The sequence below is a fragment of the Dromiciops gliroides genome, chromosome 3 (assembly GCF_019393635.1).
Source record: "Dromiciops gliroides isolate mDroGli1 chromosome 3, mDroGli1.pri, whole genome shotgun sequence".
In the NCBI taxonomy this organism is placed as follows: Eukaryota; Metazoa; Chordata; class Mammalia; order Microbiotheria; family Microbiotheriidae; genus Dromiciops; species Dromiciops gliroides.
In genome coordinates this window covers 19,164,932-19,228,268 of record NC_057863.1, presented here as the reverse complement: position 1 = coordinate 19,228,268, position 63,337 = coordinate 19,164,932, and the positions used below count along the sequence as shown (strand labels likewise).

Sequence of the window (63,337 nt, the reverse complement as noted above, 5' to 3'; positions counted from 1 at the left end):
TTCAGGATTTCTAATTTAGTATTTCATTGGGGATTTTTAATTTTTCTAGCTTTTTAAAATTGCATGCCCAATTTATTGATCTCTTCTTTCTCTTTTTTATTCATGTAAGCATTTAGAGATACAAAATTTCCACTAAGCACTGCTTTGGCTGCATCCCATAGGTTTTGGTATTTTGTCTCATTACTGTCATTCTCTTGGATCCGAGAAGGATGCAGTTACTATTTCTGCCTTTCTACATTTGACTATGATGTTTTTGTTCTCTAATACATGGTCAATTTTTGAGTATGTGCCATGTACTGCTGAGAAAAAGGTATATTCCTCTCTATCCCCATTCCATTTTCTCCAGACATCTATCATATCTAACTTTTCTAATATTTTATTCACCTCTTTAACTTATTTATGTTGTGGTTAGATTTATCTAATTCTGAGAGGGGAAAGTTCAGATCCCCCACTAGTATAGTTTTGCTGTCTATTTCTGATGTAGGAGGCAAAAAGGGGTTAATAGAAAAACCTAAGACCCAAGCTCTAATTCAGATATTAGCTCTAAAAGGGAGTCAGACCCCAGTTAATGGATAACTTACAAGTAGGATGCTGGGTTTTCATATCCACATAAATCAGTACCTATAACGGGAACAGAGGGACCTAGGCCAAGGAGACCTGACTACAATAAAGGAATTGACAACCTATTGAAATTCAGAACAGAAATAAAAGCAAAATGATTATGTTTTGAAACTAGTCATGGGAAACAGAGACATGCACAGAAAAGGCCAAATTTGTCCCCAGATTCACCTTATGATGTGTAAACCCCCAAAACACACCTCCACTGAAAAAGGTACCCACCTGAGGGGTTGGCTTAGGACCCCAGGAACTCCAAATTAGGACAGGCCCTCGCCTGTACCTCCCCAAGGTGGAGATTATAATGAGACTGATAATCAATTTATCCATACTATAAATATAACTGCTTTTTCCTTTCACTATTTGAGAGGGATACCTTTCCACTATTCTGATTCTCTCCCTGTGGTCACTCACAGTATTGTAATAAAACTTGGGAAACTGAGTCTCTGAGTCTTGTAATTCTTTTGGGACAATTTGACCCTAAATTCCAGTCCACATCATTTCCTCTACTTCTCCCCTAAGAATTTGGATGCTCTACCACTTGGTGCATACATGTTTAGTATTGATATTGCTTCATTATCTATCATACCTTTTAGCAAGATGTAGTTTCCTTCCTTATATCTTTTAATTAGATCTATTTTTGCTTTTGCTTTGTCTGAGATAAGAATTGCTACCCCTGCTTTTTTGACATCAGCTGAAGCATAATATATTCTGCTCCAACCTTTTGCCTTTAATGTGTCTCTCTCTGCTTCAAATGTGATTCTTGTAAACAACATAGGATTCTGATTTTTAATCCACTCTGCTATTCACTTCTGTTTTATGGGAGAGTTCATCCCATTCACATTCACAGTTAAGATTATTAACTGTTTATTTCCCTCCATCCTCTTTTCCCCTTTGTACTTATTTCTCTTCTTTCACCCTATTCCTCTTGCCCAGTGTTTTGCTTCTAATCACTGCCTCCCTCAATCTGCCCTCCCTTTTATCAGCTGCCCTTCCTTTTCTTGCCTCCTTACCCCCTTCTGCCCTCCCTTCTATCAATACCACCCCTTTCCCCTCCCCCTCGTTTCCTTAAAGAGTAAGCTAAGTTCTTTTATACAAATGGGAGTGTATTTTATTCCCTCCCTGAACCAAATCTGAGAGTAAGGTTGAAACAATGCTCACCCCTCCCTCCTTCCCCTCTGTTGTAATGGGTTCTTTTTGTGCATCTTCATATGATGTAATTAACCCCATTCCACCTCCCCCTTCCTCTCCTCCCCCTAGTTGTCTTCTTTTATTCTGCCCCTTAAGTTTCTTTATATCATCACATCAAAGAATTTAATAATAATACCTTAACAGAGATATAGTCCCAAGAGTTAAAAGTATTATCCTCCCTCATAGGGATGTAAGCAGTTTAACCTCATTGAACAACACCCCCCCCCCCATTTACCTCTTTATATTTCTCTCTTTTTTTTTTTTTTAGTGAGGCAATTGGGGTTAAGTGACTTGCCCAGGGTCACACAGCCAGCAAGTATCCAGTGTCTGAGGCCGGACCTGAACCCAGGCACTCCTGACTCCAGGGCCGGTGTTCCATCCACTGTGCCACCTAGCTGCCCCTATATTTCTCTTGACTCTTGTATTTAGAGATCAAATGTTCTGTTCCATTCTGGTCTTTTTCAAATAGGGGCCTTGCAAGCCCCCTATTTCATTGAGTGTTCATCTTTTCCCCTGAAAGGGAATGCTCAGTTTTGCTGGGTTGTGATCCAAGCTCCTTTGCCTTCCTGAATATCCTATTCCAAGCCCTGTGATCCTTTAATGTTGAAGCTTCCAGGTCCTGTGTAATCCTGACTGTGGCTCCATGATATTTAAATGGTTTCTTTCTGGCTGCTTGGAGTATTTCCTCCTGATAATTCTGGAATTTGGCTACAATATTCCTTGAAGTTTTCCTTTTGGGGGGTCTCTTTCAGGAGGTGAAACCATTCTTTTAATGATGATTTTATCCTCTGATTCTACAATTTCAGGGCAGTTCTCCTTGATAATTTCCTGAAATATGGTGTCTAGACTCTTTTCTTGATCGTGGCTTTCAGGTGGTCCAATAATTCTCAGATTCTCTCTCCTGGGTCTATTTTCCAGGTCAGTCATTTTTCCAATGAGGTATTTCACATTTTCTTCTATTTTTTCAGTCTTTTGAGTCTGCTTCACAGATTCTTGGTGTCTTGGAGTTATTAGCTTCCATTTGCCCAATTTTAATTTTTAAGGCATTATTTTACTCAGTAATTTTTTGTACCTCTTTTTCCATTTGGCCGATTTTTTTCTCCCATTTTTTCCTCTAATTTGGCCAATTGTATTTTTTAAGGAATTGTTTTCCTCAGTATATTTTTGTGCTTCTTTTTTCAGTGTAACTCTCATTTCTTTTTCCATTTTTTCTACTCTTTTCTCTTAATGATAATTTCATCCTTCCAAAGGGTGAACTAATAAGAGGACATTCTTTGCTGGGTCTGATTCTTACCAACAGAATGGAACTGATTGCTAGGGTAGCAGTGATGAGAAACTTGGGGAGAAAGCATCTTTCCCTCCTAGAGTTTGTGGTTTTAAAGAAAGGAAAACTGTCCAGAGTCTGACAACTATGGAGTTTATGTGAACAGATCTCAAAGGGCTCAGAGGAGGGATAGGTAGGAAGGAGCAGATGGACTTCAGTTCTACAGGGGAAGTCAACAGAAGAATGTGTCTGCTCTCAAGTTTGAAATTCTGAAGATGCAAAAAGAAACAATTCTAATGATTAGGAAGGAAAAACAGGAGTTAACTGAAGACTGGACACAGAGACACAACAGCATGATTCTTTTTTTCTTTTCTCCAATTATATGTAAAGAAAATTTTTAGCAGATTTTTTGGGGATGGGGTGGGGCAGGGTGGGGTAATGAGGGCCAAGTGACTTGCCCAGGGTCACACAGCTAGTAAGTATCAAGTGTCTGAGGCCAGATTTGAACTCAGGTCCTCCTGAATCCAGGGCCGGTGCTTTATCCACTGTGCCACGTAGCTTCCCCCTTAACATTCTTTTTTTTTTTAGTGAGGCAATTGGGGTTAAGTGACTTGCCCAGGGTCACACAGCTAGTAAGTGTTAAGTGTCTGAGGCCAGATTTGAACCCAGGTACTCCTGACTCCAGGGCCGGTGCTCTATCCACTGTGCCACCTAGCTGCCCCTTAACATTCATTTTTACAGAATTTTGAGTTCCAAATTTTTCTCCCTCCTTCCCTCCTCTCCCATCCCTTCTTCCTAAAATGGTAAGGAATTTGATGTAGGTTATATATGTGCGATCAGGCAAAACATATTTCCATATTAGTTATGTGAAAGAAGAAACAGACCAAAAGGGAAAAACATACACACAAAATAAAGTGAAAATAGTATGCTTCAATCTGCATTCCATTCTTTTTCTGGATGTGGAGAGCATTTTTTATTTTTGGGGGGTTTTGGGTTTTTTGTGAGGCAATTGGGGTTGTGACTTGCTCAGAGTCACAAAGCTAGTAAGTATCAAGAGTCTGAGGCCAGGGGCAGCTAGATGGCACAGTGGATATAGAGCACTGGCCCTGCATGGGGCAGCTAGATGGCACAGCGGATAGAGCACTGGCCCTGGATTCAGGAGGACCTGAGTTCAAATTTGGCCTCAGACACTTAACACTTACTAGCTGTGTGACCCTGGGCAAGTCACTTAACCCCAATTGTCTCACACACAAAAAAAGAAAAAGAAGTCTGAGGTCACATTTGAACTCAGGTCCTCTTGACTCCAGGGCCTGTTCTCTATCCACTGCACCACCTGGCTGCCCTGAGCATTTTCCATGCTGAGAAGAGCTAAATCATTCATAGCTGGTCACACAATGTTGCTGTTGCTGTGTGTCACGTCCTGGGCCTGCTCATTTCACTTTGCATCGGTTCATATATGTCTATCCAGGTTTTTCTGAAATCCACCCACTCATCATTTCTTACTGCACAAAGGCATTCCATCACACTCACAGGCCACAGCTGGTGCAGCGGACAGCATGATTCCTGGAGAAGGAAAGTGACGTAAGCCGACCTTTAGATTTCACGCCTTCGCTTTACGTCTGCTGCTGTGCTGCCTGGTTTCAATTCCATGGACCGATGCTGGTGTCCTGTAGCCCCCTCCAACTTTCCTGCCTCCTTTGATGTGTCTCCTCCCCTCAAACTACAAGCTCACTGAGCACAAGGACTATCCTTTTTATTCATTGCATCCCCATCGCTCAAGACTGCTTGGCACACCGCAGGTGTTTGACAAATGGTGACTGGAGTGGATTCAGAGGCCCCCTTTCCTCCTGGTTTTGGCCATCCCTGTCACCGTAATAGACTGTATCCTTAATGCCGCTCTTAGCAGATAGATGGCGGCTGGCACCAGCCTCCGCTGGCCAGCTGGGAGACTGCACAATAGCAGGTTCCTTTTTCATTGGAGCTTCTTGCCCTGGTTATTCTGCTGCAGACTTCTCGGAACTGGCTCTGAGAACCCGCCTCTGCTCTTGGGGTCAGAGCCAGAGAAAGTGCTTCCTCTTGCTCGGTACACAGCCTCAGCCCCACTCTGACCCCTCCTTGCCTTGACCAGTCACTGTTTGTCACAAAAAGGTGGGAAAGGAGGTCTGTCCAGTAAGAAGTGAACATGCTCCAGGGATGTAATTTGGAGAGGAAGACTCTGGCTGTGGGGCAACAGAACATACCAGCTTAAGGAGAATGAGAGAAAGATGTATAAGAAACAGTCCGTGACTGGGGGGTGAGGGAGAAGGAGGAGAATGGAATTGATACATAAACACATTAGATCATATAATATGACAGCCCATGACCATTCACAAGCCAAGATGTCCTTCTGAAAAGCCGACCACTTGACTATGACCGCAGTGAGACCAAGAGCAGTCGAGAGAGAGTGACCACAACGAAACTGGAGACTAGTCCTAAGGCCTGGAGCACGGCTAACTATGTTATACAACTGGCTTTATTAATACAACTCCGGCACTGTCAACCACTGAAGAAAAGATTTTATTTCACAAGATCTTATTTTCATATAAATTTTATTTGGAGACTATAAAACTAGACACATTAGCCAAACCTGCTTAAAAAGTGGCCGCAGGAAAGTCAGAAAAGCAAAACGATCATTTTAATATCTTTAAAGCTTTTAAAATGATGCATTCCTTTGTGCTAACAAAAGTGCTTCCACATTAATGATTTCCCTTAATTGCTGAGAGCCAGGCACTGATTCTTAGGCAGTCAAAATGGGGCAGGGGTAACAAAGCAAGGCCAATGAGGTTCTAAAGAAGAGTCAGAGTAAAGCAAGGCAAATCGTGACGAGGAACCAACACGGTCGCATACTCAACAGCACCATCCCCTTTGTTCAGTTACAACGAACAAATAAGAACTCAAGTCAAATGCACGGAAATTTATTTTTTGTTGGATTTGACAGATGATCCCTTTATATGGAGATTGTCTTCAAAAGCCCTGGGTCTTCTTGGGCTTTCGATGGCTGATCTTTGGCGAGGTCTCTCCCTGGGTAATACAGATATACAGAGAAACAGACATGTTAATAGATCCCTGACATGGTGCCGCACAGGGCAAATCAACAGAAGTAACACGAGGACGTCATGCTTTATCTTCTAACAGCCCTAATTTAGCTTCAAAAATTGTGACTGGAGTTTATTTCACTCCACATGAAATCAGAAGCAGCAGCTGCCGTTTTAAAAGAATACTCGGACACCCTGCCAGCCATACGATGCCCTCGGCACCTTTGGGTCCCTGCTCTCTGTCTTGGGAAGGGCCACTCTTAAGATTTCAGCTTTACACTTCATCCAAAGAGTCAGCGCCTTCTGCTGGTGTTCCAGACTCTCCCATGAAAAATCGACACTGCCAGTTCGCAGTCAATGAGATTTTCACAGCGGGCTGGAGGCACCCTTGTACTTAGCAATAGGGCCTATGGGTTGGTGTTTCCACTGAAAATGTCCCTGTTTTAAAATACTGGCAACTTCACTGGTGCGAAGCTTCCTCCACCAACCATCTCCACCCACCCCGACTTAGGAGACTCTTCTTGAATCTCTGTGGCCAAAAAATAAAAAATAAAAAATAAAAATAAAAATAAAAAAGGCCTCTCCAATCGTCCCCTGGGGGACGGCCTGCCCTGATTTCCTGGGAAGAAAACTAAGTCCTTAAGGAACTGTTTAAAGGTGCTAGTAAGGAGACGCTCGGCCAACCAAGGCTTCTCTTTACTTTGTAGCCTTCCGCTGGGTCCAACGATGGTTCTGGGAAGCCTTCCACCTTCTGCAGCAATTCTCCCAACGTCTACAGCCTAAAACAGATTTCTGTGTAAGGCCTTGTATGGCTCCCCGAGTCCGGAGCGTAACTCACAAGGACTAGGCATTCTCTTTCCTTTCTTTTTGTTTAAAAACTCGGTCAAAGTGCAAAGTCTCGTCCTTGGTAAAAATGTTAAAAAAAAAAAATACCCAAAATGTAGCATAAAATGGGCCACCACACCTATGTTTCCTTTTTCATCTTGTCCTCAATGTAATTCCTCCCCCCCAAAAAAATTTAGAGTCAAATACTTCAAACTCTCCCTCTTCCTTCTCCCCATCCCTTCTCCACATAGGACTTTTTTTCCCCTCCATCCTACACTGTGAGAGAAGAGCATGCGGATGCAAAGCCAAATATATTCCAGGAGTTCAGCAACGATGTGAATGCAGCATTTTTCATGATCCACTCTCTCATGTCTACATCCTGCAGCACAAAACAGCATCCATTCTTTAACTCAGTTAGGACATTCATTCATTCAGTCAGTCAATAAACATTCATTAAGTGCCTACTATGTGCCAGACACTTTACTAAGCACACTCCAAACTAATATTTTCTCATTCTAAGCCTCAAAGTGTTATTCAAAGCACATCTACACACATACAAGTGCACACACATACACGCACACATACATACACACACGCACACAACACATACATACACACGCACACAACACACATATACACATGCGCACACACGTACACAACACACATATACACATGCGCACACACGTACACAACACACACGCACACGCACACAACACACATATACACATGTGCACGCACAACACACATGCACATACATATACACATGTACACAGATTCAGGCAGAGTGTGGGCACACACAGCCTGTTACAACCACCTGATAACTGTGCATCCCTGTCACAATGTAAGCAGCTGAAATATTTTAAAGAGCCATTCACACAGTTCTGTGATGCTGGACACCCTTGGTTACCTTCTAGAAATATCTTCATAGTTCACTGAACTGTCAGAGTGACCATTTCTTAATCTTGAGCTTTCCAGGTTATTCCTTCCTGCTTGAATGAGTTTCAGAATCTGGTTTCTCCATTCGTCATTGAAGTCATGGGCATCAGCTTCATGAGAAACACAAAGGGACACCCCGTTAGGACGCCCCCACTCAGCGGCGGCTGGGTCTTGGGAGCCGCTTCTGACTCCTGGCCTGACCTGACTGTAGGCCACAGGCCACGGTGGCTCTGGCCTTGCTTGCTACTGGGGTGGACTGACTTTTCCCTCCCTGCTGCACTCCCCTGAGGCCTCAGCATCTACCAGGGCCCAGCCGGACAGTTAGAAGTTGTTCTTTCCATTGTGCCCTAGTTAAGATGTTAACCCCGCCCCCCCTCAAATGTCCCTTTTATGTCTTGTGTTGGGAAAATGTGACTGTTCGGCATCGCCTCAGGTGCTGAAAGGATGGGAGCAGTCATTCAGCTATTACAACCCTTACTCCTCCTCACCAGACATGTCGTTTTCTAGAATCCCAATATTTATCTCTTTACTCGGACCCAAAGTCCACATGGAGCACAGAGTACTGACTATCCTGGACCCAGACTGTTAATAATAAAGGGATATGACAAGTCTAGAAATGGAAAATGCCCGTTTTGCACAGTGTCCTGAAATGCCACCAAGTCAGCAGACTTGGGGCTCTCCACATCTCCTCCACAGGAAAGGATGGAACGTGACAAGTCAGGGTAAAGCAGCTGTCCTTAGACAACTTCAGAGGAGCCCAGGAAGGACCTGACCTCCACTCTGGAACCAGCAAACTAGCCCTGGGGGCAGCTGGCTTGGGAGGCAGCCTCAGCCTCAGGAACTTTCACCTCCAGGACAGATGGAGTAGGAGACTGAAGGACCTTCGACTGGAGAGGGACCCCAAGCGCAGCCATGCTGACCAGAGGCTATCCCAGGCTGCGGCTACAGGGGAGAAGGCCTGGTGAGTACGGTGGCAGAGGCTGAGGGCATCATGTGCAGGAAAGCAGTGTCCCTGGTTTTAGTTCCAGGGCACAAAGGACAGCTGAAGTTCACGGCCACCAGAGGGACCACAAGTAAAAGCCTTTGCCAGACAGCTTGGCTGGGGGCCCTGGCTCTGGCTTAGGGGTAGAGAAGAGTACCCAAAGTTGCCTCCCCTGCAACAAAAACAGAGCTCAGAAAATAACAGGAAGGAGGACCTGAGAGCTGGGGCATCATTCTCCAGACCTTGGGACTAGATTATAATAATAGCTGCTAAAAATAAAATTAAATTAAAATTAAAAATGAGTAAGCAAAGGAGGAAGAACCCAACCATAGATAGCTATTATAGGAATAGAGAAGACATGAATTAATATTCAGAAGAAGATAGTGGAGCTAAAAAAGCCACTCCTTTTTCAATGAAAAATGCCAAAAAGTCACAAGCCCAAAAAAGAGTTCTTGTAAGAACTTAAAAAGAACTTTAAAAATCAATTGAGAGAAATTGAGGGAAAACCAGGAAAAAATGAAGAGCAATCCAACAAAACCATGAAAAGTATGAAAAGAAAGTCAACTAACTGGAAAAAGAGAATCAAAACTTAAAAACAATTCCCTAAAAACTAGAACTAGGCAAGGGGATCAAAAGAATGAAAAAATAGAAGAGAATGTGAAGCCTCTCATCAGAAAAACAACTGATCTAAGGAACAGATGAAGAGACAATATAGCAGGACTACCAGAAAGTTATAATCAGAAAAAGAATCTTGATATAGTATTATAAGAAATGATTAAGGAAAATTGCCCTGAAGTTCTAGAATAAGAAGGTAAAGTAGAAATATAAAAAATTCACCCATCACCACCTGAAAGAGATAACGGGAGGAAAATTTCCTGGAACATTCATAACCAAGTCTCAATGCTTACAGGTTAAGGAAAAGTACTGCAAGCAACAAGAATTTTCTTTTTAATATCGAGGTGCTGCAATAAGGATTACAAAGACCCAGCAGCAATTGTATTGAAAAACCACAGGTCTTGGAAGACTGTATTTTGTAGAGCAAAAGAGCTGGCGTTATGAGCAAGGAAAACTTACCCAGCAAAGTTAAGTATAATTCTGGATGAAAAACAATAGACATTTAACCAAATGAAAGATTTCCAGGTATATGTGACAAAAGAGTAGAATGTAATGGGAAAATCTGACATTTGAGATCCAGGAGAAATATAAGGTAAACTTTAAAGACCAATGATAAGTAACTCAATTAGGTCAAACTGTTTACTTCTTATATGTGAAAATGTTATCATCAAATACTCTTTTGACTGTCATTATTTGCATAGTTTGAAAGGCAGGCTTGGGCTGAGCTATGTATGATGGGGTGATTCTAAAAAATAAAACTGTCGGGAGACATAAAAAGGAGTAATTATCTCATACAAATGAGGCATGAAGAGATTTGATACGGTAGCAGCAAGGTAGGGGAAGGGCTGGTAGGGCAGGAACCATATTCTCATCCAAGTGGGTTAAAGAGGGAACAACATATACATCTAGAAGGTTATAAAAGTCTTCTAAATTCAGAAACAAATAAGAGGATGAAGGGCTAGGATAAGGGAAGGACTTTTAGAAGGGTGTGTAGAGTAAGAATTAGGAGGGGAGGGGCAGCTAGGTGGCGCAATGGATAAATCACCGGCCCTGGATTCAGGAGGACCTGAGTTCAGATCTGGCCTCAGAGACTTAACACTTACTAGCTGTGTGACCCTGGGCAAGTCACTTAACCCCAATTGACTCACCAAAAAAAAAAAAAAAGAATTAGGAGGGGAGGAGATAGGAAAGACAGGTAGAGTGACATGGGGCTTGGGACATATGGAGGAATTAAGGGACTATTACAGTTTAAACTGGCCAACTAGCTATCAGGAAAGACATACCTAAGAAGTAAGGGGAGACTGAATTCTATAGCAAAAAGTCAGCTGGGCATGGCTACTCCCTGAGGTAGGGACTATCACTCCAAAAGAAAAATCCCCGACTCTCAGGAATCTTTCCTTACTCCACTCCCAAAAGGAACTTTCCACTGTCAGGTGGTCACCCTATATAGAAAGCTTGGGCCTCCTTCCATTGGGGAGGAGATTGTTTCCAAGCCATCTCCTTACCTTGAGGCAAAGGCTTTGACCTCCCTCTGGGTCACTTTCTCTAGCACCCCAATAAAAGACCATTTTATTCTAATTAGATTGTGTGCAAGATTTGTAATTTTTTAGAGGAATACCTGACGACTCCCCCCTCCCCCGCCCCACCTATTTCCCCATGACTTTGGGTAAGGTGGAGGGCAGCGGGGAGAGGATAAGGGAGGGACTCTTAGAGGAGAAAGTAGGTTGAGGAATAAGAGGGCAAGGTAGCAGGTAGAGGAGAGAGAGGGCAAGTAGGGCAAGAAAGATAGTGAGGAAAAATAGGAAGAAGGGAAATCTACAACAAGTAATGACAGCCTAGAATGGCAATGGGATGGATTTGCCCACAAAATGGAACTGGATAGCAGAATGGATTAAAAATCTGAATTCCCTTTCAAGAAACACAATAAAAATGAGAAATACACAAAGAGGTAAATAAAGGGCTGGAGTAGAATTATTACGTGAAAAAGCCCACATAGGGATCATGATCTCAAATTTAAAGCTAATTAAAAGAGAAAAATAGGGAAACTATGTGTCACCAATATTATTCAATATTATTTAGGTCTCCTTTCTCAAGTATATAAAGAACTTGGTCAAATTTATAAGAATATGAGTCATATCCCAATTGATAAATGGTCAAAGGATATAAACAGGCAGTTTTCTGATGAAGAAATCAAAGCTATATATAATCATATGAAAAATGCTCCAAATAATTATTAATTAGAGAAATGCAAATCAAAACAACGCTGCAGTATCATCTCGCACCTATGAGATTGGCTAAAATGATAACGGCCCTTTCACTTGGGGAATGGCTGAACAAACTGTGTGTATGATTGTGATGGAACACTACTGTGATACAAGAAATGATGAGTCGGTTGATTTTAAAAACCATGGAAAGATTTAGACCTGTGAAGGAAAATACTGTCTACCTCCAGAGAAAGAAATGACAAACAGAAACATGCAGCGTTGTATGGTATCGCATATGTGTGTGTGTGTATATATTTACATTTGATTGTAGCCTCGGGGGGGATGGGGATAAAGTAAAAGGTGCACAGCAAACAACAAAGGAAACCCCGGAAGGAAGAACAGAAAAGCTGCATGTCTTGAAAAGCTGTGTAACATTCATTATAGAGGTTTGGTGAGAAATAATGATTAATAACGGATATCCTGAGGGACCCAGTGATCTCCCTCCCTTCTTTCTCAAGCCCCTTCTTGTCCCCTCAAAGGCAAGGTCTCCTTGAGAGCATCTAGGTCAGACCCAACCCAAGCCCACAAAAGGAGCCTTGGATGGAGACAGAGCCTTTTGTCTAGATGAGCTGAAGGACTTTACTGATGAGATTTGGCCTACTAGAACCCAAGTTCTGGGTAGGAACCATTGTGTTGACATCAGCTTGGGTGGGGGTCTCTACATTTTTCCTTGATGTCATCTTTTTTTGTTTGTTGTTTGTTTTTTTTTTTTTTGGTGGGGCAGTGAGGGTTAAGTGACTTGCCCAGGGTCACACAGCTAGTAATGTGTCAAGTGACTGAGCTGGATTTGAACTCAGGTCCTCCTGACTCCAGGGCTGGTGTTCCATCTACTGCGCCACCTAGCTGCCCCTGTCTCATATTTTTAATTGTCAGTTTTACACTAAATCTTCTCTTGTTCTGCTGTGTACATGGAAAGTGGTTTTTTCCTTCATTGTTTTGCATTTAAGTTGAACAATAAAATCTTTAAAAACAAAACCTAATGATAATTTCCCCCCCCCCTCCCCACAGTGTGGTTGTATGGAAAAGTTTGCATATAATGGAAAGCATCATGTACATGTTCAATCCCTTACTGATGACATGAAGGATTCTATTTCCTGAGTGTAACAGAAGTCAGGCATGTTCAGATACACAGCACATATTCTGACAGACACAGTGTGTCTGGAACAAGCGGCCTATCTGGAAATGACTCCGAGTCACAAAAGAGGCATCAATAACATTTAGTTGTTTGGGTTTTTTTGTTGTTGTTGTTTTTTGGTGGGGCAATGGGGGTTAAGTGACTTGCCCAGGGTCACACAGCTAGTAAGTGTCTCAAGTGTCTGAGGCTGGATTTAAACTCAGGTACTCCTGAATCCAGGGCCAGTGCTCTATCCACTGTGCCACCTAACTGCCCATCAGTAACATTTAGAAACAATAACACGAAATGCAATCCTGGGCACCTGGGATACACATTATCCACAAGGAAACTAGGGCTCTCCTGTAGGGCACCTCCTGCTGGCCAGCCCTTGGCTTGGGTGAGGCCACCACTGGCAGGTCTGGGTCACTTACCTTCACGCATATTGATAAACTCTTGGTTCAATTCCTGGTCACCAGTTTTGTTGTTCTTCAGCCTTTTTACAACGTGAGCACGATCATAAATGTGATGACCCACAGCCATCTTCTCTATCCCACTGTCAGAATCTTTCAAGGATTTCCTGGTTTCCTTAATCTAAATAATTAGAGAAAACAACCAATCACATCCCAATTTATCGATGGCTGTGACTGGCCCAAGAGTTCACACAGGCCACAGGGGATCCTCAAGGCTATTTGATCAGGCTCCTTCATCTCGGCTGGGCAGGTAAGGAATTTGTCCCGTTACTCAGAAGTCACAGAGCCAGGATTGGAACCCTGGGCCTAAGACTACTTCTCCCATGGCCATGCCCCCTGATCCGAATCCACCCTCCTCAGGTCCTGAGCCTGAATCTGTTTAACCAGACAAATGGGGGGATAAGATCGTGTTAATGCTTTGTTTTTGTGGATTTTCCATTTTTATTTTTACTTTTGTTAGAAGAGCGAGCAAGGTGCTCACACAAGGTGCTCAAGTCAAGGTGGCACCACCCTGCAATTACACGGGGAGTGTCAAGGCCTGCCCCAAAGTACAGTCAGGAGGCCTTTCAGGGCTGAGGGGAGGGAAACAGCAGGTCTACCAACTACTTGTCAGTGATGCAGGAACAGAGGTGGCCGGAGCACCCAGGCTCGGGGGCACCCGGGCTCTAGTTCTGTGGGATTCTTTTCAGTTACTCTAATGATATGAAAAAATGCTCCATATCATTATTGACTAAAGAAACGACTTTAAGATATCAGATTGGCTTACGATGATAGAAGGGAAAAATGACAAATGGAGGGCATATGAAAAAACTGAGACACTAACACACTGTTGGTGAAACTGTGAACTGATCCAACCATTCCAGGGAGCAATCTGGAATTGTGCCCAAAGACTTATAAAGCTGAGTATACCACTACGAGATCTGTTTCCCTAGGTGATCAAGGAAAAAGGAAAAGAACCTGTAAGTTCTAAAATGTGTATAGCAGCTCTCTTTGCGGTGGCAAAGAATCAGAAATTGAGGGGATGCCCATCAACTGGAGAATGGCTAAACAAGTTGTGGTATATGATTGTGATGGAATATTATTGTGCTATATAAGAAATGATGAGCAGGATGCTTTCAGAAAATGCTGGGAAGACTTACATGAACTGATGCCAAGTAAAGTGAACAGAATCAGGAGAATGTTGTATACAGTAACAGCCATATTGTCCAAAGAATAATTATGAATAACCAAGTTATTCTGAGTACTATAAATACTCAAACCAACTATAAAGGGCTTATGAAGGAAGATGTGATCCACCTTTAGAAAAAAGAACTGGTATATAGAAGTATGCAATGTATGCATGCTTTTACACATATTTCTAAATCTTTGTCAAATGATGGCCTTCTCTAGTGCAGGGTGGGGAGGAAGGAACTTAAAATGTAAATTAAGAAGACAAGAAGGCCCTATGCAAAAACAGAGTGCTCTAGAAATGTCCACTACCAATAAAGATAGCAGGGAAAGGACAGAGAGACCACTTCTGCACCAGAGGCAGCCCACTTGAGGGAAAACTTAAGGACCATTTTCCTTCCCAATCAAAGCTTATTGATGAAGGAACAGGGAAGTCTCTCTTCCTAGATGAGGACAAAGAAGGGCTTCTTCCTTAACAGCATTTTCACCTGCAGCTGTGTTTAGGAATCAGAAATCTGTTTTGACTTGGTTTTCCATCTGCTAAATGAAGCCCATGCTCTGGTGTTAAGGAAAGAGAAGGGCTCTAGATAAATGTAAACAGAGGCAGAGCAGAGAGCCAGGAAAATGAAGTGAGAGGAGGGGAAATCCCAAGGGTCTTCTCTGCAGCTTTGGGCTCCTGTGGAGCAGAACATTCAGCACATCAAGGAGAGAATGGTTTGCTTTCCCAAGACATTTTGTCCCATGACAGCTGCCTGTTTGTCAGGTGAAAGGCCATGGGTAGAAAGGATTGGGGGGTATTGAGGCAAGGCAACTTTTTAGCCCTTTGTTTTTCTGAATCATGGCAGTAGATACAGGCTTGGTTAAAACAAACACACATTTTGGGATAGGGGACGGTTTTCTGAGAGGGGAACCCTGGTAGACAGAGTATTGGGGGAAATAATATTTATGAAAAAAAAGAAAGCATCACAAACGTATTTTAAAAAAGAAAACATTTTAAAATACGAAAATCTTTTCCAAAAGGCACCCAGAGCTGTAAGCTGTTCCTGCTTTGACCGCCTGTCCTAAAACACTCACCCCACCGGGAGCTCTTCGCGTCTGAGAGGAAGCTTGGAAAACCTTTGGAGGCTCATTGCCGACTTTGGAGTAGGTCATGATGGAAGAAGCACAGAAGGAGTGCCCTTCTGGGTCGACTGACATGTCGCTCTACAGAGAGAAGCACAAAGAACACAAGGCTCAGAAATAGGCCCTTCATGCTCCTGAATCGCTGTAACGTGAGAAAGAAGCCAATACATGGCAAGAAGGTGATAAGAAAATCTGGTAAGAACATCCTATGGTCCGTCTAACGAGGAGCACACACGCTCCTTTCCCACGCTCACCCTATTAGACAAAAATCAACAGAAACACCACCACACCAGACTAGCATGAATGCCAATTAGCAGGACCCAAGGACAGGAGCCTCCGAGCTGAGCCCCCCAGGTCCTCCCAATTTAAGGTAGGACCCAGCTGAGTCCCTCTAAAAGTTCTAAGCTATTCAGAAGTCTGGAGGGGTTTTGCTTTTGCCCAGGATGCCTGGGACCCTCTAGAACAGAAGAGAATCTCTATGAGGAACAGTGAAGAGGGACAGCCCACAGGTCCGCTAGCTCTTCAAAGACAGCCTGGAACATGATCACTAGGGCAGCAATGGGCCTATGTGGCCTCCTTCAGAATCTGAGTGAGGAATCGGGGTGCCCCAGGGCATGCTGCCATTGCTTAGTGCCGCCATCCTGGCCCCTGGACGCCTCTCCATCATGCAGGCTCCCCTCACCAGGAGTAAGTCAGACATATGGACACATCAAGATGTGTTCCCGTCGCCCCGAGGGTCCCACACTTGCTAATTTCACCCCATTGGCAGAAGCCACCGCATAGTATTTACTCTTATAAACTGACCTAATGGAACAAAATTTACCCAAGCTAAACAAACTGGACGACTATGAAATTCCCAAGGTGGGACCTTCTTTTAGGCCAAAAGAGATTTTTGTCTTTGGTTTTACCTCTGTGACTGTCCATAGCATTCCTGTTACATCTATTAAAGCCTCAGTTTTCTTTTTAAGTATAGTCACAATTTGGCATTAGAGTGAAACCTATGAAGATAGGAACCATTTGCTTTGTCGAGTGACTTAATTTTTACGTTGTACTTTACAGAGCGCTATAAAGTATTATTTGAAGACACTTAAAAACCTTTCTTATTAATATTGTTTCTACGCCTCCCTCCATTTCCAAATACACTCATTGCCCTCCCAGAAAGTCGTCCCTTATAGTATAGGAGAAAGAGCCACTGAACCAGTCTAACAATGGAGTCTGACAGTACACACCGTGTTCTGTACCCATGATTCCCACCACCACCTTGAGGATGTTACCATAAAGTATCAATTAATTTTTAATACTTACAAAACGTCTTTGTAAATCCTGCATATTGTGTCGCATATTTGACATCATTCTGTCCATTGCCTGAAAAGGGCTGACATCTGTGTTCTACAGGATATTAGGAAGTGAGTTATTAACTAGGAGAATAATACAGGAGAAACAAACCAACATTCCCCAAAACAGACTTCAAAGAAAATTCATGAGGTTTATGCAATCAAGTCACATGCACATGAGCCAAGCAGGCAAATTTGGAATTACTTGCACAATCAGAATAAAATGGTCTCCAAAAATAGGACAAATTCAATACCCAATGAGGGGAGAAGTCCAGAAGTAATTCTCAATCCACAGGTATTTTGGAAAGGAACATAACTCCTGGGTGCCTCTGTCTCCGCTCCTCAGTGTCTCACTAACAACCCTTCAGACTGATGAGAGACACCACTATGGCCAAGAGCACTGCTTACATCCCCTGTGTAACGGCCCTTCCTGATTCCCCACCATTACACAGGCTTGTCCTCCCTGCTTCCAGTCTGAGGCTGCATGGGGGCTGCGTAGGTACTGCAAGGCCTGAAATGCTCAATTGCTGCTCTCCGCTACGCCAGCTGCCTGCATGGCTAATTCCTGTCTTACAGCACCTGCCCCTGGCTCGGTCACAGTCTGTGACCGAGTCATTCACTCATGAACGCACCCCACATGTTCTCACAGAAACAACGGCCTTCTCTGGCCAGCTGGGCTCCCACCATGATTCAACATGGGGCACGGCTCCCATCACCACCAAGCTGTCCAGCGTTCCAGTGTGTCTATGGAAAGAGCTCTTTCCACTGCACCACCTAGAGGCTCCAACTCCCTCCTTTTACAAATGAGGAAACTGAGGCTCAGCAAAGTTCAATTAGGTACAAAGGTTAGAAACTGCAAGGAGGCATCTTAAGCTGGACATGAGGAAGAGACCTTCTCCTAATAAGCCATACGGAAGAAAGGCTGGATGACCCCTCCTCTCAGGTACACTGTGGATGGATGCAGCTTCATGCTGGCCTGGAGAGCCGGGGGGCCCCCTCCTCCACCCCGGTGATTACCTCCCCAAAGCTGGGGAAGGCACTGGTCTGAACCAGCTTTCCTATCCTGCCAGATTCTTCAAAGATCCACAAATTGTTATAGATTCTGAAATAGCCAGTGCTAACTTCACACTTCTGAGGTCTTTCCTGCCCTTAATGCCCCAACTACTTGCAGTATGGCAGCTCCTGTTCCCACCCCCCAGCACATCTCAAACTGCTCTCTTGAAGGCCATCAATGGTCTGATGAGCTGCCGCCTCATCATTTCCCACACTGAGCACTCCCAGTCTCCGACACCTTTGCTAGAGGGGTTTCCTCTGCGTCCTTTCTCTCCAACCCCAACCATCGTCAGTGTCTCCTCCTTATGAAGCACTGGTCGGGGCTCGCCCTCTTCTGAACTCCCGATCACTGCGGATCTTCCTCAGTCATTCCATCCCATGATATTGTGCTTTGTTGTGCAACTCATTTCCTCCTCGCAGACAGCTCTCTGAGGCTGTCTCTATGCCCCATGGTACCTGCCACAAAGCCTTGTGCAATATGTCAATAAATATTTGTTGAATTCAATCGAATATGACCTTGGATCTCAAACCTACAACAAATGTGAAATGCACTGAGCAAAGGCAGCTTGGTGGGGACAACAGGCAATTTAAGTGCCATCTTCCTGCCTTCTCAAACCACGCCTCAATTTAAACAAACATTATTCTTACTACTTAATTATCAGCTCCCCAAATGCCTCGCCACCCCAAGACAATTTTCCACCAGAGGCACTATTCCATAACCATGCCTTAAGCCAAATGAGAATATAATAGAAGGCACAAGACACCTTTTGGGGTTTTTTTGCAGGGCAATGGGGGTTGTGACTTGCCCAGGGTCACACAGCTACTAAGTGTCAAGTGTCTGAGGCCGGATTTGAACTCAGGTCCTCCTGAATCCAGGGCCAGTGCTTTATCCACTGTGCCACCTGGCTGCCCCACACAAGACTCCTTTTTAATTTGGACTCAGTAACAGATAATCATCATGGCCCAAAAAAATTACATGGAGAGAAATGAGAACTATACTTGATGCTGAATTATCCACACATATGCACATATACACAGATCTGCATACAGATACAGATCTTCTACAGAAAAGTAAAAACACTGGGTGAGCATTCGCTTTCTTCCTCCCCAAACCTTCTTTAGCCATATCCCTGAATTTTCTTAAGAAATTAAAATTAATTACAAAAAAAGAAATTCAAATTAATTTTAATATACCTACCCGATACGGACACCACACAAAGCTCAATCTGTCTAGAAATGTCCTATTCATGCTAAATATCTCATCTGGCTAAAACTTTAATATAAATTGAGATTAAATCAATGCAAAGATTTCAACAAGCAATTATGAGGTTAATGGAAAAGTATAAAAAAATCAGCCAGCTTTAATTAAAAGACAAAAATCAAAAACCAAACACCAGTCAAACAAAGCCTACTAGAAAGTGACATGTTTCATAATACAAACCATTGCACCCCAACTGCCAAAAGATCCAAAGGAAGAAGGGCCACCCCAACTGCCAAAGGGAACAAGGGCATGACTCCTGGCCTGGAAGAAAAATATCCTGTGACTCTTAACTGTAGCCTTTATTTTGTGACAAGGCCTCGAGAGAAGAATAGTGTGAGTACACTATCCTGAGGCCTGCAGCTAAAGAAATCATGTGGACTTCCAATTTTTAAAAACTGGGTGTTTCTTCATGTTTTGTTGTTTATTTATGGTCGCAGTGTGCCCAGTACTTAAAGAGCAAGGAAAAAATCTTCCAACAAACAGGAAGACCATTTACCACAGTGAGCGTGACTGAGCTAGCTGCCACTAAAGGCATAGGAACGGCTGGATCAAGAGGGAGATTTTAAAATGGAACTTCATATTTCATACCAAAGTTAATTAAAAACATACAGGGGACAATGATTAAAATAATGCGATCTTCTTTGCTTTCTATGAAGGAGACCAGTTAATCTAGTCTGCTACAAAAGTCATTTTTCTCAAGGTAGCTAAATCTCTTTCTTTCTTTTTTTTTGAGGTAGCTAAATTTCAAAAGGTTAGGGTTGTGCCTAATAGCTTCCTATGTACACATTTTATGTAAAATAAGAAATTAATGTAAACCAGCAATAAAATATATACTTGGTTTCTAAAATCTTTATAGGTCTTCTGGGAGAAGTGAAATCCATTCAGCCCTAGAAGTAGTTTCAAAGGTCACTGAAAGGAGATTCAAAGTAAGTCTTTAATTATATAGGGATAGGAGGTAGGCCTGTGATATTAATCATATAAAACACGCCTGGATGAAACAACTCCCTCCACCTGCAGAGGCTGGTACTGAAGCTTGGAGCCTTAGAAAGTGGCTGCAGCGCTGCCCAGAGAGGCCGGGGGCCCTGCAAGGGAGAGGCCACAGACCCAGGTCATGATGCCGCCTATCTCTTTCTCTCTCTCTCTCTCTCTCTCTCTCTCTCTCGTTATACTGAAGAATCTTTAAAAACACAAATGCTGGGGCAGCTAGATGGCGCAGTGGATAGAGCACCGGCCCTGGAGTCAGGAGTACCTGAGTTCAAATCCGACCTCAGACACTTAATACTTAACTAGCTGTGTGACCCTGGGCAAGTCACTTAACCCCCATTGCCTCACTAAAACAAACAAACGAAACCCACAAATGCTTTGGGTGTTTACAGTGTTCTAACTGCAGAGCTGCTCTTCGGGGGAGGGACTTGGCCAAGGTCACAAAAAGGAGAGAGGGCTGGCCTCCAACACTGTCTAAACAGATGCCTGTAGTAACATCAAAGTCACTTCCTACAAGTTCCAAATGCTGGAAGTATATTGGAATTTCTACAGAAACAGTATACGGCACATTGTCCCACCATTTGGTGAGAGAGAATGCTCCCCTGGTTGAGAAAGTGCAGAAATCCATATATAACCTATATTGGATTACTAGCTATGTTGGAGAGGGGGGAGAGAGGGGAGGGAGGGAGAAAAAATTGAAACTAGAAATCTTGTAGAAACAAATGTCACAAACTGTCTCTACATGTAACTGGAAAATAATAAAATACTTGTATGGAAAAAAAGTACAGAAATAATATATTTGCTATATTACGACAATAGCAACACAAAAATAAACAGAACTATATAGAATCAGAATATATTAATGGATAGAAGGAATTTTAAAAGCATAACAACTGCCAGGAAGAAATTATGTCATTATCTTTGTAGTGTATTATGATACTTTTTATAGGAGAACGATAAAAGTAATAACTGATATTTATATGATGCTTTATGGTTGACAAAGCACATATATACACCCCATGTAAATATATAAGATCACGTGATCCTTATAACAACTCCATGCTGTGGGAAATGCAGGTACGATCATTCCCATTTTGCAGATGAGTAAACAGTTTCTGGGAAGTGAAGCGATTTACCTTCAGTCAAAGCTCACATTGAAAAGCACCCCTGCTGCTTGGACAGTGCTACCCAGACTGTCTCCCCATCTAAACGAAAGGACAAAGTCGCAGACCCGCGCTGCCTCAGGGAAGCCGTGAGGACCCTGGGTCCCAAAGGCTCCCCCAGCAGAGGGTCGGCTCTGGCGAGTTTGAGATTTGGCTGGAAGGACAGGCCCGGTGACGCATCGTTTGCGGCTGTGCTGAGTGTGGGAGGGAGAGCTCTTCACCACAAGGCTGGCCAGCAGGGACAGCCCATGAAGGCGTTATCGCCAGGAGCGGTGAAAGGGAGGGTGACGGGCATGAGGAACGTCTACTCCAACTCCAACACTTGCTAGCTGGGTGGCTCTGGAGAAGTCCCTGAACCTTTCTGTGCCTCAGTTTACTCATCTGTAAAATATGGCTGAGAACCCCTGGGGTGCCTCTCACAGGGTGGATGTGAGGCTCAAAAGCGAGAATGCCTGCAAAGGGTTTTGTAAACCCCGAAGCATTAAAGAAAGTTTCCTATCATTATCAGGAGGAGGAATCATGCTGGAGAATCGTGGATTCTTGAAACTGCTGCTCTCCTTGGTTAACCTGGAGCCTAAGTGTTTCAGTGGTGATGCTCCAAGACAATTGCAGTCACTACTGATGAAAGGTGAAGAATAAAATACAAACTTTTGTTTGGGGCTAGAAAAGGTGTTTTGTAAACTGACTCTTCCAGATTTTTCCTCGGTGCCTCAGTTGCCTAAGGGCCCCTCCTCCTTCCATTGGCAGGCTCATCCTGAGACTGGCCAAGAGCAGCCATGCTACATCGCTCACTCTGCTGCCAAGCCTGGCAGCACCCCCACCCCCCATCTCCCCTTTCAAGTGCTGTCTTCAGCACAGAATGTAAGCTCCCGGAGGGAAGGGCTTTGTGTTTGTATTTCCATGCACGGTGCTCAGCACACAGTAGGCACTTAATAATGTGCACAGGCGGCATCTGCTTTAATGGGAAAATAAAATGCAGGCCAGCTCTCTTTTCTGTTCTGTTTCTGCCAACAGCTGCCAATAGAGTATCTAAAATCTGGGACTTGTACCAGGGGATAACAGACAGTGCAATGTTTGAAGCCTCCACCTGATGAATGCACAGGTGATTTAAGTTCCAAATGGACAGATTTCATCTCCAGGGCCTGGTCCTAGACTGGGGTGTGGGGGGAGGGGGGATAAATTTGTTATATGGCCATAAAGGACTATGGGTGCTTCACTTCCCCTGCCCCCAGCACCTCTCACAGCTTCACTCTCAAGCTACAGAGTCTGAAATAGATGTGAGAATCCCGTTTCATTTGTGAAACCACAAACTTCTCAGAGGAACACTCTCCAAGGAGTCACCCAGTAAGTCCCCGAATACACTTGCTGCATAGAGCAGGCTGGTTTTAATTTAGAAAGCTAAGACCCCTCTACAAGGCCTTCCAGAAGTCTGTGTGCCTCTGAGCTCTAACAGCGCAGACAGCCACTGACATGAACCCGCAGGAAGACTTTGGGAACACTCTATGGAAGGAGCGTCAAAACTGAAAACACGAGGAGAAGTTGTAGCACTTCTCTGGTCATCTGGTGATCCTTGAAAGCCCCACGACCAGGCCTTGAAGGGTGCTCACGAACATTTGTCGAGGAGGAACCGCTATCTGCTTTTATTCATGGGTGGTCTTTCCTCTGCCTCTATAAGGTTTGGGCTGACCCCCAACGGACCCTTAGGGTCTGTTTCAAGTTTCCATACTTAAGATGCAGACAAATTGTGACACGGAGGGTGACACTGACAGCAAATGCAAAAAGCTCTGCAGTTCACACAGTCCACTGGAGTGGGAGTCAGGGATTCTGGTCTACATCAATTATATCACCATGAAGCTGTTGTGATGGTGGTGGTGGTAGCTGTTTTTCCAGCACCAAAGGCATGGAAAAAAGGGTCCACGAGAGAAGACCCAATGACTCATTGACCCTGTCCCTTCCAACCCAGCCCACCCATGGCTGAAAATTAATTTAAAACAAATGTGTGTTAGGAACTTAAGATATTCTTTTCTTTTCAGCTAGACCAATAAAAGCATTTTTTTTTCAGATAAATAAATGTGAGCTTTCAGGAACAGAGCATGTGAATTTTCCCACATTTCCACTCCCAGTGTCCCCTCTAAAACTGGGAAAGTAGCTTAGGCATATAGGACAGCTCCCAGCAGCACCAGAGACCCTCATTTACCTGCTAAACTCTTATTCCTGCAGCTGAACAACAGCAGGTGGGAAACAAAGACGCTCCCATCTTTTGGCATTTTGTTCATCTTTAGAATTGAAGCTTCTCCTAAGTTGAAAACACTGATGCTTATGAGAAATAATGAATGGGGAGGGTAAGGATTTGCCCAGGGACTGAAGGGTAATGAGGGAAGTCTTTGTAACTCAGCTCATTCCCCCACCCTCCACATCTGGGTCTGCCCTGGCAAGGACAAAAAACACATTCTACTTAATAGCTTTTGCTAATAAATTACCCCAGATGCTATTTCACAACTGGAGAGAAAGGAAGAGGAAGAAAAGTATATGTAACAAACATGTTTCTTGATGATTTTCTTAAAATATGAGAGAAGACAGATGTTTATTGACTGATATGAATGGTAAAATGTATGGATAAGCCATAGCTCTATAATTTAGTAAGCAAATCCTATTCTACCGCATTACAATAGTTATCATATTACCGAGTTTTAAATCCTATCCCACAAAATGTGCCAGCTTCAATGCTGCCCAAGTCTGAGGCAGCAAGGTTAATCGAGACACACAAATGGTAGTTGTGACCCAAAAGCAACCTTGAGGAATTAATTAAATACATGATGGTGTTTTCTAGTCTCTTCCTAAAATTCCCACCACTTTCTTACTAAGAGTCTTTAAAATAACGAACTTACAGAACAAGAAAGTTTATCATCATCCTCGTCTTCATCACGACGGCCTCTCCCATTATTGGCGATGCTGAGGAGTTGTCCAAAAGGCTGAGCCAAACTTTTCATCATTTGACGCATATTTTCATTGTGGGAAGAAAAGGAATCTCTGTAAAAAACAAACAGAAGGTAGAAAAAGTCATTAATGACGGCCTTCAAGTGCCAAGCAGACATGTAAAGACTCTATTGGAGTTGGTGTAAACTATAAAAAGAAAGAGTGGAAGTTAAATAAAACCGACCTATCCTACACTAGAAAGAATCCTCCGCAATATCTCCCTCTGTTATTCATTCGACAAATGTTTTTTAAAGCAAATATCATGTAAAGGCATTCCAGAAGACACTGAGGATACAGACAAAATGAATTCATCGTTGCACCTGCAGAACTTCCATTAGGAGGGAATAATACGTACACAGATAATTCCTGCCAAGTGACTTACAGAAAGGAAGAGCCTTGTGGTAGCAAAGAATTGAAAACAAACTGGAAATCCGTTGATCGAGGCAGGTAAAAGCATGGGAGGGAACATTACTGTACTAGAAGAAAACCGTGCACAACTAAAGAGAAGCATGGAAACGAACGACTGACATGACGTGACAAAGGGAAGAAAAGAGAACCAAGAAAATAACACATATGAGGAAAACAACGTCAAGGGAAAGAACCACCACAAAACAATCAAAACTATGACACACAAGCTTGGCCCCAAAAGAGAGGGAGGATATTTTCCTCTCCCCTTTCTCTGCCGGAGGTAGGGATCTTGAACTGTGGCACACTGCATATAACATCAATGTGCTGGTTAGTTTGGGTACATTTTTTTCTTATTTCATTTAAAAAACTTCTTTGTTCTAAGAATAGTTGAGAAGGAAAAGGGCAAGGGATACAGAGGGAAATAAAGGCAATGTGAAAACAAAGGATATTCATAGAGGCCCCTTTCTTGTTAGAGATGACAGCTAGACTGCAGTCTGAAGGCAGCAGAGACCTGACACACAGTAGGCGATTTTAATAAATGCTTGAATGACTGACTGGATGAGGTAGAGGTGAGGGGGAATATTTTTACTCTAGATGTAGGAGAAAGTAGGTGCAAAGGTGATTCTGGCGAAGAGTGGCATGTTGTGCAGGCAAACCTACCTAAGAAAGAACTGAGGAGGGTAATAATATGAAACAAGAGAAGTGCTCTCCCTGTCTGGCTGCAGGCAGTGGATAAGGATTCCCTGAGGATTGCTGAGGACAGTGACCCAGTTAGTCTTTGCTTGGAATGTCAGTTGGGTAGTCATGTGGAAGATGGATCGAGAGGGGAGGGAATAACAGCAGGAAGCCCAATGGAGGGCTAATGGAAATGCCGGAATAAGGGTGATAAGGGATTGCATTGAGGTAAACGTGAAGCAGCAAGGCATCAGGGGAGACCCAGGAGACAGAGTTGGGGATAAAGGGGAGGAACAAAGCACCACCTTGATGACTGTTTCCCCTCAGTCCCAGACACAGACAGCCCAGGATAGTGGAGCCAAGAACCTTGGGAATGGCCAGGCTTCCAGGCCAGGCCCCTCAGCTCTCCTCCCACTAGCAAACAACCCGGCCCCTGCTCCTGCAAGGCTCTGGCTGCAGCAGCTAAAAACCCAGACAGTAAAGCTCGTGCCACTTGAGTCCTAGGCTCTGTCCAGCGGCTCCACGTCAGAAAGCAGCACCCCGTTTTTGGTGAAGAACACCTCAAAGCAAAGCAGCTGCCTTGCTTCGGTCTGCTCTTTAAAGCCCACAGGACCTTTCTATCCGACCCATTACCACATGGGCTCCCGGGGAGCTTGGGAGCTGGGGTTCTCACCTGACCTGTCTATTTGGATCCTCAGTGCTTTGTTTCCAGTAAGCACTTAATCAATGACTCATTCATTCATCCATTCATTCATCCCAGTAGAAGCAATGAGACTTGGCAACTGAAAGAATTTATAGAGTAAAGGCGAAGGAAAACTCCAAGATCACTCAAAGGTTGCAAGTCTGGACACAAGTATAAATTCTATTTTGGGTAGGCTAAGTATGAAGTGTCTAATGAGACATTCAGGTAAGAGTGTCTAGCAGGCATCTGGTAATGCAGGACTGGAATTCAGGAGACAAATAAGGGCTGGCTATATGGTTTTGAGAGTCATCTGCATGAAAAATGACAGAAGAACCTAAACAAATGTGAGAAAACGAAAAGAGCCCAGGACAAAGGCTCAATGGTTGGGGGCAGGCAGAATGACGAGTCACAGTGGGATACAAGAGGGCACGGGAAGCACTAGATGAAGCTCTGCTTCTCTACCTGGGAGCTGCCATAATCACCTTCATGAATCACTACAAACGCCCAGGAAGGCCCATTCATCTAGCAAACAGGCGCTCTGTACTGAGTAGTGACCTTTTATGTATGCGAAGATCTACAGATCTCCAAGTGTAGAGAAAGAGCACTGATCCCTGGAGTCAGATGACTGGAGTGCCTGAGTCTTGGTTCTCACACATCTGATCCAGAGGTGAACAAGAGAACCCATTTTCCCCAAACCCTTTAACACTGTCTTTTATCATCTTTGTCCATTTCCCAGGTCTGAGTGAAAATGCAGATGTTTAAATTGAATGATTAGCGATTTTGAAGCCTTTTAGCTGATTATTTTACACTGATGCATTGTTGGTGGAGCTGTAAACTAATCTAACCAATTCTGGAAAGCCATTTGTAACTATGTCCCTAAAGCTACTAAACCTACAAACCCTCTGACCCAGTAATACTACTACTAGGTTTATACCCCAAAGAGGCTAAGAAAAGATAAGGACCTATACATACACATATATTTCTTTTGTTGTTGTTGTTTTTTGGTGAGGCAGTTGGGGTTAAGTGACTTGCCCAGGGTCACACAGCTAGTAAGTGTGAAGTGTCTGAGGCCGGATTTGAACTCAGGTCCTCCTGACTCCAGGGCCGGTGCTCTATCCACTGCGCCACCTAGCTGCCCCCCACATATATTTCTATTAGCAATTTTTGCAACAAAGAATTGAAAGCCGAGGGGATACCCATCAATTGGGAATTGGCTGAACATATTATGGCATATGAATGTGATGGAATACTACTATATTGTAAGAAATGAAGGTGATGATTTCAGAAAAATATGGGAAGATTTGAATAAACTTACATATAGTGAAGTGAACAAAACCAGGAAAACAATTTATATAGTGAAGTGATATTATAAAGATAATCGGCTGTGAAAGGCTAAGTAATTCTGAGTGATACAATGACCAACTACCCTTTCAAAGGACTCGAATTTTTTCTGGTAATATTCTATTTTCCAATTACATGTAAAGATTGTTTTCAACATTCATTTTTGTAAGATTTTGTATTCCAAGTTTTTCTCTCTCCCTGCTCTCCAAGATGGAAAGCAATCAGAAATAGGTTATTTATGTACAATCATATATTATACATGTTTCTGTATTAGTCATGCTGTAAAAGAAGAATCAGAACCAAAGAGAAAAACCACAAGAAAGAAAAAAATAACAACAAATAAAGTGAAAATAGTCTGTCTCCATCTTCATTCAGACTCCATAGTTTTCTCTGGGTCTGGAGAACGTTTTCCATTATGAGTCCTTTGGAATTGTCCTGGATCATCGCACTGCTGAGAAGAGCTAAGTCTATCCCAGTTGATCCTCCCACAATGTCACTGTTACCGTGTACAATGTTCTCCTGGTTCTGCTCACTTCACTCAGCATCAGTTCATGTCAGTCTTTTCAAAGGATTTGATTTCAAAGGAGCCATTCGCCTCCAAGGAGAGAACTGATGGACTCAGAGTGTGGAATGAAGTGTATTTTTACCTTCTGGGGAGAGGGGAATTGGAGGAAATATGTAGACATTTCTTTCGTGAGACTATTCATATTTGTAATGGATTTTATTTTTCTTGTCTTCTCAATGAGCGGGAAGGGGAGGAAAGGGAAGAATTTAGAACTGGAAATAAAATTGAATTTGAAAAAAAGGCAAAGGACTCAAAGACAAGAAATCAGCAGCCCCACAAATGAGTGCAGGGCTCCCACTCGGTTCTGCTGGCTGTTCTGACTTAACAAAGTCATGGGAAAAACAGTAGTGACATAGAGGAAGCTTTAAGAGTTGCTTTCAATAGCTGTTTTGTCACAAATAGGTCCTTTCCCACTCTCTTTGGTCTCTCTGGAGCACAGCCCTAGCGGTGCTATAGCCGATTCAAATGGCGTACACAGTTTTAGTGACTTTTTTGAAGATAGATCCAAATGGCTTTTCAGAAAGGCTGGATTATTTCTTTCATAGCTCTACCAATAGTACATTAATGGGCCTATTTTCTTACAGATCCCCCAACATTTCTCCTTTCCTTTTTTTTTTTTTTTTGGTCAATTTTGTTAATCTGATGGATATGAGGTGGAACCTCAGAGTTGTTTTAAATTTGTACTAATCAAAACATCAATGATTTATAGCACTTTTTTCTTGTGGCTATCAATAGCTTTGATTTTTTCCCTCTGAAAATGACCTCTTCATATATTTTAACCATTTATCAATTGGAGAATGGCTCTTATTCTTATAAAATTGAACTGGTTCCTTTTAGAGCTTACAAATGAGATCTTGATCAGAGAAAACTTACTGAAAAGATTTCTCAGTTATCTGCTTCATTTCTAATTTCAGTTGTTATTGGTTTTATTCAAATGAAAACTTTAATTTTATGTAATGAAATTTGTCCTTTTTACATTCTTAGATAGTTTATATTCTTTGTTTGGTCATGAACTCTTCCTATATGGAATAAGACATTATTCAATCCCTTCATCATGGTAGGTCCTCCGTGCCAGCACTTTTGCACCTGTGGGATTGCTTTCAAGAACCCCAAACCACCTGTAGGCCATGAGAAGGCCGCTAGATAGGGTTTAAATATTCATTCTTTCTGTTTGGATGGCTCCTCCCAGATTCTCCACACAGCTGCTAGACCAGACTTCTCTTCCAGACTCCTCCATCATGACCCAGAAAATCTGGGGAGCAAAGATCACCCACAAACAGGAGCATCTAGAGGATCCCTTCCATTGAGGCTTTGTGCAACACGTAATCCACAATAGTAAACATGCTTTAATCATCAGAGAGGTATTAAGCAAAGTTATCTCTGAGGCTGCATTTATCACAGAATCTTATAAGACCTTATTAATACACACATCCTTCTTGTTGGAAGAGAGCCTTTAAGACTCCATTACTGATGTGATGGTAAAGATGTGATTGGTAGTAGAAATTTGTTGGCAAAATCCTTCCTTGTACCTCTCCTTTTTACTGATACACCACCACCAATATACATGTAGGTCATTCTCACAAATAGTGTATAAAAATGAGAAAGGATATAGCTCTCAACTACCTTTGGGGGCAGCAATATCTCATCTATGATGCCCCCATTCTTTTGCATTTTTGCTTCTTTGCAGCAATTAATGTGAAAAAGTACAATTTATTAATTACTAGTATGATCTTAGATTCCTCCTGTGTCAAATAAGGGGCTTAAGGCGAAATGGCTTATCCAACTCCAACTCCATGATCTGATGATCTATGAATATAAACTCTTTTGTTTCCTGTTCAAAGAGAACCTATGAGTCATCTTTCCATTTGGTTATATCTTCCTTTTATTTTCTGGTTTAGTTCAGGAAAAGATAAATATTGATGTTATTCAGTCCTTCCAAGAGAATATCAATGAACTTTAGTCATTGAACAAAAATCTCATATATTGCAAAACCTATAGTTAAGCTCTTATCTATCTATCTATCTATCTATCTATCTATCTATCTATCTATCTATCTATCTATCTATCTATCTATCTATCTATCTATCTATTTATTGGTGAGGCAATTGAGGTTAAGTGACTTGCCCAGGGTCACACAGCTAGTAAGTATCAAGTGTCTGAGGCCGGATTTGAAGCCAGGTCCTCCCGACTCCAGGGCTGGTGCTCTATCCACTGCACCACCTAGCTGCCCCAAGCTCATATTTATTTATAGCAGTACTTGTACTTGGTTTACTCTTTTCACCAACCCCTCAATGACCTTGTCAAAGGAAAAAGGGACTTTTCCCAAGGCACAGTACTTGGGGCCATTTGGTTTGCTTGTTTCATGGGCTGCCATGCTGAAAGAACTGGTCACTCACTACCTGACCAACTGGTGATGAGCCTCTACCGTCTTAGCTTGGCAGGGACTCGGGTAATTGATACAGTCTGTTGCAGGAAGTGTATATTGCCTTTCCAGCATGGTAGGAAAAGGCAAGAGCCCTTTCAAAACACAGGATCATCTCTGAGCTGGGATGAGCCACTGGTGAAGGGCCTGCATGGGAAGATAAGATGATTAATTTGGATAACCTGGAACTGGATGCAATCAGGTCCTTTTGGTTTCCCTCATCAAAAGGATATGGAATCAAAGAAGTGAGGAAAGGGAAATCAGTGATTCTCATCTAAAAGACCCATCAGCAACACAGGCAGAATGAAATCTATGTTGTGGCCCTTCTGACTGAGAGGTGCCCGTCAGGTGGTCCTGCCTGGCCTCTGGCTCATCTTCTCCCTTTAATGAAGTATAAGTTGGCTTCAACCTCTACAATGTGCCACAAAAAACAAAGGACAACCTAGTTGTCTATACCAAAGAATTAGTCATTTTCAGTATTGACTATGAAAGTAAAACAATCCTGCCCCCCCCCCATCATAATGACAGCATCCTCTGCCTAGATAAGCATCGAAATGACAAAATTCTAAGTGGTTAGAGCTTTGGGAAGACATAAACTTGCATCAGAGACAAGGAGACTGAGGCCCAGAGACCTTAAGTGACAAAAGTCACAAAAGGAATGGAATTTAGGGCTCCTGACTGTACGGAGGGAGGCAGGGAGGGGGAGAGGAAGAGAGAGATTGATTCTGTGTGTACACATATGCACACACACACACATATTTCATTCATTCATTCAACAAAGCATGTATTAAGTATCAGTATCAGAAAGATGAAAATGAACCAGCTCCTACCCTCAAAAGGCTTATATTCTACTGAGGGGTAAAAACTCATCACAGAAAAGTAAATATAAAAAAAGATACAAAGTAATCTTAGTGGAGCAGGAACAGGTGGGATCAGGAGAGGCTGCCTGGAGAGAAGTTCTGCTTCTAAGAGGTGGAGCAGCATCGACGCATGCGGGTGCAGCTCTACAAAAGCATGGAGACCGGAGCTGCTCCACTACCTGCCATGTGTCTACCTACAATCGTACATAGAACATTTCCGTTTTACCACTGCAGGGTCTCTACTTCATGTATGATGGCAACCATGGCCACAGCGTTAGGGCCCAGGGAGGTAAGGGAAAGGGAAACAACAGAGCAGGGAGACAATCGAGGCCAGCTTGTGGGACCTGGAGCTCCTTTCTGAGTGAACCGTCCTTTCACAGAGGTGAAAGTCGTCAGGGTCGGGGCAGCTAGGTGGCGCAGTGGATAGAGCACCGGCCCTGGAGTCAGGAGGACCTGCATTCAAATCCAGCCTCAGACACTTAACACTTGCTGGCTGTGTGACCCTGGGCAAGTCACTTAACCCTACTTGCCTCACTAAAAAAAAAAAAAAGTCGTCAGGGTCCCAAAGATGAACATTCCACGAGGGAAGTTGGTCCTGGAGGGATGGGAGATGCTCAAGAATGAAATTCTGAAGACAAAGAGAAATTATTTTTAAATCACTTTTTTATTTCAAACTTTACAAATACCAAATAAGATGAGAACTTCTATATACATGACAGAACAGAAAAAATACACTAAACTGTGAATCTCTAATAGATCCAGTTCTCTTTTCTTTTTAAATATATAATTAATTCAGCCCATAACTTTCAATGCTGTCCTGCTTGGTCGTGATTCCTTTTGCTCTCTTCTATGCATTTTATTAAAGACTCCAATAAATATGTTTTCTTTCTTCTTTTTTTTTTTGACAACCTTTCTCCTCCCAACTTCCCCTTAAATTGAAAAAGAAACCAACCCAACAATAACCACCATTAAGCAAACACAAATGCCCACCTTGGCCATGTTTGAAAATGTATGCCTTATTCTACCACCTGAATCCATCACTTCTCTCTCTCTCTAGGGAGGTAGATTAGCTTGGTTTATCATGAGTCCTCTGAAATGATTTGGTCAATGGAATAATCTGAGTTCTTAAGTCTTTCAAAATTGTTTGTCTTAACAATGTTATTGTTGTATAAAGGTTGTTCTCTGGGTTCTACTCACTTCACTCTATACCAGTTCATTTAAGTTTTCCTTGGTTTCTCTATCCCTTTTGTCATTTCTTGTGGCACCATAATATTCCATTACTTTCATATACCATAATTTGTCCAGACACTTGCCAATTAATAGGTATACTCTCTTAGTTTCCAGTTCTTTGCTGCTACAAGAAAGAGCTACTGTGAATATTTTTAGACACTTGAGTCCTTTTCCTTTGCTCTTTTTAGGGTATAGGCCTAGTAATGGTTATTGCCAGGTCAAGTTTGGTGACTTTTTGGGGATAGTTCCAAATTTCTTTCAAGAATGGCTGAACTGGGGGCAGCTAGGTGGTGCAGTGGATAGAGCACCGGCCCTGGATTCAAGAGGACCTGAGTTCAAATCCGACCTCAGACACTTAACACTTACTAGCTGTGTGACCCTTGGCAAGTCACTTAACCCCAATTGCCTCACACACAAAAAAAAGAGTGGCTGAACCTAATAATGCACATAGCTTGACCAACAGGGCATTCATGCACCTGTTTTCCTATAGCTCCTCCAATATCTGTCATTATTCTTTTTTGCAGCCTAGACATTAATTTCTCTATTAATGATTTAGAGATTTTTTTCTATTGTTGTTAATAACTTATACTTCTTTTCCTTTGAAAACTGCCTGAACAACAATGCAATAAAGGCACAGAAAATAAATATTAACACATGGCACAGTTCTGTAAAAAGAAGCATCAGGAATGCTGTGCTACCCTCTAAGATTAACCATTTGTTAACTGCCCCTGGTTGCATTTTTATATATTCCTTTTTAAAATAAAAGGTGTTTGGTGAGTTCCCTCTACTTCTACATTCTTCCTTTCAGCTAAATAAAAATCTTGCTTTTTGCTAAAATTAATTCTCTTTCTTCAGGGTAGGCTGAGAACAAAATAGGCTTAAAAACACTTACATTGGGATTAAAAAGGATCACAAGATCAAAGAAAGAATAGTACCATTTCTTGAGGTAGATGGGGCAAGCTGGAATGGGACAAGGGAGAGAAAGCAAAGATGCTCAATTCTTCTTCTGATTATTTTACCTGCCAAGGAGAATGATCTTTACACTAGAAAGGACAGAATAAAAATGACTAACATGGAGTTCATAGCCAAGAGAAGTAAGGAAGCACTAAGCGAGCACCTGGTTTTCCCTCAATGAATTCCATCAAGCCTGGACCACATGAATCGGCTCCATACACACACACACACACACACACACACACACACACACACACACACACACACACACGATTGGCTTTCACCCTTTCAGGGCAGCATCAAGATTCCCCAGATCAGGGGAGCCACCAGCCTCAAGCTTCCCCAGTAGCAAGGAGGATGCCTGTGTGCCACCACATCCAGCTGACCCTGACTCCTTTCTACTGTTACTGGAGCCCTTCCCAAGACCTTTCAGATATTCCTGACAAGTGGCTCGGCAGCTATACTGAGTAGCCTTGGGTGTGGTGCTTCTGGGCAAGATTTGATGGAATTCATTAAGGGAAAACCAGGTGCTCTCTTAATAAGTCCTTACTTCTCTTGGCTATGAACTCCATGTTAGTCATTTTTATTCTGTCTTTTCTCATGTAAAGGTAATTCTCCTTGGCAGATAAAACAAGCAAAACCGTAGAGGGGAGTGGCCAAGACTGCTAACCCAATCTTGTGCTGCATTACAAGCGTCATAACTTCCAGGAATCAGGAGGTCACAGCCCCACCCACTCGGCACTACTCAGACTCAATCTGGAATACTACATTCAGTTCTGGATACCACGGTTTAAGAATGACACTGATAACCTGGAGAGAATTCAGTAGCAGGTGACCAGGACAGTAACGCTTCCCGACTCCCTGTCATATGAATCTTGGTTCAAAGTAGTGGAGATGTTTAGACTGGAAAAAAGATGACTCCAGGGGAACATTATCACTCTCTTCAAACAAGGGACAGAACTCACTCCAGACCCACAGAGCAGAAGCAGGAACAAAGAGTGGGGGCTATAAAAAGGCAAACTTAGGCTTAATGTCAAGAAGCAACATCCTATCAATGAGAGCTATCAGAGAGTAGAAGGGGGGCTTGGAGAGATGGAGACTCCCCTTCTTGGAAAGCTTCAAAAGCACAAGTTAGATGGCCAACTGCCCATCAGGCAGGTCATACCGGGGATTGCTTTGGTACAAGGATGATACTAGAGGCTCCTTCCAACTGTCATTTTGGTGTGTTGGATGGAGCAAATTCACACTCTGTGGAGACTGAGGCACAGACTTGGGATCATGAAGACTTGTATTCAAATTCTGCCTCTTGTGCCACTTAACTTTCCACTTGACTTCTAAGTTCCTTGGGGCAACTCTGAGACTTATCTGCTAAATTTGTCTACAGAGAGGCTCTGACACTGACCTTTTCTTTTCCTCACAGCCTAGTTCAAGCCTTCTTGGCTTCTCTGAATAGACTAGCTCTTTGTGTGAGCAACTGTCCAGGGAAAGTGTCTCTCCTTATCTTCAATAGCACAGACCAAAAATTATACTTCAGCAAAAATTTATCAAAAGGCAATAAGTTGTGTTGGCATTTATGGAAAATCAGGAGAAAAAGGTAAAAGAGCCTGGCAATATGTGTCATAGAATTATTCACCTCCAAGAGCTAGAAGGGACCTGGAGGCCAGAACAACATCCCTTCTATATCATTCCTTTTTTTGTTTTGTTTTGTTTGGGGGTTTTTTTTGGTGGGGCAATGGAGGTTAAGTGACTTGCCCAGGGTCACACAGCTAGTCAAGTGTCTGAGGCCGGATTTGAACTTAGGTCCTCCTGAATCCAGGGCCAGTGCTTCCCCCTCTATATCATTCCTAATAAAGGTGCACCTATATTTTGCTTCCGGACCTCTGATCAGGAAGAATCCATGAGCTCCTGAGTCAGCCCCACATTTGGTAAGAACCTCTCAGGATTCAACTCAACGAGCATTTAATGAAGGGAATGTGTGAGCCCTCAAGATTACATTCTAAGGAAGGGGAGATGCAATAGTCATTCTCAATCAACTTGTGCCCAGTTAAGATTACTAACTTCTGTTAAAGAACAGTTCAGAATTAACCCAAAGCTCAAAGACTGGGAAGAGCTCTACGTAGTGATGCAGAGTGAAGTAAGCAGAACCAGGAGGACAACTTATACAATTTACATTATTGAGAAAGACGATTTGGGAGAATTTTGATCAACACACACCACATAACTCCTGCCAGAAAAGTGATGAACTTAAAATACAGAAAGAAATAGATATGAACATGACCAGTGTGGGAAATTTGTTTTGCTGATCTATCCATGTATGTATTTTCAAGGCTTGGTTTTTCTTTTTTCCTTTAAATTTATTCAGTGCCGGGGGTGGGGATGGGGGGAGGTTTAGTGGACAGGACAGATTACAAAGGTGAAAATAAAAGATAAATCGTCAAAAATAAGTTTGAGTAGCAGTTTCATCAAAGAGACCACAAAACCCCACCTGCACATTAATATTATTATGGTTATTTTAATAAACCATAAAGATTTCTATATATATATTTCATTTCATGTTCAAGATTGATTTCTATGTTAATAAGATTGTAAACAAGTTCTTAAAATGCTTGAGGCTTGTCTAATTTAGTTGCTCACAAAACAGTTTAATGGATTTTTATATTTAGGCAAGCTGAGATAATTTCCCAGTTATATTAGTAAGCTACAATTTATGACATTACAATTTGACATAGTTTGAAAATTCTTTAAGACACAGCATAGAAAATCCCCTTATTCAGTTTTCAGAAGATTAGTTTGATTCAAACATAACTGAGCCCTATTGAAAATCTCCAACCTCACCAAAGGATCCAGATGAGTTTTTATTAGGAATTAATAAAGGAATGCTTAAGATAGCTAGTGCCAGGCTTGGAGTCAGGAAGACCTGAGTTTAAATCCAGCCTCAGACACTTAACTATGTGATCCTGGGCAAGTCATTTAACCACTGTTTGTCTTAATCCACTGAAGAAAAAAATGGCAAACTAGTCCAGTATCTGCCAAGAAAACCCCATGTGGCATCACAAGAAGTAGGCCAAGACTGAACAACTGAACAAGGGTCTACATGTGGAATCGTGGAGACTTGGACACAACTAAACAAAGTATACATGTGGTAGCACACTTAGTCACCCTCCTTCTCTGCACCCTTCAGAAGGGGGCTGACATCTCAGCATTGGCATTTTACCCAAAGTATTTTTAGCAGTAATCTCCCAAGTTCCAGGAACCCTAAATCGAAGTCACCTGTTCTAAAGGCAATGCTTCTGCTGCCAAGTTTTCCAAAATAGACAAACCTCATTTAATGTGTGTCTATCCTGGACAGACCTCCTCTTGACCCATTACTTCTCAGTCACAAGTGATGATAAAAACCAAAACACGAAAATGACCCACTCTGTACAAAAAGGTAATTGGGGATCAGAGTTCCAGAAATAGAAGGCCATCCACGGGAGGCCTAATTATTTTTTAAATGCCTGGTTGGCTCTCCACGAGAGTCCTGGCGAAAGAGACCCAGAGCATCAGCTTCGCCCCCTCCTACTCCCACACCCAAATGTCACTTCCTGACACCAAAGAAAAGCCGCATGGCCTTGCCCTCAGAGGCCTACTCCTCATGGTGGAGCTTTCCTACACTAAGTCTCCAGCAGGTGGCGTCATTCTGATTGTTACAGCCTATATAGGCAAACCCATTTTCTCCTGCTTGACTCAAAGTACTGAAAAACAAACCAGAGGTTCACAAGAATTCACATCAGCTTTCCTTTTCACCCACCCATAAGTTTCCTTTCCGGGGTATGGATACACCACTTGGCATACATCTCCTGGAGAATGGGAGAGTGCTTGGGATGGCAGCCACACTGAACTAACTGGGTGGCTCCCACTCCTATAGGACAGAGGCTGGAGGATGAGCCGGCTGTCTGTAATGTCCTGGAAGGAACTTTTACCTTCTACCCCGACCATCACAAGGAATCCTTGATGGTGCCTTAGAACTAGGCAAATGGGAGCCACAGGCTCTCCAGCAGACATAAAGGGAGGGCAACAGTGCTTATCACAGGGCCTGGCACATAACATCAACTGATTGACTGACAGGGCCAAGTGCCCCAGAGCAGGGGTAGAGAGGTTCAAGAACATCTGTAGGGGGCAGCTAGATGGCGCAGTGGATAAAGCACCGGCCCTGGATTCAGGAGGACCTGAGTTCAATTCCAGCCTCAGACACTTGACACTTAGCTGTGTGACCCTGGGCAAGTCACTTAACCCTCATTGCCCTGCAAAAAAATAAATAAATAAAAAAGAGGAACATCTGTACCCAGTCCTGGAGGGACAGTGACAAAGCACACACACGCCTGCTAAGAGTGGTAGACGTGAAGACCCAGGCGCAAGCAGAATTCAGTGGAAGGGAAGACCCTTTGCTCATTTCTTTGGTGGGGGCGAGTGAGGAGAACGTGAGAAGAAGGTTCGGGGAGATCTTGTGTTTTGCTAGATGTGAGTCCTTTTATGATCGTTGGTTGGGGTTTGTTTGGGGTTTTTTGGTGGGGTAGAATAAAGACCACCCTATACCCGTATGTGCATTGTTACTCTGAATGCTTATATGGCAAGTTGAGAGGACACTTTTGTCCCCATCTGTGGGGGGAGGGAGGCAGAGAGAAGTACGACTAGCCAAAGAAAGATGATTTTCTTGGTAGAAGCAAAGATTTGTCCACACAACCTCAGAGGCTTGAGGCAGGGAGACAGGAACATTTTTTAAAAATGTCCAGTAGAATTACAATTCTAAAACACTTTTTTTTTTTTTGGCATGGGACAATGAGGGTTAAGTGACTTGTCCAGGGTCACACAGCTAGTGTCAAGTGTCGGAGGCCGGAATCGAACTCAGGTCCTCCTGAATCCAGGGCCAGTGCTTTATCCACTGCACCACCTAGCTGCCCCCTAGAATTACACTTCTAAACGGGATTCTAAATCCTACTTAGAATTAAATGTCTAACTGTTGAATTTCGAGTGTGTTAAAGAGAAACCACAAAATTCAATCATCATAGTGCCATGGATGTGATTGCAGTGCCAGCCCCATTGTAGCTGATTTTAACTCACTCCAGCGGATCTAGAAATAGTTTTCTATCACCCAGACCAGTTCCAAATGTGTCCGGCTCCGATGAATAGACCAGCTTTAGTTCAGGTCCAAATGTGATAAACACCTCTAGAGCTGATAACGTGTTGGCAAGGGCTCATTTTCACAAGGTGAAGGGGAAAAACCCTATGGACCGACAGAAAGAGATTTTCCGAGTATGAGATCACCCTTAAAACTCGAGGGCTCCTTTTTTCAAAGCCTCATCCCAACCCCAAAGGTTTATTTTTACATCCATTGACATTTACATCCTTTTATATTCTTTCACAAGTAGACCTGCTATTATTTCACAAGGGGACTAAAATAAAGCAAAAGTTGGTAAGTAAGGACTTATCTTGGTCTCATCTCTTTCCCATCCACAATGACTCCTCTGAACAAACCTCCCCCCGCCATGGTCACTGCTCAACTTTCTCAGAGCACTTTCTCCTTTGAACCGTTTTCTGACCTGCTTTGTGTACCTCTTACCTTCCCCAGTGGGTGGTAAGCTCTTCCCTGATGTCAGCTGTTTTACAACCTCATCTTTACATCACCAGCCTCTAATCCATTTCACACACAGTAACAAGCCCACTTAAAATACTTGAGGAATTGAGTATCAGTCACTGATAAAGTCATTTTCTGTTACTTCAAAAAATTCCCACCACTTGTGACTGACTGATGTGGGAGGCAGACCTCCACACCTCCACAACCGAGTAGTGAGGTCTCAACGTTCCTTCTGCGCACAGAGCCCCTCCACTATCTCCAAGCTGGTCCTTGATCAAGAGGCACACAGAACCTGCCCATGCTGACCCACTCGCCTGCTGGCACACAGGGTGGCTGGCTCTTCTGTGTGTTTCTAAAACTGAACTTCAACAAGGGCTCTTTCCCACTATCGGGTCAGTGTATTTGCTTTTCTGCCTTGACAAAATATTAACCAACAAATACCAACACGAAGCTACTATGATATATGGCAGCAATGATATGGAGCAGAAGTAAAGAATGAGAGGACAAAGGCTTCCAGGTTACATTGAAAGAAGCCTTATGCTTATACGCATCAGCCATACTTTCTCTGAGAAAACTAAGAGGGGGCCAGATGCTGTAAGTCCCAAGGTCTTATTTTAACAGGTAGAAAACAACTTGTGACTGATGTGAGTGTGTTCCTGTCTTTGTACAAGTCAGGCAAAGACTAAACTTCATGCAAAGCTAGAAAATGAAAATTATTCAAACAATTCCAACCTTACCTATTGGCATAATAGGTAGAATGCCATGCCTTGAGTCAGGAAGGTTCATCTTCATGAGTTCAAATCTGGCCTCAGACACTTACTAGCTGTGTCATCCCAGGCAAGTCAATTATCCCTGTTTGCCTCAGTTTCCTCCCCTATAAAATGACCGGAGGCAAACAACTCCTGTATCTTTGCCAAGAAAACCCCATATGGGGTGATGATGAGTTAGACACAACTCAAATGACTGAACAACAAAAACAGGAAGTGCATGGAGGCCACTGACACCAATTACAAAATTTCATCCAGTAGTTTGATTAATAATATAAATTAACACTATAAATCCATAATATAAATCAATGATGTGACTAAAAGGGCCTAAAATACCATTGTCAGCTAACAGTTAACAAGAAGAGAAATAGGTAGACAAGTCAAGGGTAATGCCACTAGTCCGGAGTATAAATTTGCAGAAATCTTACTAAGAAGGTTGGTGGAAAAGTCTATATCTCTAGTACTGCATCACCAAGTCATACATGGATTTATGTAGCTCTGTGGGATCCCTCAATGCTTGTCTGGACCAAATCCTTAAATTTTACAGATGAAGAAACTGAGGCCTAAAAGCTGAACTGATTTGCTTAAGGTCTCACAGCAGTAAGTAGCAGAACCACATTGAAAACCCTGAGTCCACTGCTTCCAGATGTGGTCTTATTCTAAAGAACAAAAAATGGTGAAGGGAACAAGCACTCAAAAGAATGGCTGGCCAAAAAGCCTTCCAGACAACAAAAGGGTGAGGATGTGTGTCTGCTGAAGTGCAGCTGAGGGCTGCTCCAAGAGGAAAGGTGACCTATAGGCTCTTGGAGAAAGTCATAGCCCAAAGGGAAGATGGGCCAATCATCAGGGTCAGGCTCCCACAGAATCCGAGAACTCAAGGAAGTCCTCCCAGCCCCCCAGGACTCTTGGCAGAATAGGCTGGGCAGATTTATGGGAGGATGTGGGTGAGAGCTGTCCAGGACAGGTAGGCAAGAATGGATTGTAGTTTACAGGACCGGTGGATCCCATGGGGGGGGGGGGGACGGACATGGAAACACGGGCAGGATTGGAGGCTGTCACATTCAACAATTTTTTTTATCTCAGAGGGTCCAAAAATTCAACCATATTTAAGATCAAAGAATTTACATGTAAAAAAAAAACCAGTTTCTTAAATTATTCTGAAAGGTAGACAACTGAATGGTGATTGTAAATAAATGAATGATCCATCTTCTGAATGGCCAAAACACACGGATTACTGACACTGAGGGAGAATGGACCTGTAGTACTCATGGGTCCCCAAAATGGGGGATCAAGATGCATGAGGAGAATATTTTAGGAGTATTGGGATTCAAGGAGACCCCAATAAAACTGTGAATGTGGCCCGGAAATTAAGCTTATTTCATTAATGTGACCCAAGTTATCGTAACTCACTGAGAAAACTTTCATTATTGGAGTAGGTTTCCCAAAACTCATAAAAGTTCTTTTCAGGTCAGTACTGGGTTACTAACTAGGCAGCATTTCACAAACTGTGGTGTCTCAGTGGCAAACCTTGTCAACTACCCTCCTCAATAAACTCCAGCGGCTTCCTATCACCCTGAGCAGTCAATATAAACACGACCTTTCTGGTCTTGTTTTACATTACCGCCCTTACCCTCCCTTCTCTCCTCTTCATCTGTGTCCCATTGTTTCCTGTCTTCGCCCACAGTCCCCCATGTCTGGAATGCATCGTGCCACCCCCACCCTAGCCTCCTTTAAGATTCCGCCGATGCCCTACAGACTAAAAAATCTTGAGAGAAAAAGAAAAAGCCACTGCAAATAAGTAAAGAGTAGCAAGGTGTGTGGTCTATAGATTCTTCCAAAGTTTTGAGTCTGCCATGAATTCAAAGTCCCCACAATTTCCCTCAGTGCTTATCAAACGCTCGACTTATACAAACCTAGGAAACAGAAGGCATTTCCTCTAATCACCTCTGGGCGATGACACTCCAGGGCTCCACAGATGAAAAAACATCTGGGCACTCAGGCGGCCAGCTCCTCCCAGGGTGGCATGCCTGGCACTGGCTGCACTTTTCTGAGGCTGACTGAAAGCATCCGCTCCTGCTCCGGGGAGTTTCTGGAGTCCGATCCCATGTGAAAACCAAGTGCACAGAGCTTGGATTTTTTAAAGGAACAAAGCTTCCCACTTCTCCTGCCCCAGCTGCTCCATCTTTCACAGCCGTTCTTGTCTGACTCAAACAATGCCTGGACATCTCACAATCGACGCTTTCCAGATTCAATGCGTCCAGTCTCCTCCTGAGATACACGTCCCAGGGATGCAGAGGCCTAAGACTCGTCCCATGCCCCAGACACAACCCCCTCCAAAAGGGTCCTTCCGTCTCTATTTGGTTGATCTGTCGTAGGTAATAACCATTCCTGGACTTACAGTCCAGAGGCAGCTAGGCAGCAGAGCAGATAAGCACACTGGGACTAGGAGTCAGAAAGACCTAAGTTCAAATCCCACCTCAGACATTTATGGTAGCTGTGTGATCCTGGGCAAGTCATTTCCCTTTTACCTGCTCTCAGTAAAATAAGGATAATAATAGCACCTAACTCCCAGGGTTATTGTAAGGATCAAAGGAGATGATAATATAGGTCAAGTTTTCCTTAAAGGGCTTGCTCTTTAGCTATAATTGTTATTTTAAAGTGTGCGTTTAATGTTAAGAACATTAAAGCAGATGAAAGAAAATGACTGATGATCTCATTAAGGCTTTGCTTATTCCCATAGAAATACCTAAAATCCTGAGATGAAGAGTTCAAATTAAGGCAAAGGAAGGAAGGCTTTGAGAAGAATCTGTCTGTCTATGGTCCATTCAACCACCTCCCTTATCTATTTTGACATCCACGCCACATGTCGCTGGTTCAATTTCTTTTTTTTTTTAAAGACTGTTTTTATTCTATTTTTCTCAATTACATGTAAAAACAATTTTTAACATTCTTTTTTATAATTTTTGAGTTCCAAATTCTCTCCCTCCCTCCCTTCTCATTGGGAGGGCAAGCATTTTGATGTAATTATACATATGCAGTCATACAAAACATATTTCTATAATACCCATGTTGCAAAAGAGAACACAGACTCCCCCCCAAAAAAAGGTCAAGAACAATAAAGTTTAAAAAGTATATGTGTGTGTGTGTGTATGTGTGTGTGTGTGTGTGTGTATCAGATAAAGCATTGGCCCTGGATTCAGGAGGACCTGAGTTCAAATCCAGCCTCAGACACTTGACACTTACTAGCTGTGTGACCCTGGGCAAATCACTTAATCCTCATTGCCCCACCGAAAAAACAAAACAAAAAACATTTACTACTGTGTATTGTGTACCTAATTTAGTCTACTGATCCTCCACTCTATTTCTCAGCCAGCACTAGATTTTTTTTTTTTTTTTGATGATGACCACTCTTTAATATAGTTTGAAATCTGGTACTGCTAGGTCAACCTTCACTCACATTTTTTTTAATTGACTCCCTTGATGTTCCTGATCTTTTGTACTTCCAAATGAATTTTGTTATTTTTTCTAGCTCTATAAAATAAAATTTTAGTAGTTTGACTAGTATGGCACTGAATAAGTAAATTAATTTAGGTAGAATGTCATTTTAATTTATATTAGCTTAGCCTATGCATGAACAATTAATATTTCTCCAATTGTTAGCTCTGACTTCATTTGTATGAAAAAGTGTTTTGTAATTGTATTCATGCTGGTTCCATTTCTAACCCAGTGAGCAAAGCACAGTAATTCTTGGTCAAAACACCCAGAAAAAGAAAAACAGAAGCAGTTTGGAAGGAAAGCTGCCTTAGAGAGGGTAGGAGGGGAATAAAAAAGCAGGAAAGCCTTGCTTGGAAAAAGGAATTGAGATGAGCCAATGTAACAGTAAAGGAAGTAGTTGGTGAACGCAGACCACTGAGATTCAGGGTTATTTCATTTTTTTACTAAGTCCATTCATTATTCCTTTTCAACTTAAAAGGTGGTTTTGTTTTTTTTTAAATGGAAAGGTCACACAAATTGAAATTATTTTTCAGTTCAACTGTAGAGCAGAAAAAAAAATCACTCCATCTTACCTGCTTTCCAGTCAAATATAGAAACAGCATGAAAGCTGTTTATATATCTGCGCACACCCAGCAGACACTAAATCTATGTGGGCTTGCATGCATATGCGAGGACACACACATCACATTAACCCTAACTGCTTGGGTGAAAGCAACAAACACTGGGCACAAAAAGTCTGGCTTCAGGATCTGTCTGACCCATTGGGGAAGAAACTCACTGGGCTCTGGAAGGAGTTCAACAAGTGACTCCCCAGAGCAGCTGCTGGGACAGAGAGACTCTTACGATGCTTCTCTTACTCCACACGTTAATCCTATTTCACAGAAGCCAAAGACTCCTTCGGTGGTGGGAGAGGCTATTTTTAGTTTTTGGAAATTGATCTCATCTGAGATCTTTCCTATGGGAAGCGATGACAGGTGACTTGTACTTTTCAGCCCCCTCATATTTTCCCCTTAAAAATCCCCCCACTCGGGGCAGCTAGGTGGTGCAGTGGATAGAGCACTGGCTCTGGAGTCAGGAGGACCTGAGTTCAAATCCGGCCTCAGACACTTAACACTTACTAGCTGTGTGACCCCGCGCAAGTCACTTAACCCCAATTAACCAACTGCCTCACTAAAAAAAAAAAATCCCCCACTCAAATGTGATACTGCTAACGTGATTACTGTGGCTACCAAATCATCACAACCCGCCTCCTTCAGTGTGTCATCTAACCCCTGAGAGGGCTGAGGGAGGGAAGCCGCTGCTAACAATTGCTACATTCTTCTTCCTGCCTACATGGCTCCCTGACAAATGACTATTGTGAGCCTCCTCACTCATGACGGGCCAGTGTCAGCACAAGACCCCGCGTTGTGAGGCTTTTTAGGGCACCTCAGAATGGCTTGAGAAAACAAGGCCAATAGTTCTCTAAGGAGCACCTGAAATGAGCCTTTTCCAAATGAGCGGGACTATGCCGTCGACTGCCCCGTTTTTGAGTCATTTTGTTTGTTTGTTTGTTTGTTTGTTTTTGCAGGGCAATGAGGGTTAAGTGACTTGCCCAGGGTCACACAGCTAGTAAGTGTCAAGTGTCTGAGGTTGGATTTGAACTCAGGTCCTCCGGAATCCAAGGCCAGTGCTTTATCCACTGCTCCACCTAGTTGCCCTCTAAGTGTCGTTTTAAAGTCAGTTTATGTGATATCTGGAAATGGACCTCACTTCTCCCAATTGTTCTGAACGAGTTTGGAAATGAAATCAACATAAGGAAGGGTTGAGGGAACAAAACTACTACATGCCAAACATAGTGCTAAGCAAGGGCTTTACAAGTATCTCATTTTATTGACACACACACATATACATGCAAATATCGAAATATAGAGAGAATATAAGTTCATATTTTAGATAGAAAAACAGTTGTTGTTCAGTTGTTTTAGTCATGTCCGACTCTTTGTGACCCCATTTGGGGTCTTCTTGACAGAGATCCCGAAGTGGTTTGCCAATTCTTTCTCCAGCTTGTTTTACAGATTAGGAAACTGAGGCAAACGGGGAAGTGACTTGCCCAGGGTCATGCAACTAGTGTTCGGGGCCGGATTTGAACTCACCAAGATGAGTCTTTTTGACTCCAGGCCCAGCACACTCTCCACTGTGCCCCCTACCTGTCCTATTAGAAAAAAGCAGTTTTTCTAAAAGAGAAATAGTTTATATATGATACGGATTCCCAGACTTACTCAAAACACCTTCGTCACAGAGCAAGAGTAATGTGACAGAACATTTCCTCACAAGTGATGTATATACTTTGAGCTCTAAAATTTATATCCATGTATGTGTAGGTATAGCTCTATATAGATTATGTCCGAGAACTCTAGAGACAGCAGCAAGCAGCTGAGGAAGGCCTGTTAACTTCTCTAACAAGACAATTTTGTGTTCGTGTTGTCTGCATCCATGAGTCAGCATCCATCAATCCCCCTCCCGTATTAGAATCAATACCGGCCTTCCTGGTGGAGTGGATCTCCATTTCAATTCAAACAGTTACTGAAAAGGTTGTCACGGAAGCTTGTACATCTATCTTCCCAGCTTGCTAATGACTGTGATGCAGGGTTACAAACACAAGCTTTCTCGAGACTTGTCCAGTTCCTGTTCCTGAGTCTTTCGTCCCTACTCTGTGAGCCCCGAGTCAGAGGGGAGCATCAGGTCACCTCTGTAGCCTGGCCTTGTACAGGTCCTGTACAAAGCCTTCTTCCTTCAAGGAAAAGCTACCAAAAGTAGCTTAACACTGATTAATATTTCTTTCTTTCCTTTCTTTTTTTTTTTTCAGGGCAATGAGGGTTAAGTGACTTGCCCAGGGTCACACAGCTAGTAAGTGTCAAGTGTCTGAGTCTGTATTTGAACTCAGGTCCTCCGGAATCCAGGGCCTGTGCTTTATCCACAGCGCCACCTAGCTGCCCCTGATTAATATTTCTTTTAAAAAATACCTACTTTAAAAGGTTAACCAACGTTTACCTGTGAATGAAATATATCTTGAAAAACAGCCAAGTGATTTGTCTTCATAAAAGCAAAGTAGCTGCACACCATTGAGAACCAACATTTCAGTGTTTGTGGTTTTAGTCAAAACCCTCCCATATCTGTCAATAAGTTTAAATGTTTATAGTTCTAAGACAAATTTTTATAAAGTCCTCCTTTCAAATGATTTTTGACACGTGAAATAAAAAGTGTATCCATTAGGAAAAAACTGTACCCTAGATATATAATCAAATTATGCCCGAGACAAGAAAACCTTTAAAAAATGTTCATTCAGACTAATACGGAAATGATTTCTATAATTGCACGTGTATAACCTATATCTGATTGCTTACTGCCTCAGGAAAGGGAGAGGGGGAGGTCGGGGAGATAGAATTTGGAACTCAAAACTTTAAAATTTGTACTCAGAAGGAAGAAAAATAAAAAAAGTAATCTCGTCCACATTATTAGAACCTGCAGTATAATCTACTTCACATGCTGTTACTGTTCTGTCTTACAGGGAACACCCCCTATAGCAATTTATCTATGATTTTTGCCTACCTGAAATGCCCTGCTTCCACTTTGGAGGTTTCTGGAAAGCAGAGGAAGGAGGACCACTTCTCTCTGCTATGTCAGTGAGGATTGACTTCTAGGGATCCTCGGCTAGACTAAATAAATGGTCACCATTTCTAAATTCTGTGGTTCTATGATATCTGATTATTTCTCATCGTAAATAAATTTATCAAAGTATCGAATGCAAGGCAATCCTTTCGCTTATTAGGGAAGGGTTTTTTTTTCCCCATCACTTAATCTATTATGATTTCTTTCCAGATCTCTTTCATTCCATAAAAAAATCCAAACAATTTATTATATTGCTACTTACTTAGACAGGAAGAAGCACAAAATACATGACTCAAAATATTTTGTTTTCTTAGCAAATAAGGGTAATTAAATAATCAACTCTGGCGAACAGATTATACTGGAGAATCCCTTCATTCTTAAACTAATGGTGTATTTAACTGAGGTATCTTAGCCTGTCAAAAGCCCATTTGTTGAGTCTGCTTACTCTCGGCAGACATTCAGTCAATTTTTGAAATTTCCCCATAGTCCTTCGATAGCTCAATCAGGAGAGAGAAGAGTATTAGTAGTGAGAATACCATGTTATATAGTTGTCGGTGACATGAATGAACCCCCCCCCCCTCCCCGACTCTATATATGATTCTTATCACGGAATTTCAAAATTGGAGGGCACCTAAATTTGTAGCAATTCATATATTCTATAGTTTGCAAGAGCTTCTTTTTTAAGGGAGATCAAACAGTAGCCTTAAAAGGTTACTGCATATATGTATGTATGTATGTATATGCAGAAAGTATAGTCTATGTAATTATCATTAATCATGGATTGAGTGCAATAGTTGTGATTTTCTGAGATTTGTTTGTATGATATTAAACTTTACCATAGTTCTTTCTGCCTATGGAGAATCACTTCTGATGTAAATTAACTGTGCATTCGAGAGAACAAACGAGTAATGTGCCTACAACCCAGAAAGCACTTGAGAAATCATGCTTGTTGACTGATTGACTAATAAACATGATGTGAAGACCATCCTTGGCTGCTCCTTGTTGTGGGCTATTTGCAGCCAGGCCTGAGTTCCAATGCCGCTTCAGCTGGGTCACTGAGAGTGTGCAAGTCTGTGTGTAAGGTGGACACCCCCCAGCTCTGAGGGGATCACGAGAGGCTGCAGAGCTTAGCTTTAAATACCTGGTCAATCCTCCTGATCCCCATCATGCTGAGGTTGTCACATCTAAATGGTGACTTCTTTAATGACCCAGATAATCAGTTTTGTCCTGCTTTTCAGCACCTGTCAAAAGTCACCCAAGGCTCTTAAAAAACAAACGTGGCCCAAATGAAGATATCTTAGGCAGACAACCAATCAGATATTTAAAAGCTTCAAATACCATGACGACCTATTCTGGGAACTCTTCAGTCCTTTCCTTTAATAGCATAAAAATAAACCTGTCTGAGTCCATGAGATCCCCTATTGTCGGAAAACTTCGAAACCGATTCCAGTGTCAAGGGTATAACCATATGACTCAAATAAATGGTCCTTGGTCCCAAGGGCTGAGGGGAGGTTTGAGGAAGAGGCTGCACCCAGTTTGCCCGTCCCATCACTGGCCATAGCCAAGCCTGCCTTGGGTCTGAGCCCTGGAGAAGGTGAGGTCACTCACTAAAAGGGGGGGGGGAGGGGCGGGACACAGCGAACTGTGACCAGCATTAGGCAGTCCAGCCCTCTAACTAGTGGCCTGTTCCCATGAGGAGCCGGTGTCGTCCATGATAACTGATGGATGGGGGTCCTCGTGGGGGCCCCCCATTAGGCTGGATGCCCCCCGCTTGTGTCTCACCATCCTCAGTTCAGTTCCAGTTGCACTTGGTGATAAGCACTCGCCCGCCGGCCGAGGCACTAACAGCCAGGCTGAGAGGGGAGGGGAAGCTCCCGGCGGGCAGGTCTGGGGGAGTCGGGAACCCAGGAATGAGGCGCTTCCAGCCTCGGAGAGTGAGGAGTGGAAATCAGCAAGTTTAGACCCTCTGCGGGCTGTGGGACCCCCATCCCCTCACTGAGCCTGCGGGCGCCAGGCACCTGGTACTGCCCCGGCCCAGAGGGAGGTCCGACGGCCCCCCCCCCCCCGCGTCCACCCCGAGTCTGCCCAGCTCTGGAGCAAGCACCTGGCGCTTAATAAATGCACCGAGCACTGAACCGGTCTGGGACCTTGGGAACGGTGGGGGGAGGGGAGGGAAGGGTCCAGGGCTTCGAAAAGGAGAATTTCCTGTCCCCCCATCCCTCCTTCCCGCCCCCCCTGCCGTGACCTTCGAGTCCAGCGGGGTCACTCGGGGCAGATTAGGACAAGACCCCCCCTCCCCCATTCCCCTCCACGAAAAAGTTCGTCCTTTGACAGATGGGTAAATTGAGGCAGGGGGCGGGGAGGGGCCCCCCAGGCCCGGTGGGTAATAGGTAGCGGACCCCCGAAGCCCGGTGGGTAAGGGCGGCGGGGACGAGGAGACAAGGACGGGGCGGGACCGGCACGCCGGGTAAACTGAGGCAAGGGCGGAGCCCGCCGAGGCAGCCCCCCCCCACTCACGAGAAGAAGGGGTCTTCCTCAAATTTGCTTCGTGACGACCCGAACATCGTGGCTTCGCTCCCTGAGCGCGGGGGGGACGCAGGTAGACTGGAACCTCGCTGGACCCGCGGCAGCTGACCCGCAGCCCGCCTCCCTGTCTGGTCTCGACGCCGTGACTGAGGCTCTCCGCCTCCCCACTCCCAGGGCACCGGCGGGTAGCGGGGCGGGGCCTCGCGCACGTGACACAGGCGCCCACTCCCGATTGGGCGCCGGCGGCTCGAGCCCCGCCTCTGCCGCCATGGCAACCGCGGTCAACACAAACCGCCGCGGGGGCGGGTACGGGCACGGGCACGGGCGGGAGGCGGAGCCGGCGCGTGCGGTCCAGGGCGTGCTTCTCGGGCCTCAGTTTCCTCCTCTGTCAGTTGGACTAGATAGTAATTAATAACAATACCAGGTCATATTTTTACAGCGATCACTGTGTGCGGGGCACTGTGCCAAGTGCTTCGCCAGGACGATCTCATTTGTCCTCACGACACCCTTCGAGAGAGGGACTGTTACTGTCTTCGTTTTACAGAGAAGGAAACTGAGGCAGGCTAACCAAAGTGACGCGCCCGGGGTCACACAGGCGGCATTCGAGCCCAGGCTCGGTCCTAGATGCCCTCGGCTAAGGAGGATATGGAGGGTCAGGGAGAAGTCCCTGCCCGAGGTCACATCACTGGTCAGTGATGGAGAGAGCACTCCTTGGGGGCGGCGCTGTCCCCGTTAAGGGCCATGGGTTTTTCTGGAGTCTCTGCCCGGCTTCAGGCGGCCAGTCTGGGCCAGTCTGGGCTCTGTAAATTAATTGTTTAGCACGTTGGCACCATGGATGCACTTGGGCCCCGGGCTCAGGCGATTGATTAGGGAACAAGCGGCTCTTTATTGGGGCCTGGGGGCCGCCAGGGGGAGGCCAAACCCGGCCGACCTAAAGCTTGGACACAAGAGGAAGCAACTGGGACAATGCACGGCTTGGGATGACCGGGTGTCAGGGGCTTCGGGGCGGGGGAGAGCGTGGGGGGAAGGAAGAGGCTGCTCAGGGACCAGAGGGCTAACTGCCCAGGCCCCCAGCGCCCCGGGCGCCTCCTGTCCACCCGGACTGCAGGAGGGAGCTGCTGGCACAGACCCTTGGCATTTGGCCAGAGACAAGGCGATCCGAGGCGCTGCCTGGCTTGATTTGGCGGTGCTCACCAAGGTATTTTTAGCGCCTGAAATCCAAGCCCTTCAACCTCGTCCCCCAACTCTGCCAGGTGCCCTCCCAGCCGGCCTCTTCCTCCGGGGACTGGCTCAGTTTAGCTCCACAGTCCCCAAGGTAGAGCCAGATTTCACCGGCCCAATTTAAGTGAAGCCTGGGACAGAGCTGCCCTGCCCTGCCCTAGGAAGGAAACTCTGAGGACAAGTCCGTATTTAATCAATCACCAAAGTCCTGTGGAAACAAGGCTGCCTCCACTGAGTATTCTTTGTTTTGTTAAAGAAAACAGATACTTCCTCGTCAAGCAGCACTGAGGACGGGACGGTACTTTTTAAAAAGCCTCACAATGAGAGAATTTATCTTGAGCCAATGTCCTCCTCAGTAATAATTGGCCACGTTTGCACAAAGGGTCTCTGATGTGCTGGGCACTGTGCTCAGCAGGGTACAAGTATCTCTCGTGCGGTCCTCACACCCACCCCGAGGAAACAGGCTGAAAAAAGGTTCAGTGATTTGCCCAGATTTGAATTGAGTGTTCCCAACAGCAGGCTCTAACCACTGTCCCACCAAGCTCCCTCAAGACATTTTTGAAAAACGAGACAGAATGCTGCTTTCCTTTTTTACCCAAGGAAACACCTAGGTCTCACTGTAAAACATCTGCTGCCTGCAGATCCTCATTAGCTTAATATAGTGGAAGTGGTAATGTTCATTTTCTCATTACTCTTGCTCAACGATGTTCAATTTTCTTATAACTCTTAGTGTTCTTCATGGTTTGGAGTGGACCTGTGGTTGATCCTCATAGGGAGGCGCAGGGAAGCACCTCACAGGGAGTGGCCTGGGGCCTTTTGAGGTGATCACCTGCCCAGGGTCAAGCAACCAGGTATCACAGGTGAGACTTGAACCCAGGTCTTTCTGACTCTAAGGCCAACTTGATATCTTCAAGTCCACGTTTCTGGAACGTTTTTACTTTTCATTCCTGGTCTCTCACCACTGACATTTTGTAAACTGCAAGGGTCTCTTTTTTATCATAAATTGGGAGGTGGGGGGACTGTGAGGCCATGGTTTTTATAAGTGGATGTGCGGGAGCCACTTCCTAGGAGCACTGAGAGGCAGAACCAATTGAGAAATGTTCAGTGTGAGCATTTACTTTTCAGAAATCTGTAACTGCTACAACCTGGGGCTTGGTTTATTGGTCTGTTGATTATGGAGACTTAAGAAAGTGAAGAAAAAATGTTAATGATGCCTATTAGATGTAAAAGTGTGTCCCGGGCACATTTTGGCAGAGCAGATAGTTAAACATTAGTACTCATCCACCCCTGAGCCTCCTTTCCCCTCTCCCAGATAGGTCAGCACCTGCTCTTGTCACTTGCTGCTTGTCACAGAGAGGAATCCAGAGCGACACAGCCAGGACATGTCAGAGGGAGGGCCCAAAGCCATTTGCAGCTGCATGATGTCCAGCTACTGGCTGGGGGCACCCTCTGGAATTCAATGGATGGAAAGTTAGCCCAGATGAGAGGACATAGATAGACTTAATGTGTCTGATGAAAGGATTCATGATTAAAGGTACTCACTGCTCCAAATGTAGAGCATTTAAAATGATCTTTCCTGATACAGTCATTTAGTAAAACAGAGAGACTAGTTGACTGGGGACTGAGCATATACCTACATGCACACATACATACACACATATATGCCACATAATAACAGATACACATATCCATCCATCCATCTATCTACCTACCTACCCATCTACCATCTATCTACCCATCCATCCATCCATCCATCCATCCATCCATCCATCCATCCATCCATCCATCCATCCATCCATCCATCCATTGGCTCATTTGCTTCTTACACTGAGCAAAGCAGGTGCTATTATTTTTTACCAGTTTTACAGGTGAGGAAACTGAGTTGGAGACAGGTTCAGTGAATTGATCACTATCACATGGGTAGTAGATATCAGAGACAGGATTTGAACTCAGATCTTCCTGATTCCAAATCTAGCATTCTCTCCACTTTGCCACCTGATTCCCCACATTGGTTAAGGTTATCAAGTCTTTTTAAAGTTTTATTTGGGATTTTTTCTAAATGCAAAGTTTTTAACTCCCATCTGGATTTCTCACCGAATGATACATTTTGTTGTTGGGACTAAATTAAAATTTATTGGGAAATATTTAACAAAATAAATAAAAATACAACAGAACATAGGTAATGCTAATCTGTGGTTTTCTAAATCAACCTGCGGCCAGTGATTTGGTGGCCTCTGTTTCTATTTGAGTTTGACCTCACTGGCTCAGACCGTGCATCAAATAGGCAGTATCACTAACTAATTGGAAAGGAATCGAGAGAAAATGAACAGCTTCAAGAGGGCTAAGTTTGTAGAGCCAGTCATGGAGGAACTGTAAAGGGTGAATCCTCCAGCGTCCGTGAGGCGCCATGATTCATAGTCACAGGGCATCACAGGCAAGGATATGGACCCTGAAAGCAGGGGGTTTGCTTTGGGGTCAATTTAGGATCACAATTTCTCCAAAGACAATCCAACCTATTTCTTCCCCTTATTCAGTCAGTCAATCAGTCAGTCAGTGAGCATCCTCTGAGCTTACTTGAGGCTTACTACCTACCAACCACTGCTCTAAGCAATGAGACTACAAAGAAAAAGCCAATGGATCCAGGCCACAAGGAGCTGTTCATTTCTGGGCACATGACCAGCCTGGCCAAGATCCCACTGTCAGTCATGCTTTGGACAAAGTCCTTTCTTTATTCACTGCTTCTTGGGGGTTTTCCCCTGTGTGCACAGTTAGGACAAATTCTTTTGAGTCGCTTTGGATCTTATTAAAGAGAAGAAATGCCAGTGACACAACAGGCATTGGAGAGGTGCCCGGGCAACCTCCATCGACTTGGGGAAGTAGACCTGGGCTTGGAGTCAGAAAGACCCAACTTCAAATTCAGCCTTCGACGCTCCCTAAATGTATGACCCTGGACAAGTCACTTAGCTTCTGCCTGCCTCAGTTTCCTCAACTGTAAGATGGGCATGTTACTTTTACCTACTTTTCATGGGTTTTGTGAAGATCAAATGAGATAATAATGGTAAAGTGCCTGGCACATTTGTGGTTGATCAGTTTGTGGTTTTCAGTTGTGTCTGACTCTTTGTGACCCTGTTTGGGGTTTCCTTGGCAAAGACCCTGGAGTGGTTTGCCATTTTTCTCCACCTCATTTGACACATGAGGGAACTAAGGCAACCAGGGTTCAGTGACTTGCTCAGCGTCACACAGTGTTTAAAGCTGGATTTGAACTTGTGAAGAGGAATCTTGACTCTAGGCCTAGCGATCTACCATGCAATGTAATTGCCCCAGTCTGCACTTAATAAATGATTATTGCCTTCATCCCCCTCTAAATCTAACCTGACTTTTATGAATCTATGACATATTTGGACTAATGCAGAGGGAGGTACATGGAGCCAAGACAGCAAAGTACACAGTGGCCATCATAACAAAAGTAAACTGGTCCCTGAAGAGTTGAGAAGACGCGCCTCCTCGTGGATGTGCCACCTTGCAGACCCTACAGGATCAGTCCATGTGCTCAATGGTTTTGCTAAACCTCCCCCCGCCCCAAATATAATGCACGGCTTGCTGGGCAGCAAAGAGAGGGGACAATATTTGACAATGAAGGCCGTGTTCAGGAATCAATGAAAATCTTTTAAAAATCCCAGGGTTCTGGTAAGGATGGAAAGTGCTCTGTAAACCTTGAAGTGCTGTATTTGTGTTGACCCCGGTGGTTTGGTACAGTGAGGGATAATGAATCACTAGCCCAGATGCTGGCAGGGCAGGCAGCCTGAGGGTACAGTGGGTTGGGAAAAGCCTCTCTGGACAGTTCACAGGACTAATACGCAGCAAGGGATGGGAGTGGGACAAGATGAGAGAGTCAAGTTTGGGAGGGAGGGAGGGAGGAACAAGATCATGGAGCCATTAAATCAGCTGAAGCTTGGCTAAGCTACTTCTTGCTGGGTCAGTAAACAATCCACATAATAGCATTTATATAACACTAGAAGGTCTGCAAAGTGCTTTACAAAAATTATCTCGTTTGATCCTCACACTGTCCCCTGGAGATAGATGCTATTATCATTCCCATTTTATAGATGAGAAAACTGGAGCAGACTCAGATCAAATGACTTGCCCAAGGTCACACAGCTGGCTGACAAGCATCTGAGACAGGATTTGAATTCAGATCTTCTTGACTCCAGACCCAGTGCTCTACCTCCTGAACCACCTAGCTGATTTAGGACTGAAAAGGACTGTACAATTCAGCAAGTCTAATCCCTTCATTTAACAAATTAGGAACCCAAGACTTAGGGAAATTAAGTGACTTGTCCAAGGTCACACACGGAGTATCAGAACCAGCATTCAAATCTAGGTCCTCAGACTCCCTCCCAATCTAGCATTCTTTGACCCACTCTAGTCTAAGTTTTCCCATGGTTCCCCGAATCCTTCATAGTCCTCCTATTTTACAATGCAGTGACATTCTATCACATTCATGCACTACAACTAATTTAGTCATTTCCTAACCAATGGCATTTGTTTTGTTTCTAGTTCATTGCTTTGGGTATATATGGAACCTTTCATTCTGTTTTTGATCTCCTTGGGATACATTCCCATTTAGGGTCAAAGGATATAAACAATTAGACACTTTTTAAAAAAAAGTATAATTCCAATCTGTTGTTCCGGAGAGCTAGACCAATTCATATCTCAGCTTTTGGTTATAGAGATTTAAAAAAGAAATATCAATAAATCAAAATTTAAAAAATTTAAAAACCAGGTAGGAGAGTGAACATTTCCCACACTTCTCATCTGTCAGTATTTATGACTTAGAAAAGCTATTTGAGATTATTTTGGAAGAAATGGGCACTTTGTTAAGTGAGTGAAAAAGAACTGTCTGATGGGGAGGGACTTTTCCAGAAATAAACATTTATGGTCAGAAAGGCCCCCAAACTGGCCAGGTCCAGGCAAGGTTCCCTTTCAAAAAACATCATGTTAAAAATGCAAAGGAATCAGTAGCTATCCTTTCAAAGTCACAGAGTATTAATGACAAAGTGAATTGGGTTTTTTTTCCCCTAAAGAAAAAGTTCAAATGAACTGCATTGTCTGTCCTTAGGCTCTTTGTTCAGTGATAAAACTTTACCGTGGCCTACACAGGTCCGTTTACCAGGGAAGCTGGTGAAATCCCAAGTAGGAGAAAAACTGGCCGGATTAAAAAAAAAATTAATGTCCAGCTATTCCTGAGTCCTTTTTTGTTGTCTTTGAGATTCAGTTTTTGTTGTGGGTTTTTCTCTATCTCTCTGTGGACAATGGTTCTGCAAGGAAGCATTCCCTACTGGTCAGCGGCTTTGATGTCAACTCCTGGAAACATTTCTTCAGTGTATGGGATAGAAGAATCATTTTGTGGCTCCAGTAAGATGAGGAATTTTAGGATCACAGAGCTGAAGACAGCTCCAGTCCAGAAGTTTAAAGCCATCTCCGGTAAATACCACCGAAGCTGCTTATTCTTGAGACCTGTTTAATGTGGTTGTGTTTAGAGAGTATGCGAGCCCTTTTGAAGTCTTTGGAAAGGCTCCCAGAGTTTGCGTCCGGCTGAGAAGATGAGCAGAAAGAGCCCTGCTCTGTGGAAAAGGTGACTGTTTTGAAAAATATTAAGAGTGACACGTCTCCATCCTTTTCTCAAAAATAAACCTGGATGTATTTAAGAGTTGAAATGTTAACACCTTGTACCTAGAAGGAATTTTTTTCTTAATTTGAAAAAAGGGGACAAGGGAAATGCTAATTATAAAGGCCATCCCAGCAGTCTGTTAGTCCCATCGATGGTGCAAATTTGGGGGAAGAAGAGCACAAGGAAGAAAGTAACTAGGGATTAATTCAGTTCTGTTTAATCTGATTCAGTTCAATTTAACAAGCTTTATTAAGTCACTACTTTGTGTAAGTCTCTGTTCTAGGCACCAGGGACACAGGAGAAGTAACTACACAGCAATTTGAGGAGGGAGAGAAGAATTTGGGAGGTCAGTCAACAAACACTGTCAAACTTCTCCTAAGGGTCAGGCTGATTTGAAGTCACTGATTGTATGGTGGGTTGTTCTGGTCATACTTCTGCCTGTGCTTTTTTTTTTTTTCCTGGTGCAATGAGGGTTAAGTGACTTGCCCAGGGTCACACAGCTAGTAAGTGTCAAGTGGCTGAGGCTAGATTTGAACTCAGGTCTTCCTGAATCCAGGGCCAGTACTTTATCCACTTCACCACCTAGCTGCCCCTACCTGTGCTCTTAGTCCAGGTTGCATAGTGGAATGAATTGAAACTCATTCATTTTACTCAACCTTAGCACAGCAAGGCTACTCAACAAGGATGCTCCAGCCAACTCTGCATTTGGGTAGGCATGGCCCACTTCATCTCTGGTCAGCAAGGTAGGGGTGGTGACTTAGCTTGCTGAAGGGCCTTGACGTTCACATTCATAGCATTGGGCAGCTGTGTGCTTCCCACCAGAGGACACCAGTTAAGAGAGGGGGCGCTTGGCTCTCTGGGCAAGTCAAATTCCAGGGATGTTTCATGTGGCTCTCCTCCGTGTTTTCCAATAAGTTCACCATCGGGAGTCCACCTAACGCGCTGGGAACCTTATTCTAATGCATAAATACCAGTGGAGCAAATGGACAGGCATCCATTTTCTCCAGCTCTCACTAAATAACTGCCCCCTTTTTAGTCATATTTTTCTGCATCTCCTGTGAAAATCCTTGCTTATAATTGTTGTGGCGGCCAAGTAATGCCCAGTGTGCATTTCTCCATTACCTTTGGGAGGACCCAGAGCTTCCATCCTTTGGGGACTGACGTACTTTCCACAACTCTTAGTCACATTCACTTCTCCTGCTGGCTTCTGTGACAGAAGGATCAGGAGAATATGAAAGGCTAGGAACCGAAGCTGAGGGACAGAGGATTCTGGCACTTTGGACTTGAAAAGGCAGCCACATGTTGACCTTGGGGAGAAAAGCTTGGCGGGAGAGACTGAGGAAAGGTAGAAGGAGAATGGTCTTCAGGTTCAGATTCAACCTTAGATTCAGTAAGAGAAGGTCTGGGAGAAGGAGCAGGAGAGAAGGAGAGAACGAAAGGCCGGACGATGCTGGAGCCAGCTCTGACCGGCTTGTTGGCTTGTGACTGATTAGTTTTCAGCACGAACTTTTATGCTCTGGAAACCAACAAATGCTGCAAATGAGGAATTGACTCATTACTTTGTTGATTGTGGTGAAGGCGAGCTATCTCTTATGGTCCTCACAACAAGCCTGGAAGGTAGGTTTTATTATCCTGATCATTTTACAGATGAGAAAACTGAGGCAGAGAGGTTAAGTGACCTGCTCAGGGTCACACAGCTAGTAAGTGTCTGAGGCCAGATTTGAACTCGGGTCTTCCTGACACCAGGTCTAGCCCTCTGCCACCTACCTGCCTAACTCAAAAATAATGTTACAAAGATCTTGAGGAAGCATTTGGGAGGTAAAGTTGAAATGTCACCAATTAGTTCAGAAAACACAGCAGAGAATCTCCATTCCTATGGAGGGCTGGAGCTGCTGCTTGCGGCTGCTCTGAGTGCATAGTGTTTGTGCTTCCATCATGCCAAGTGACTGCAATCTCAGCACTAAGAGCAGGCTCATCGCTGCCCTGGGCTACCTCTACTCCAGATGCACATACCACCCTCAGAAAAATCGGACACGCCTAAGGTGCATTCATGGAAGGTGCTAGGTCAGGGCCACTCCCTGACATCAGGGAGCAGCTCCCACAAGCCTCTTTTCTAGGGCTCCTGCACCACCTGTGCTCTCTAGCAGGCAGGGTGCTCTGATACGCTTTCCTGCCTTTGGCTGGGCGATGCTGCCCTGGTGTCGTGGTCCTATCCATTGGCTCATCCATGATGGCACCGCTTTTCTCTACCTTCCAACTTCAAATAAAAACCTCAGTGTGGGTGCTACTTCTTTTTCCATTGGAGAGAAAGTGGTATGTATGACCATCCCTCTTTTTACATTCAGTCTTTTAAGGAAGCAAGCCCTTCCTACACTCAGTGTCAGATAGGAAAAACAACCACCACCACCACCACCACCACCATCACCACCACCACCACCACCACCACCACTCTTTCTTGCTTTTCTCTAGAGATCTATCAGTTCTAAGAGCCTTACTGGGGTCGGAAATTTTTTTCTCTTTACAAGGATAGTCTAATACCCTTAGGGGACAAGCTCTTTTGGGGATGCAGAATACTCATCGAGCTAAGTAAAAACTCCCCTTTCTACTCGCCAGGGGCAAAGTCTCTTAGTATCTGACTTAGGGTTAAAAAGTACTTGTTTGGGGGCGGCTAGGTGGCACAGTGGATAGAGCACTGGCCCTGGATTCAGGAGTACCTGAGTTCAAATCCAGCCTCAGACACTTGACACTTACTAGCTGTGTGACCCTGGGCAAGTCACTTAACCCCCATTGCCCCGCAAAAAAATAAAAAAGAAATAAAAAAAGAAAGTACTTGTTTGTAGCTTTGCTTCATTCCCTTACAGAGATCCTTTGTCCTCAAACCCATTTCAAGAGGTTCTGGGTAAACATGCTCAACAAGAGGCACACAGGTTTTCCTTCAGCCTGGTTCTATTCTCACCACCATTGTTGTCGCCGTGGTAAATACTGTTTTCCTGGTTATACTTCAGTCTGTATCAGTGCATAGGTTTTCCTGCATGTCTCAGTTCTCCCTGTTCCCTTTCTCGAGGCACAGAAGATTTGTCCCATTATACTCATGTCCCACAATTCTCTTGGCCATTCCCCGTGCTTGGGCACTTACTCTTTTTTTGAGCTGCTTGCTATGCCTATTTATGTATGTAGAACCTTTCTTTCTTCCCATCCTCCCATCTAAAGCATCTGAAGTTGTTAACAGCTTTAAACGGTGAATGAAGGAATGGGCAACAAATGGATGAATGATGGATTTGGGATCGGGGACACCTTGGATTGAATCCTGGCTCCTTGTCACCTGTGTGGCCCTGCGCAAGTCTTCTCTGGGCCTCCTGCTCTTCATTTGTTAAATCACAATATGAAATTATATCATCTCTAAGGCTCCTTCCTTAGCTCTTAACCCTAAACTCTAAACCTACCGTCCTATGATCTGAACTCCTATGATGAGGGAGGGCTCAACTTGATTTTTTTTGTTTTGTTTTTGTTTTTGTTTTTTTTGTTTTTTGGTGAGGCAATTGGGGTTAAGTGACTTGCCCAGGGTCACACAGCTAGTAAGTATTAAGTGTCTGAGACTGGATTTGAACTCAGGTCCTCCTGAATCCAGGGCCGGTGCTCTATCCACTGCACCACCTAGATGCCCTCAACTTGGTTTTTAGAAAACAAGGGCAGTAGCTACATTATAAAAGTCTGTCACCAATGGGTCCATTTGCATTAGTCTGGACTTAAGAGCACAGCAAATCTCCTCTAAGGGGGCTTTGGCTGAGAGTAAACTGACAACCAATAATTCCCCTTCAAATGTAGCAACAGAAGGTTTTGATTTTCAAGGCTATTGATTGATCACCTTTCATTGGGGCTCAAATTTAATTACCACATTAAAATCACTGGAAAGAAAATAATAAAAAATCCAAGCAGTATTTAAGTAATAGTTTTAATAATGATTCAATAATTCATAAACTAGGTTTCCCTAGAAATAGAAGACTTCTAGGAAAGATGTATGGGAGGAAATACTTTGCACAATATTAGCGTAATTAATGATAGTAGGAAGCTCATTATTCAAAGCAAAATTATTATTCTCTCTTATTTCAAAATGTAAACTGTATGCTTTTGTTTACTTTTTATAGTTCTCTGTTCATTCAAGTAAACACTTATTAAGGGCCTTCTTCGTACAATCAATTAATCAATAAGTATTTGGTGTCTACTATGGGACAGGCACTGTGAGGGGATGAGGATACAAAAAAAGAAAGAGTTGTTGCTGACACTTGCATATATAGGCACATACAGAAAAATACAAGGTAGTTAGGGAGGGCACCAGCAATTGGGGAAGGGATTCACCCAAAAGGGATGACTTGACTAACAGATGGAGGTAAAAAAGGACAGGGATGGGACATGGACGGTCCTGTGTGAGGAAATGAGAGAAGCTCATTTTAACTTGACTGTAGAGGGAAGGAAATGAAATGCTATATAATAAAGTTGGAAAAAAACTTAGATCTGGGTTGTGAAGGGCTTTAAAAGCCAGAGGGGAATTTTGATTCAATTCTAGAGGAAACCAGAAGCCACTAGGGTTTATTGAGTAGGTGAGTGACATGGCCAGATCTGCACTTAAGGAAAATCTCTTTGGTGGCTGTGTGGGGGATAGACCAGCATAGTTTAGGCAAGAGATGTTGAGGGTATGAACTGAGGCAGCATCTCTGTTAGTGGAAAGATAAGGTCAGATAGGAATAGTATAGATAAAAATCACAAGATTTGGCATGTGGGTTGAGGAATTGAGAAAAACCACATGGTTACACACCTAGGAGAGTGGAAGAATGCTGTTACCCATGACAGAAATAATAAAGTTTGGAAGAGGCCTGGGTTTGGGGGGCAGGACAATGAGTTCTGTGCAGGACATATGGAGTTTGAGATCTCCCTAGAGCGTCCAGTCTGAAATGTCCAACAATCAGATGGTGAGGCTGAACTGCACTCAGAAGAGAGACTAGGGCTTGATCCGTGAGTCATTCACATGCAGGAGATGATGACGTTGCCAAGAGGACCTTGTCAATATAAAAAAGAAATTGTAGAAAGAAAAGAGGGGCTGGGACAGAGTCACTGGGAACAGCCACAGTGAGCCAGCAAAGAAGGCTGAGAAGGAGGGCTCAGACAGGTAGAAGGAGAAGCAGGAGAGAGGGCCAGAAAAGACCCAGAGAAGACTGTGCCCAGGAGGCTCTAAGACTTGGCAATGGAGAGATTACTGGTAACTTTGAAGAGAGAGATTCAGGTGAGTAATGAGGTCACAAGTCACACTATGAAAGGTTGCGTATTATTATTATTATTATTATTTTTAGCAGGGCATTGGGGGTTAAGTGACTTGCCCAGGCTCACACAGCTAGTAAGTGTTAAGTGTCTGAGGCCGGATTTGAACTCAGGTCCTCCTGAATCCAGGGCCAGTACTCTATCCACTGTGCCACCTAGGTATTATCTTTTTTCTTTTTGTTTTTTGGTGAGGCAATTGGGGTTAAGTGACTTGCCTAGGGTCACACAGCTAGTTAAGTGTCAAGTGTCTGAGGCCGGATTTGAACTCAGGTCCTCCTGACTCCAGAGCCAGTGCTTTATCCACTGCATCACCTAGCTGCCCCCAAGAATTAGTCTTGACAAGGAGAAGGGTCATCTCCTCATTCTTCTTAACCTTTCTAGTGTGATTGACACTGTTATTCATCCTCTCTTCCCAGATATTTTCTCTTCTCTGGATTTTAAGTGGTCCTAGTTATCATCAGACACTGGAGGAAAGGAAGAGAGAGTAGGAGATAGTGGTCAAGTATTTTTCAATAAAGAGAAGAGGAGAAGACAGAATGGCTCCAATTTTCTCAGAAGAGTAAGAGGTGGGAACCTCAGATGAGAGGGGGGAGAAGAGGTTTGGAATCGCTTTTGTGGGGGATGAGACAGGGAATCAGTGAGGGAGGGATGAAAGGGCTGACTTGCTGTCATGAGGTTGACTCCATCACACACCTTCTTCCAGGTCTATTGAGCAGCTTGTGAGCAAAGAAGACAGATGGTGAACACAGTCAGGGAATCGGGTTTGGTAAGAAGTAGCAATGGGACAAGAATTTGAGAACTGGGTTGCTAGTGTGGAATTGAATTGGTTGGTTATTTGGAAGCAAGATTGGGAAGGAAGAAAAAAGTTAGAGGAGGGATAACGGCCTGAAAATGTACCAAGGAGTGGAGAGATTGGAGATCATGAGGAGGATGAAGACCATGGTTAAGGTGGGGGTAAGGTAGAGGGAGAGATGGAGTGAGACCAAGTTCATAGCAGATACAGGAATGTCAGAGGTTATGAATAAGGAGAGAGAAGACTTGTGGGCGACGGTGAGATCTAGGACGTGACCATCCTGTGGGTGGTTGAAGCGGAATGGAAGAGTAGGTCATTGGATTGGAGGATATGTGACTGCGAGATGAGGGTATTTGAGGCATCAACTGATATCCTCTAATATAAGGGTAGAAATGAGGAGGGAGAGGAAGCTGATGAGCTAGGTGCTGAGTTCCTTGAGGAAGGAGAGAGCATGACCTGGGAGTTGGTGGACAACAGTTATGATCTCTACAGCGTGAAAAATTCACTTGGTAGCGTGAACTTCAGTGGAGAAGAGGATGCTGAGTGAGGATGCCAAAGGGAGAGTCCAGAAGCTCTAGGGGGAAGCAAGGACTCTGTCCATTGTGTGTGTGTGTGTGTGCGCGTGCGCGCACATGTGCGCAGTGGAGCGGAATGGTAAGAGAATGATCAGGGATGCTGGGTCACTCAGGGGAAGCCAGGTGTTGCCCAGTGCAAGTAGATAAAAAGAGGAAGAGATTAAGAA

General features: G+C 43.7%; 1 protein-coding gene across 4 annotated transcripts; it reads right to left on the bottom strand.

The window, feature by feature from the left end:
- Positions 1 to 5,608: 5,608 nt before the first annotated feature.
- Positions 5,609 to 49,762, bottom strand: MLF1 (myeloid leukemia factor 1). 4 transcript variants are annotated; one of them, XR_006355772.1, is made up of 9 exons: positions 49,589 to 49,762; positions 24,323 to 24,464; positions 19,468 to 19,548; positions 16,945 to 17,028; positions 15,592 to 15,720; positions 13,312 to 13,471; positions 7,877 to 8,015; positions 6,845 to 6,923; positions 5,609 to 6,130 (listed from the first exon to the last, which is right to left on the bottom strand). XR_006355772.1 is itself a non-coding variant. In XM_043998060.1 (8 exons), the coding sequence occupies exons 1-8, from the start codon at positions 49,633 to 49,635 to the stop codon at positions 6,025 to 6,027; spliced, it is 888 nt and encodes a 295-aa protein (XP_043853995.1). In that variant the 5' UTR covers positions 49,636 to 49,761; the 3' UTR covers positions 5,609 to 6,024. The 4 variants fall into 4 exon arrangements, 3 of the variants coding, with proteins under 3 accessions (XP_043853995.1, XP_043853996.1, XP_043853997.1); XM_043998060.1 differs by lacking the exon at positions 6,845 to 6,923 and having other exon boundaries at positions 49,589 to 49,761; XM_043998061.1 differs by lacking the exons at positions 6,845 to 6,923; positions 19,468 to 19,548 and having other exon boundaries at positions 49,589 to 49,761.
- Between the last annotated feature and the right edge of the window lie 13,575 nt (positions 49,763 to 63,337).

Excerpts from the sequence above, each read along its gene's own strand:
- MLF1 (XM_043998060.1), bottom strand. The coding sequence starts at position 49,635 with ATGTTCGGGTCGTCACGAAGCAAATTTGAGGAAGACCCCTTCTTCTC. Across the intron at positions 17,029-19,467 it reads TTGGCAGTTGGGGTGCAATG|AACACAGATGTCAGCCCTTT; the intron begins GTTTGTATTATG and ends AATATCCTGTAG. Across the intron at positions 6,131-7,876 it reads TATGAAGATATTTCTAGAAG|GGAGAGACCTCGCCAAAGAT; the intron begins GTAACCAAGGGT and ends TGTATTACCCAG.